Here is a 63,974-nt window from a genome sequence, read left to right as displayed (position 1 = left end):
TTTGAAATAATTTAGTGTCTTTATTCCTGGAAGTTATTGTTCAGTATTGTCCTCATTCTCTCACATCAAATACAGTATCTCTCTTTTCCTCCATGTGACGTGTCCTCCACTATGCTATCAGTGACGTGTTCCATTGCCAGATGACCTCTAGAACACCCTTGCTCTCTCTATCAATTCATACCAGACCCTTTGCTGCACTGATAGTGACGCGGGTAGACGGCTGTGTGTGCACTGTTTTTTCATTTGAGAAAATGTTTGTTACCCTGCATCGAGAGGACAATGTGTCCTCTTAATGTTTTGACTTTTTCTGTGTTTCAGAGTTCTGCTGATTTTTATTGGCTCTGTACCGACCTGTTGCTTAGGGACGTTACGGCAGGGTAGCCTAGTGATTAGAGCAAGTTCAAATCCCCAAGCTGACAAGGTACAAATCTGTCGTTCTGCCCCTGAACAGGCAGTTAACCCACTGTTCCTAGGCCGTCATTGAAAATAAGAATTTGTTCTTAACTGACTTGCCTAAATAAAGGTCAAATAAAAACATTTGAGTTAAAACTCAGTCATTTTAGGGTTGTGGATTGAAGAGGATTCCTCCTACACATCAAACACACCCACGTGCAAGTCACAGTCTAAATGAATCCACAGTGCCACCTGATAATGTAGCAGAGAGCGAGGTAGGCTGCCAGGTCAACTCTGTTTATCAGAACGTCGGAGAAAAGAAGATCGAGAGCTGAGATGACAGCTGGCTGATGCAGTGAGAGATAGAGGTCTGGAGGCTACGTGTGAGGGAGAAATCAGAAACGTCAGTGGCTGCAACAAGCTAAACCCAGACAGACAGAACAAGACACAACAGAGTATGGCAGAAATCCCAGCAGAGCCTCAAAAGACCGTCTGCTGGTTTTACCTCATGAAATGTTATGAAGTTTATACTGCTCCTAGGTGATGTCAAATCAATGTGTTGGCCTGCCACAGGCTGAACACTTTCTACTTGTTAGAGCAAGCTCTCAATTCCCTGCATCTCATACTGTACATTGCAAGTTGTATAGAGGAGTGTCTTCCTTTTATTCATGTGGTATTACATGTATATAGAGGACAATATAGGTAATAATAAGATTGTCATGTATCAAGTGAGCCCCAGCCCCTACCCCAGCTGGATAGTCTTCCTGAGCCCCAGCCCCTACCCCAGCTGGATAGTCTTCCTGAGCCCCAGCCCCTAACCCAGCTGGATAGCCTTCCTGAGCCCAAGCCCCTAACCCAGCCCCTACCCCAGCTGGATAGCCTTCCTGAGCCCAAGCCCCTAACCCAGGCCCTACCCCAGCTGGATAGCCTCAATGAGCCCCAGCCCCTACCCCAGCTGGATAGCCTTCCTGAGCCCAAGCCCCAAACCCAGCTGGATAGCTTTCCTGAGCCCAAGCCCCTACCCCAGCTGGATAGCCTTCCTGAGCCCAAGCCCCTACCCCAGCTGGATAGCCTTCCTGAGCCCAAGCCCCTACCCCAGCTGGATAGCCTTCCTGAGCCCCAGCCACTACCCCAGCTGGATAGCCTTCCTGAGCCCCAGCCACTACCCCAGCTGGATAGCCTTCCTGAGCACCAGCCCCTAACCCAGCCACTACCCCAGCTGGATAGCCTTCCTGAGCCCCAGCCCCTACCCCAGCTGGATAGCCTTCCTGAGCCCCAGCCCCTACCCCAGCTGGATAGCCTTCCTGAGCCCCAGCCCCTACCCCAGCTGGATAGCCTTCCTGAGCCCAAGCCCCTACCCCAGCTGGATAACCTTCCTGAGCCCCAGCCCCTACCCCAGCCCGATACCCTTCCTGAGCCCAAGCCCCTACCCCAGCTGGATACCCTTCCTGAGCCCCAGCCCCTACCCCAGCTGGATAGCCTTCCTGAGCCCCAGCCCCTAACCCAGCCCCTACCCCAGCTGGATAGCCTTCCTGAGCCCCAGCCCCTACCCCAGCCCGATACCCTTCCTGAGCCCAAGCCCCTACCCCAGCTGGATACCCTTCCTGAGCCCCAGCCCCAGTCTGAAGAGGAAGTGAAGCCCTGGGTGTGGACACATCACCGTATACTCCTTCTCTTCCTCTTGGCATCCTCCTCCTGCACCTCCATAGTGGGCCTGGCCTACTACTCCCAGCAGCACCTCCCACCAGAGAGCACACCTCCAGCCTCTACTCCATGTACCTCCCCGGCTTGTCACAGAGCTTCTGCCCGTCTCAGTTGACCACTTTACTCAGCCCTGTGACTACTTTCTGTTTCCCTGTGGGTCTGAGGGGGTGTCTCTGTCCAACAGGGGGAGACAGAGGGGCAAGGGTGTCCCCCTACACCCACAGGGTCATGAGCTGGGCAGTACAGGCAGAGAAAGAGGGAGGAAGGAGAGAGAGACCGGCAAAGACATAAGAGAAAAGGTTCCAGCAGACAGAATGCCAGACAGACTGCGCTACTGCTGACAATGAGGGAGATTTTGGGTGAGAATCTAAGAACGTTGCTCTGTTGATTTTGTACTTGTTCTTTGGGACAACGATTTAAATAGAACTGCAGAAACCGTTTCCATAACAGGACTGGACTGGACTGGGGTTCTGGAGCAGTGAAATACCTAATGGGTGTTCTATAGTATATACAGAAATGGTTTATATTCATAAAGCACTTTCACTGGAGCTTTGTGTTCTCCTCTATTAAAAAAATGGTCAGATGAAGCAGATGCTAAACTACAGGACTGCCTTGCTATCACAGACTGGAACATGTTCCGGGATTCTTCCGATGACATTGAGAAGTACACCACATCTGTCACTGGCTTTATCAATAAGTGCATTGAGGATGTCGTCCCCACAGTGACTGTACGTACATACCCCAACCAGAAGCCAAGGATTACAGGCAACATTCACACTGAGCTAAAGGTTAGAGCTGCCGCTTTGAAGGAGCGGGACTCTAACCCGAGGCTTATAAGAAATCCACTATGCCCTCCAACGAACCATCAAACGGGCAAAGCGTCAATACAGGACGTAGATTGAATTGTACTACACCGGCTCTGACGCTTGTTGGATGTGGCCGGGCCTGCAAACTATTACAGACTACAAAGGCAATCACAGCCAAGAGCTGCCCTGTGACACGAGCATACCAGACGAGCTAAATAACTTATATGCTCGCTTCGAGGCAAGTAACATTGAAACATGTATGAGGTCATCAGCTGTTCCGGATGACAGTGTGATTACGCTCTCCACAGCCAATGTGAGTAAGACCTTTAAACAGGTCAACATTCACAAGGCCGCAGGGCCAGACGGATTACCAGGACGTGTACTCTGAGCATGCGCTGACCAACTGGCAAGTGTCTTCACTGACATTTTCAACCTCTCCCTGTCTGAGTCTGTAATACCAACATGTTTCACGCAGACCACCATAGTCCTTGTGCTAAAGAACACTAAGGTAACCTGCCTAAATGACTATTGACCCATCGCACTCCCGTCTGTAGCCGTGAAGTGCTTTTTAAGACTGGTCATCATCCCAGAAACCCTAGACCTACTCCAATTTGCATACCACATCAACAGATTCATAGATGACGCAATCTCTATTACACTCCACACTGCCCTTTCCCACCTGGAGAAAAGGACCGCACATTGACTCTGTACTGGTACCCCATGTATATAGCCTCCACATTGACTCTTTACTGGTACCCCATGTATATAGCCTCCACATTGACTCTGTACTGGTACCCCATGTATATAGCCTCCACATTGACTCTGTACTGGTACCCCATGTATATAGCCTCCACATTGACTCTGTAACGGTACCCCATGTATATAGCCTCCACAATGACTCTGTAACGGTACCCCATGTATATAGCCTCCACATTGACTCTGTACTGGTACCCCATGTATATAGCCTCGACATTGACTCTGTACTGGTACCCCATGTATATAGCCTCGCTATTGTTAATTACTTCTGCCCTTTAATAATTTGTTATTTTTATCGCTTTCTTTTTTTGTTGGTATTTTCTTAAAACTGCATTGCTGGTTAAGGGCTTGTAAGTAAACATTTTACTGTAAGGTTGTATCATGTTGTATTCGGCGCATGTGACAAATTTAATTTAATTTGATTTGTGTGTGTTTTAGAGAACAGAAAGACAGAAGGATGTAGGCTGTGATGAAGAATAGCAACAACAAAATATAAATAGTTAATGTTAATTGTGTTCCATGCCTAATTGTCATGAGGAAGAGAGTTTAGAACACATTTTAGTGAACTGCTACAGAACTAAAGAAATATGGGTTCTGATGAGAAGTATATACACTGCTCAAAAAAATAAAGGGAACACTTAAATAACACAATGTAACTCCAAGTCAATCACACTTCTGTGAAATCAAACGGTCCACTTAGGAAGCAACACTGATTGACAATAAATTTCACATGCTGTTTTGCATTTGGAATAGACAACAGGTGGAAATTATAGGCAATTAGCAAGACACCCCCAATAAACTAGTGGTTCTGCAGGTGGTGACTACAGACCACTTCTCCGTTCCTATGCTTCCTGGCTGATGTTTTGGTCACTTTTGAATGCTGGCGGTGCTTTCACTCTAGTGGTAGCATGAGATGGAGTCTACAACCCACACAAGTGTCTCAGGTAGTGCAGCTCATCCAGGATGGCACATCAATGCGAAGAAGGTTTGCTGTGTCTGTCAGTGTAGTGTCCAGAGCATGGAGGCGCTACCAGGAGACAGGCCAGTACTTCAGGAGACGTGGAGGAGGCCGTAGGAGGGCAACAACCCAGCAGCAGGACCGCTACCTCCGCCTTTGTGCAAGGTGGAACAGGAGGAGCACTGCCAGAGCCCAGCAAAATGACCTCCAGCAGGCCACAAATGTGCATGTGTCTGCTCAAACGTTCAGAAACAGAGGGTGGTATGAGGGCCCGAAGTCCACAGGTGGGGGTTGTGCTTACAGCCCAACACCGTACAGGACGTTTAGCATTTGCCAGAGAACACCAAGATTGGCAAATTCGCCACTGGCACCCTTTCACAGATGAAAGTAGGTTCACACTGAGCACATGTGACAGACGTGACAGTCTGGAGACGCCACGGAGAACATTCTGCTGCCTGCAACATCCTCCAGCATGACCGGTTTGGCGGTGGGTCAGTCATGGTGTGGGGTGGCATTTCTTTGGGGGGCTGCACAGCCCTCCATGTGCTCGCCAGAGGTAGCCTGACTGCCATTAGGTACCGAGATGAGATCCTCAGACCCCTTGTGAGACCATATGTTGGTGCGGTTGGCCCTGGGTTCCTCCTAATGCAAGACAATGCTAGACCTCATGTGGCTGGAGTGTGTCAGCAGTTCCTGCAAGAGGAAGGCATTGATGCTATGGACTGGCCTGCCCATTCCCCAGACCTGAATCCAATTGAGCACATATGGGACATCATGTCTCGCTCCATCCACCAACGTCACGTTGCACCAGACTGTCCAGGAGTTGGCGGATGCTTTAGTCCAGGTCTGGGAGGAGATCCCTCAGGAGACCATCCGCCATCTCATCAGGAGCATGCCCAGGCATTGTAGGGAGGTCATACAGGCACGTGGAGGCCACACACACTACTGAGCCTCATTTTGACTTGTTTTAAGGACATTACATCAAAGTTGGGTCTTCACTTTTCAGGTGTTAGGAAATTGCTCTCAAGGATGAACCAGACTGGTGGAGGTCTACATTTTTTTCTGAGGTCTTGGCTGATTTCTTTTGATTTTCCCATGATGTTAAGCAAAGAGGCACTGCGTTTGAAGTTAGGCCTTGAAATACATCCACAGATACACCTCCATTTGACTCAAATGAAGTAAATTAGCCTATCAGAAGCTTCTAAAGCCATGACATCCTTTTCGAAAAATATTAAACTGTTTAAAGGCACAGTCAACTTAGTGTATGTAAACTTCTGACCCACTGGAATTGTGATACAGTGAATTATAAGTGAAATAATATGTCTGTAAACAATTGTTGGAAAAATGACTTGTCATGCACAAAGTTGATGTTCTAACCGACTTGCCGAAACTATAGTTTGTTAACAAGACATTTGTAGAGTGGTTGAAAAACGAGTTTTAATGACTCCAACCTAAGTGTACGTAAACTTCCGATATTCAACTGTAAATAAATAGGGAAATGGGAATGCAGATGTACAACTGAATGCATTCAACTGAAATGTGTCTTCCGCATTTAACCCAGCCCCTCTGAATCAGTGAGGTTTGGTCATAGATGTGTGGCTGATAATTCTACAAAAGTAAGTTGCATTTTTTTTTATGTTTAGGGAGTTGTATTTCTTATCGAGTAATCAACGTATACATTTAATATGTGTTTGTTAAACAACATGTTTATAATAGCTAGGTTAAAACTGTGGACAGGCAAGCTGTTAGGACTAGTGTTTGGGTGCTATTTAGGTTAGGCTATTTGATTGGAGAAACCTGTAAAACGTTTCCTTCTAATTCCATTGTCATACATTTTATCTCCGGCCTGAGCGCTCCAGAAAAGGCTACATACTCTTTCTACCATATGCTATATCTGCTACATGATTTGTGTTCGATTAATGTTTTCATGGAATGTTGGTGTAGCGCTGCGTCTCTCCAACTGCACCTTTGAGAGGCGGCTGGGAATTGACATGATAAATATGTTGCGTCCCTGCCTTATGACAAAGTGGGCACTGCTTATCACAGGGCGGCATCAGCGCTCACCTAAAAGTCCATATGCAACTGGTTGAGATAAACTGTCATTGATTTTGGGCAGAATTATGTGAGGTTTTATCTGTTGTTGGAGGTACGTCTTTGTCAGTTTCGCTCAGAAAATGCAGTCTTCGTCAATCTGCCGCCATAGACGGCCGCCTGCTGTCTAGTTATTCAAAAGAGCGGTAGAACCTTGGCAAAACTCCTCCATCAGTATGACGCGTTATTCCAGCGACTACCACCCCGAAGCCAACATGGAAGCCCACAGTGGTGACAAGCGTGGTCTTGAGCATTTAGACGAATATGAACCCAAACCAGCAAAACATATGCGTAGCCTGCACGATCGCATGGTGGAAAGGCGACTAGTAGTTATTTTAGAGGGGGCAACGCTGGAAACAGTGAAGGTAAAGACGAGTATTTCGCTATTCACTTTCGCCATCTAACTGCTGTGTTTGCAAACTAACGTTGTTACCGCTAGCTGCGTCTCTGTATACCCGCGTTATTGGATATAAACAATATAGATAGCTTCCTGTTCAACCAGACTTGCCTGTGTGACGACCCTCCCACTCTGTCTGCCGTATTCTGTCTTTGTTCTTGTTTCCTCATTAGGATGCCGGTGGGCGGAGTTGAGAGGGTCGTCAGCTACATGGGAAACACCTGGGCCAGGTGTCTCCCAGGATAAATAGACCTCTTCCACATTTATGGAGGAGACTTTCTCCATGCAGACACCTGTTGTAGATTGTGGTGTGGGTTCTTGGTGGCCTTTTGTTTGTGTGCTTTGGCACCTTTCAACACCCTGCATTATCACATTCATGCATGCAAAACACTCACTTACACTACGGACTACTGATTACACACACCATTGGATATTTTCCTTAGTTGCTTTAGTTAATAAATATATCTTTTGTTACTCCTTATCTCCACGTTGTCTCCCTTTGTTACGGGCTTTGAGCCGGTTCGTGACAAGTGGGGGCTCATCCGGGATCTTTGAACAATTGGTTTGGGAGACCGTGGAGGTATGTGTTTGGTTTGCATATTGTGTTTGAATGTGATCGGCCCAGTATTGGTTGCCTTTGTTGTTTGGTTTGTGTGCTGCGTTGGAGAGAGTATAATGGTTAGTTTCCAGGCCTTGCCTAGCCTGGAAACTTGTTCTACTTTCTGTTGGGAAGTCAGTCTGAGGTGAGTAAATCGGCTGTGTACCTCGGTAGGAGATTTGTGTAGGGTAGTGGACCTTGCTACCCGGAGCTGTAGCCTTTTTCCCCTGATAGGCTTAGCGACGTGTTTCAATTTTGGACATGTTGGGCATGGTTAAATGTTTGTTATTTTTGTGTGGTGTCTGTGGACTGAGCAGTTGTCTCGGGGGCACATCCGTGGCTTGGTGGAATTTTCCAGCATGCTGGGGAGTTCTATTTCCTTGCCAGCGGGCTACAGTGCGTAAATACCCACCGCAAATCTGCACGAAGACTAGGGTTGAGTTATTGTAGGTTTTGGGGAAGCTCTGTATCTCATCTCTCTTCTGTGGTGCTCAGGGTGATTGTCATTTCTCTGGTTGTGGTCTGATGTGCTCAGCAGAGGAGTTGAGCAAGATTATTTACTTATGACTATGGTGTCTCATGTATACAAGTTCATTCGCTTTCCATCAGAGGACCTGTTAGAATTATGTACTTAAGAACAGCTGTTGAAGATCGTTGAATACTACAAGCTTAAATGATTGAAATTAGTGAAATTCTGTTTAGTTGGAAGTGACTATGAATCGTTGGAAGTGACTATGAATCGTTGGAAGTGACTATGAATCGTTGGAAGTGACTATGAATCGTTGGAAGTGACTATGAATCGTTGGAAGTGACTATGAATCGTTGGGAGTTGTAAAAAATTAAGAAGGACCCTGATGTTCTTTTCGTTGGAGTTTGTAGCTGTTGGTCTTTTGTGCCATGTTCCTGAATGTTTACATGACTGACCATTGTTTCGGGTTGTCATGTTCTATCTTTCCTGTCTGTTCCCTCCTGGTCTTGTGTTCTTCTTTCCTCTTAAATATTGCTTCCTATGCACAAAGGTTGCTGAGGTCTGAGGAGGAGGAGGTTGGTTGGGGCAGGTGGAGGTGTGAACACATAACCCCTCACCAATTTGGGACGCAGAGGCCTGTGTCAATTTGGGACGCGGGAGGCCTGTGTCAATTTGGGACGCGGGAGGCCTGTGTCAATTTGGGACGCGGGAGGCCTGTGTCAATTTGGGACGCGGGAGGCCTGTGTCAATTTGGGACGCGGGAGGCCTGTGTCAATTTGGGACGCGGGAGGCTGGTATGTTGTTCCGGGGTCCTTGTTGGTCCCCGGTTTTATGGGGGGAATGTGACGCCCTCCCACTCTGTCTGCCGTATTCTGTCTTTGTTCTTGTTTCCTCATTAGATGCCGGTTTAGGCGGAGTTGAGAGGGTCCAAACCATGGGAAACACCTGGGCCAGGTGTCTCCCAGGATAAATAGACCTCTTCCACATTTATGGAGGAGACTTTCTCCATGCAGACACCTGTTGTAGATTGTGGTGTGGTTCTTGGTGGCCTTTTGTTTGTGTGCTTTGGCACCTTTCAACACCCTGCATTATCACATTCATGCATGCAAAACACTCACTTACACTACGGACTACTGATTACACACACCATTGGATATTTTCCTTAGTTGCTTTAGTTAATAAATATATCTTTTGTTACTCCTTATCTCCACGTTGTCTCCCTTTGTTACGGGCTTTGAGCCGGTTCGTGACACCTGGTAGATGTGTGATATGAATATTGCATTCTGCACGGTAACTGTTTCTGTGACTGAATGAACCAGGATGAAACTATTTGCTATTGGTTAGCTCCTGCCTGCAGGCCCACTGATGCATGTCCTAAAGCAGGGTTTCCCAAACTCGGTCCCGGGGCCCCCCCTGGGTACATGTTTTGTTTTTTGCCCTAGCACTAAACAGCTGATGCAAATACCAACTCATAATCAAGCTTTAATTATTTGAATCAGCTGTGTAGTGCTAGGGAAAAAAAAAAACTGGCCCCCAGGACCAAGTTTGTGAAACCCTGTTCTAAATAGTGGGCATGGAATTTGCACCATAATCAATGAAGGACGTCAATCATGTTGTACTCTTTCTTTCTCTGTCAGGTTGGCAAGACATTTGAACTGCTGAACTGTGACCAACACAAGGGCATGATCATCAAAAGTGGACGGGACCCAGGGAAGATTCGACCTGACATTACACATCAGGTAAGCTGTCATTTTCACATTGACCCAGTCATCTTTCTTCTTCGCTCCTCTAACCCAGCAATATTCTGTCATTGTTCCCCAGTGTTTGTTGATGCTGATGGACAGTCCATTGAACAGGGCAGGTCTCCTACAGGTTTACATCCACACAGAGAGGAACGCCTTGATTGAGATCAACCCACAGACACGCATCCCCCGAACCTTCAACCGCTTCTGTGGCCTCATGGGTAAGCCTGCTACGTTCTGCTGAATTTCTCTTCATACATTCACTCTCCTACCATCCTTCTCTCCAATCAATCATGTATTTATAAAGCCCTTTTTACATCAACTTATGTCACAAAGTGCTGTACAGAAACCCAGCCTAAAACCCCAAACATCAAGCAATGCGGATGTAGAAGCACGGTGGCTAGGAAAAACTCCATAGAAAGGTGGGAACTTAGGAAGAAACCTAGAGAGGAACCAGGCTCTGAGGGGTGGCCAGTCCTCTTCTGGCTGTGCCGGGTGGAGATTATAACAGAACATGGCCAAGATGTTCAAATGTTCATAAATGACCAGCAGGGTCAGATAATAATAATCAGTGGTTGTAGAGGGTGCAACAGGTCAGCGCCTCAGGAGTAAATGTCAGTTGGCTTTTCATTCAGAGTTAGAGACAGCAGGTGCGGTAGAGAGAGAGTCCGAAACAGCAGGTCCGGGACAAGGTAGCACGTCCAGTGAACAGGTCAGGGTTCCATAGGCAGGGTTCCGCAGGCAGAACAGTTGAAACTGGCGCAGCAATGTGACCAGGTGCACTGGGCACAGCAAGGAGTCATCAGGCAAGGTAGTCCTGGGGAGGAGGGGGGTAGAGAGAAAATACACATAAATTCACACAGGACACCGGATAAGACATGAGAAATACTCCAGATATAACAGACTGACCCTAGCTCCATGACACAAAGTATTGCATCATAAGTACTAAAGACTGGGACAGAAGGGGTCGGGAGACACTGGCCCTGTCTGACTACACCCCCGGACAGGGAAACCAGACAGGATATAACCCCACCCACTTTGCCAAAGCACAGCCCCCACAGCACTAGAGGGATATCTTCAACCACCAACCTACTACCCTGAGACAAGGCCGACTATAGCCCACAAAGTCCTCCCCCACGGCACGACCCCGGGGGGGCGCCAACCCGGACAGGAAATCACGTCAGTGACTCAAGTGACGCACCCCTCCTAGGGACGGCATGGAAGAGCACCAGTAAGCCAGTGACTCAGCCCCCATAATAGGGTTAGAGGCAGAGAATCCCAGTGGAGAGAGGGGAACCGGCCAGGCAGAGACGGCAAGAGCGGTTAGTTGCTCCTGTGCCTTTCCGTTCACCTTCACACCCCTGGGCCAGGCTACACTCAATCATAGGACCTGCTGAAGAGATGAGTCTTCAATATAGACTTAAAGGTCGAGACCGAGTCTGCTTCTCTCACATGGATAAATTGAGCTCTATAGGAGAAAGCCCTGCTTCTGGCTGTTTGCTTAGACATTCTAGGGACAGTAAGGAGGCCTGCGTCTTGTGACTGTAGTGTATGTGTAGGTATGTCTTTAGCACTAATTTAAGTTTATTTAGTGCTTTATCCAGGTAGCTGGAAAGTAGAGCATCGCAGTAGTCTAATCTAGTAGTGGCAAAAGCTTGGATTAATTTTTCTGCATGATTTTTGGACAGAAATGTTCTGATTTTTGCAATGTTACGAAGATGGAAAGAGCTGTCCTTGAAATATTCTTGAGAGATCAGGGTCCAGAGTAACACAGAGGTCCTTCCGTTTCATTTGAGATGACTGTAAAACCATCAAGATTGTCAGATCCAACAGAAGATGTCTTTGATTCTTGGGACCTAGAACTAGCATCTCTGTTTTGTCTGCGTTTAAAAGTAAAACATTTGCCACCATCCACTTCCTTATGCCTGAAACACAGGCTTCCAATTTTGGGGCTTCACCAGGTTTCATTGAAATGTACAGCTCTGTATTTTCTGCATAGCAGTGATATATTTGTAAGTCGCTCTGGATAAGAGCGTCTGCTAAATGACTTAAATGTAAATGTAAATATATTATGTTTCCGAATGACATCACCAAGAGGTAAAATGTATAGCGAAAACAATAGTGGTCCTAAAACGGGATCTTGAGGAACACCAAAATGTACAGTTGATTTGTCAGAAGACAAACCATCCACTGAAACAAACTGATATCTTTTCTGGGTCAAGGTTTGGCTTTTTCAAGAGAAGCTTTATTTCTTCCACTTTTAGTGAGTTTGGTACACATCCGGTGGATAGGGAACCGTTTATTATATTCAACATAGGAGGGCCAAGCACAGGAAGCGGCTCTTTCAGTAGTTTAGTTGGAATACGGTCCAGTATGCAGCTTGAAGGTTTAGAGGCCATGACTATTTTAATCAATGTGTCATGAGATATAGTATTAAAAAACTTGAGTGTCTCCCTTGATCCTCGGCCCTGACAGTGTTGTGCAGACTCAGGACAACTGAGCTTTGGAGTAATATGCAGATTTAAAGAGGAGTCGAATGATCATGATCTTTCGTCAAAGAAGGTAATGAATTTATCACTGCTGTGGAAATGAAAGCCATCCTCCCTTGGGGAATGCTTCTTTTTAGTTAGCTTTGCGACAGTATCAAAAATGGTTTGTTCTTATTCTCAATTAAGTTGGAAAAATAGGATGATCGAGCAGCAGTGAGGGCTCTTTGATACTGTCTTTCCAAGCTAGTTGGACGATTTCCAGTTTGGTGGAGCGCCATTTCCGTTCCAATTTTCTGGAAGCTTGCTTCAGGGCTCTGGTATTTTCTGTATACCAGGGAGCTAGTTTCTTATGACAATGTTTTTTGTTTTTAGGGGTGCGACTGCATCCAGGGTATTACACAAGGTTACATTTTGTTCCTCAGGTGGTTGACCGATTTTTGGACTCCGACGTCCTTGGGTAGGTGGAGTCTGGAAGGGCATCTAGGAATCTTTGGGTTGTCCGAGAATTTATAGCACGGCTTTGATGATCCTTTTTTGGGGTCTGAGCAGATTATTTGTTGCGATTGCAAACGTAATAAAATGGTGGTCCAATAGTCCAGGATTATGAGGAAAAATACTAAGATCCACAATATTTATTCTTTGGGAAAAAAACTAGGTCCAGAATATGACTATGGCAGTGAGTAGGTCCTGAGACATGTTGGACAAAACTCACTGAGTCGATGATGGTTCCGAAAGCCTTTTGGAGTGGGTCTGTGGACTTTTCCATGTGAATATTAAAGTCACCAAAAATGTGAATATTATCTGCCATGACTACAATGTCCGATAGGAATTCAGGGAACTCGGTGAGGAACGCTGTGTACTGCCCAGGAGGCCTGTAAACAGTAGCTATAAAAAGTGATTGAGTAGGCTGCATAGATTTCATGACTAGATGATACGTCTTTTTTCCCCCTGTAAATTGAAATTTTCTATCGTAAATGTTAGCAACACCTCCGCCTATGTGGGGGATATGGTCACTAGTGTAACCAGGAGGAGATTCATCAGGCTTAAGCCATGTTTCAGTCAGGCCAATCACACCAAGATTATGATCAATGATTAGTACGTTGACTATAACTGCCTTGGAAGTGAGGGATCTAACATTAAGTTGCCCTATTTTGAAAATTGAGATCACTCTTTCAATAATGACAGGAATGGAGGAGGTCTTTATTCCAGTGAGATTGCTAAGGCGAAAACACCGCCATGTTTAGTTTTGCCCAACCTAGATGGAGGTACAGAGACTGTCTCAATGGGGATAGCTGAGCTGACTGTGCTAGTGGCAGGCTCCACTAAGCTGGCAGGTTGGCTAACAGCCTGCTGCCTGGCCTGCACCCCATCTCATTGTGGAGCTAGAGGAGTTAGAGCCCTGTCTATGTTCTAAGATGAGATGAGTTCACCCCTCCAGCTAGGATGGGGTCTGTCACGCCTTAGCAGGCCAGGCTTGGTTGTTGAGTCCCAGAAAGAGGGCAAATTATCAACAAATTATATATTTTGGGACGGGCAGAAAACAGTTTTCAACCAGCGATTAGGTTGAGGCTCTGCTGTAGAGCTCATCACTCCCCCTAACTGGGAGGGGGCCAGAGACTCTGCTGTAGAGCTCATCACTCCCCCTAACTGGGAGGGGGCCAGAGACAATTACTCGATGCCGACACCTCTTTCTAGCAGATTTACACGCTGAAGCTATGTTGAGCTTGGTGACCGCAAACGGTTTCATCCTAACATCGTTGGTGCCGACGTGGATAACAATAACCCTATACTCTCTACACTCGCCAGTTTTAGCCTTAGCCAGTAGCATCTTCAGATTAGCCATAACGTCGGTAGCCCTGCCCCCTGGTAAACAGTGTGTGATCACTAGATGATTCTTTTTAAATCTAATACTACAGGTAACGGCGTCGCCAATTGTGGTCCTTCTGTAGCTCAGTTGGTAGAGCATGGCGCTTGTAACGCCAGGGTAGTGGGTTCGATTCCCGGGACCACCCATACGTAGAATGTATGCACACATGACTGTAAGTCGCTTTGGATAAAAGTGTCTGCTAAATGGCATTTATTATTATTATTATATATTACTAGGGTGTTCAATTTGTCAGAGCTAATGGTGGGAGAATGTAAACAAGTCTACAAATTGTGACCAGAAATTACTGTATATCTCCCTCTCTCTTGTTTCATCCCACTTGTATTTCTGTTTCCTCCTAGTCCAGCTCCTGCACAAGCTGAGTGTGAGGGCGGCTGATGGCCCCCAGCGCCTGCTGAAGCTCATCAAGAACCCTGTGTCAGACCACCTGCCCCCTGGCTGCCCCCGTATTTGTACCTCGTTCTCCTCTGGGGAGGCAGTGGGCGCCCGCACCGTGGTACCAGAGGAGGGGCCCGCCACTGTGGTGGTCGGAGCATTTGCACACGGAGCGGTGAGTTTAGCTTAAGGCTCTAGGGTTATGGCCCGTGTGCACAGATCCAGGATCAGCTTCACTTACCCTCCCTCATTACTACTTCAGTGTTAAGGGGCGTCTTCATCCTACTTCTCTGGGGCAGAATCTGATTTAGGTACAGTTGACGTAGGTGGTTTGTGTTAGCAATATAGATGTTGGGGGTTGATTTTATTTATTTAGTCTACCAATTTTTTTAAAAAAGGAGCTGGAATTTGGTAAATGATTATGCATTGGTTTGAGCTCTGCTTGTCCTTTCCTGTCTTGGGTGAATGTGGACTACACAGAGAAGACTGTTTCCATCAGTAACTACCCTCTCTCTGCTTGTCCTCTCCTGTCTTAGGTGAATGTGGATGATAGAGGAATTTTAAATTCCCTTATGTTTTATTGCCAAAACCAATTTAATTCGCACTCATTTCTAATTCATGATAAGTTGTAAGTTTATCATTTGCATGAATTAGTAAGAGACCAGTCTTAAAAAACAAGTTCAGCATTTATTCTTGATGAGTACTCAATGCTCACACACATTACCACAGGTTATAAACTGAAAATGACGTCAGCGTTTTCCAAACGTTCCGTTTCACAAAGAGGGCCCCTCTAATTCTCAAGCCTCCGCGTTATCAGCACGAAGTCAAAATGACGTCAGCGTTTTCCAAACGTTCCGTTTCACAAAGAGGGCCCCTCTAATTCTCAAGCCTCCGCGTTATCAGCACGAAGTCAAGGCCAGTCAGCATAAATCAACATTCCCGACCATTTTGGAGATGGCCCGTTCCCACCACCTGGAGATTTGTACAACTGAATGAACTTAAAGAACAGACCTTCATTGTTACTTAACTTCCTGACTACATTATATACAATTGTGAAAGGGAGCAAGAGGGACAGTACATTATAGCATTTGGACTAGTCAGTTTCTGATTGGAATGTATACATAATTAGTCATTTCAAACATATTTTCCTCTATCAGTGGACTACACAGAGAAACTGTTTCCATCACTAACTACCCTCTCTCTGCTTGTCCTCTCCTGTCTTAGGTGAATGTGGACTACACAGAGAAGACTGTTTCCATCAGTAACTACCCTCTATCTGCTTGTCCTCTCCTGTCTTAGGTGAATGTGGACTACACAGAGAAGACTGTTTCCATCAGTAACTACCCTCTCTCTGCTGCCCTCACCTGTGCCAAGATGTGCTCTGCCTTTGAGGAGGTCTGGGGTGTGTTGTGATGAAGTTGACAGCACACTGCTGCTCCAGCTAAAACTGTCAACATGGACTAGAAATGGATCGGACAGTCAAGGAACATTGTACAGAAACGATCCACTTCACCAATTACCTCCTGTGGATTCGTATGATTCTATGGGTGTATGTATTGTGTGTAAAATATGGTATCTTACATTTCTCAACTTAGGCCAAGTTTCAATATGAAATACTGTTTTGAATACACCATCTGTAAGGACTTTGCACCAAATATGGTCTTCCTGCTTGTTTTTGTATACATGTACCAGTGCATCATTGTTCCCATGGTTATACAGTGGAAATAAATGGTATAGTTTGTCCTCATGTTTCCATTGTTCCTTGTCAAGGAGACTGTAGGAGAGTAGGGAACAAAACAATCTCACTCATGATGGGGAGAAGTCATGTTTTCATGTAGTACTGGTCGAATAATCACTCAATATACATGTAATTTGGGAGTAACAATGTAATAAAAACCAATACAATAATATGATTGACAAAATATAACATTGTAATTTAACATCTACTGGCATATTACTCTTTTAGTCCATACTCTCGGTCTATTTCCACAAGGAAGCACGTCTTTTGGCAAACCTAGGTCGATGTGTCCGTGGCTTTGTATTGGCGGTTACAACCATTTTGCAGGTTTTCTGATTGGCTGCTTTCAAGGCATTTCCTGCAGGTTTAGGGGCTTTGTAGCCTATTTTTTTTGGACCTTGGCTGGTGTTGATGCTTGTCTTGCTGGTTTGTGGCTTTTGCCTACATGTGTTGGTCTATCTCCTATTTCCCTTTGACCTTTTCCAACAACTGTTTTGTCTTTGCTAGCTGGTTTAGGTGACTTGCCTGCTGGTTTAGTTTTTGCTCCTGGTTTGAGCTTTTCCTGTTGGTTTAGTAGTTTTTGCTCCTGGTTTCAGAGCTTTTCCTGTTGGTTTAGTAGTTTTTGCTCCTGGTTTCAGAGCTTTTCCTGTTGGTTTAGTAGTTTTTGCTCCTGGTTTCAGAGCTTTTCCTGTTGGTTTAGTAGTTTTTGCTCCTGGTTTCAGAGCTTTTCCTGTTGGTTTAGTAGTTTTTGCTCCTGGTTTCAGAGCTTTTCCTGCTGGTTTAGTAGTTTTTGCTCCTGGTTTCTGGCCTTTTCCTGTTGGTTTAAAGGCCTTTCCTTTCTCTGCTGCTGGCTTCAAAAGTCCTTTTCTCTGCTTGGCTCTCGACTGTTGCACGGTCTCTCATGGCTCATGTCTTATCTTCTCATACGTCAGTTTCTTTTGGTTTTAGGTCAGGAGATGAAACATCTGCATACTTAAAAATTCCCAAATAACTGGTTAAGTGGTTTGACAGTGAATTATGCACCATGGTGCAATTTGCTTCCTACACAGTTGAAATGAGCCAGTGGAAAATCAAACTGCCAAGGAGCTAAAACAAAAACCACCATGGACAAAAATGTATTACTTAAACCGTTACCTTGAGTTTAAATGACCCAGATGCACCAACTCCAGTAGTCTGCACCAGTGTCTCCTTCCTCACCAGGCCTTTCACAGCTAAGTTCACACGGGTATTGTTCTTGGTGACATCATAGCCACCAGCAGCCAGGGCATGCTTGAGGTCCACCATGGAGATGCCACCCCGGTGCTTGCACTAGGAGACTACCCGAAGGATGAGTTGGGAGACCCGGTTAGTTACATTCCTTGCATTGTTGGTTTTGGGTGCAGATGCAGCCTCTGCCTGGTACTTGAAGATGCGAACTGGGGTCGCTGGATACGGATCGAGATGAAGATGGGGAAACACTCATTGGTTATCAAATATTTGAATTGACATAAACATCACATACTTCAAAATTGAAGATATGAAGAATGTGCTCTCCGAAGGATGGGGGTAGTGTTGCAACCTTGATCCAAAACATAATGACCTCGTCAAAATGTGCCGATCTCTTCATGTAACAGCTAGGAGTTGACAAGATGCCATCCTGGCCCCGGTTCCCAGGTAACGTTAGCATCCACCTCTAGCCCACACCGGGCCAGAGGTTTGTTAAAGATAGGAACTCTGTGGGTTTGTGCTACCTGGGAATGGGGGCAACACAATTTGCTACAATATGATGAGCAAGCAAATATTGAACAAGCTAAAGTAGCTAGCTAAATCACTCACTTGGCTCGTTTCCTGTACCATACTTCTCTTGGATTGCACGCTTCAATAGCTAACCCAAACGTCTAGCCCCTGCTTTCCCAAGGCCCCGACCACCTGGGTTTTTTACTGGCTTCGTTTGCTGCTTCACGGGCGACTTGACCGGTGGTTTTACTGGCGGTTTACGTTTAACTTTCTCTTGTCCTCGGTTGATTACTGTAACTGTTCCCTTTGATTCTATGTTAACTTTCCATTTTCTCTCTCGTTTGACATCTTTCTTTTTTGCGGTCGTTTCTAGGCATATCGTTGATTACAAGTTGTGCTCGAGCAAATAAAGTAAAGATAGCTAGCTAACGTTACTATATTTGGGTAAACAGTGAGTTGGGAAAGTGGGATACCTTAGCGATCGAAATGATGACGTTTTATCAATTTCAATTTACAAAAAACAACCATTTCAGTTTTCAAACGGTCGTTCGAAACAAACGTTTTTTTCTTGCTCCGAGTCACCAGGAGCAAGAAAACTAACAAGCCTGCAACAAACATACAGTCGTGGCCAAAAGTTTTGAGAATGACACAAATATACATTTTCACAAAGTCTGCTGCCTCAGTTTGTATGATGGCAATTTGCATATACTCCAGAATGTTATGAAGAGTGATCAGATGAATTGCAAAGTCCCTCTTTGCCATGCAAATGAACTGAGCTAATGTTCATGGCAAAGCTTCAAAAGGAGGGTGGTGCTTGGAATCATTGTTCTTCCTCTGTCAACCATGGTTACCTGCAAGGAAACACGTGCCGTCATCATTGCTTTGCACAAAAAGAGCTTCACAGGCACCTAAATCAACCATTTGATCTACAATAACTTCAAGGAGAGCGGTGCAATTATTGTGAAGAAGGCTTCAGGACACCCAAGAAAGTCCAGCAACCACCAGGAACGTCTCCTAAAGTTGATTCAGCTGCGGGATCGGGGCATCACCAGTACAGAGCTTGCTCAGGAATGGCAGCAGGCATGTGTGAGTGCATCTGCACGCACAGTGAGGCGAAGACTTTTGGAGGATGGCCTGGTGTCAAGAAGGGCAGCAAAGAAGCCACTTCTCTCCAGGAAAAACATCAGGGACAGACTGATATTCTGTAAAAGGTACAGGGATTGGATGCTGAGGACTGGGGTAAAGTCCATTTCTCTGATGAATCCCCTTTCCGATTGTTTGGGGCATCCGGAAAAAAGCTTGTATGGAGAAGACAAGGTGATCGCTACCATCAGTCCTGTGTCAGACCTTAATCCCATTGAGAACTTCTGGTCAATCCTCAAGAGGCGGGTGGACAAACAAAACCCACAAATTCTGACAAACTCCAAGCATTGATTATGCAAGTGTAGCCGATGTGAAATGGCTAGCTAGTTAGCGGTGGTGCGCACTAGTGGCGTTTCAATCGGTGACGTCACTTGCTCTGAGACCTTGAAGTAGTGGTTCCCCTTGCTCTGCAAGGGCCGTGGCTTTTGTGGAGCGATGGGTAACGATGCTTCGAGGGTGATTGTTGACGTGTGCAGAACCGTCCCTGGTTTGCGCCCAGGTCGGGGCGAGGGGACGGACGTAAAGTCTATACTGTTAGACAAGAATGGGCTGCCATCAGTCAGGATGTGGCCCAGCAATTAATTGACAGCATGTCAGGGCGGATTGCAGAGGTCTTGAAAAAGAAGGGTCAACACTGCAAATATTCACTCTTTGCATCAACTTCATGTAATTGTCAATAAAAGCCTTTGACACTTGTAATTATACTTCAGTATTCCGTAGTAACATCTGACAAAAATATCTAAAGACACTGAAGCAGCAAACTCTGGAAATTAATATGTGTCATTCTCAAAACTTTTGGCCACGACTGTACACTGTTGGTTTGAGCCTGCTACTTACTGCCAGCAAAGCTTCGGTGTGTGCGTGTACCGGTTGGTCGCGCTTGTTTGCCTATAATAAAACTACCGTCTGTGAGTGTCAACGAAGGAGAACGAAACGTGTCCGGAATAAAGTTGGGGTTGTGTAGTGCTTAATTGGTATTTGCTGTTCTTCGTACCAGGTAATTCACACTTTGAGAAGTCATTTAAATGTTATATTTTGGGAGACATTTGTTTTTCTACATGATTTTCACTCCCTTTAACACAGAACAAAAATATAAACGCAACATGCAACAATTTAAAATCATTTTAGTTACAGTTCATATAAGGAAATAAGTCATTTGAAATAAAATCATTAGACCCTAATCTATGGATTTCACATAACTGGGTTATGCATCGGTTGGTCACAGATACCTAAAGAAAAGGCCTGGATCTGAATCCTTTGCATAGAGTTGATCAGGCTGTTGATTTTGGCCTGTGGAATGTTGTCCCACTCCTCTTTGATGGCTGTGCAAAGTTTCTGGATATTGGTGTGAACTGGAACATGTTGTACACGTTGATCCAGAGCATCCCAAACATGCTCAATGGGTGACATGTTTGGTGAGTATGCAGGCAGACCAAGGAAGAACAGGGACATTTTCAGCTTGATGTGATGACTGCGGATGAATGGCACGACATTGAGCCTCAGGATCTCGTCACGGTACCTCTGTGTATTCAAATTGCCATTGATTAAATGCAATTGTTTTCACTGTCTGTAGCTTATGCCTGCCAATACCATAACCCCGCCACACACTCTGTCTGCCATCTGCCAGGTACAGTTGAAACCGGGATTCATCCATGAAGAGCACACTTCTCCAGCATGCCAGTGGCCGTCGAAGGTGAGTATTCGCCCACTGAAGTTGGTTACGATGCCGAACTGCAGGACTACGAGCACGCAGAAGAGCTTCCCTGAGACTGTTTCTGACAGTTTGTGCAGAAATTCTTTGGTTGTGCAAACCCACTTTGATCAGCTGTCCAGGTGGCTGGTCGCAGACCATTCCGCAGGTGAAGAAGCCAGATGTGAAGGTCCTGGGTTGGCGTGGTTTCACATGGTCTGCGGTTGTGAGGCCGGTTGGACATACTGATTCTCTAAAACCACTATGGAGCCGGCTTATGGTAGAGTAATTAACATTAAAACCTCTGGCAACAGCTCTGGTTGACATTCCTGCAGTCAGCATGCCAATTGCATGCTACCTCAACTTGAGTCATCTGTGGCATTGTGTTGTGTGACAATACTGCACATTTATTGTCCCCAGCATAAATTGCACCTGTGTAATGCTCATGCTTTTTAATCAGCTTCTTGATATACCACACCTGTGAAGTGGATGGATTATCTTGGCAAAGTAGAAATGCTCACTAACAAGGATATAAATCACTGTATGCACAATGTGAGAAATATTTTTTTGGAACATTTCTGTGATCTTTTATTTCAGTTTCAAAATGTCCAAATTATAAAAAATAAAAAAAATCATAATTGAATATTGTATGTGTATGTATATTACTGGAAATATTGATCACATTCCTTGTGTATGATCATATATTTTGATACATTGAATGTTAATATTGTGAACCTATGTTATACATTTTACCTCCTGTTTTAGCAAGCAATGTCACTGAGTACTAGCCCTATATATAGGACCTTCCACCCCACCTGGGATATGGATGCCTGATGAAGATTTAAGGGTCGAAACGTTGTTGTAAATAAATATCAACTGGGAGCAGCAGTGTGCGGCCTTTTCCTATCTGTTTTTCATCAGCTCATGAAAAATGGGACCAACGCTTTACATGTTGCGTTTCTATTTTTGTTTAGTATATAATCAAAAAAGGTTGATTATTCTCAATGATCGTCAATGCCCTAGGGAAATAACATATTATTAACATTATTGGGACAATGCATCCAACTGAACATTTTTCACGAAACGAAATGAGTAAAGTTTATTTTCGGTTAGTATGTAAAAGAGACAGAATATGTCCAACCTACTTCCAGAGTTTGAAAACACTGTGCTCCGTCTGTAGAGATTAGCATTTTGTCTTCGTATATCACATGCGCCGGAAACGCATGTTTGTTTCTTCCGGGAATCAACCTGCGCTCGGAAAATAACACGTGCGTAAATTTAATCTGTGAACTGGAATCAAGGATCGAATAAAGACATTATACTTTAACTATTGCAAAGGTGAGTTATGGAGAGTTGTCGTGATTGTTTGTGCCATACACAAGTGAATGAACAGGTTATGGTGACGGATTTGCACTGCGTATGTGACACAATTCCAGCTAACTAATGTTAGCTAACTAGCATTCTTTGCGGCTCATAGCAACTTCATGAGATGAACGTTGGTTTGTCTCTAGAATGCAGCTCGTCTGTTTTTAACTGGAGTCAATGTGTCGTCACCTAACGTTAGCTAATTACCGGCACATCACCATACTTGAATTTTGGGGGGGATACCATTGATGGATAACGGTAACGGCAGTTAAACTAAATAGCAGTCAACTAAATAGCTAGATAACTACCAAACATTCGTATGACAATAATGCCGACTTGGCATATGAAAAGGACTTTCGACGTATTATAATAATTAACGTTACATAACACCGTGATGTTAGAGACTATTTCACATTGCTTTTTATTTCTCCACATCAGAGTGCTGGTCAGGTAAGAGGTGATATGTTTTCAGGGACATTTTCAATAAACACTTCAAGTTTAGCTGATTTGTCGTTAATTATAATTTTGTTATTTGCAACATTCTTGGAACAGATTCTGAGCAACATGTTACTGAGAATATAGCTAGCTACCATCTTTCAGAGCTGCCATCAGTGCATAGATAGTGACTACCTTCATTCCATTCTGATCCTATGCCTTAGTGTGTAAATCCAACATGATCATGAGTTATATCTTCTCTCCAGACTACCTGTGTAGGTGTCAGTCATGGGCAGGAAGTTGGATCCCACCACTTATGTGAAGAAGGGGCCGGGGCGGAAGTCCAGGAAGCAGAAAGGAGCAGAGACTGAGCTGGCCAAGTTCTTAACGGATGGTGAGAGGGATGCTATTATAACATACAGCTTCTAAAGAGCTGAAGTCATGCTCAGTATAACTTCACTTGCTGGGAGTACAGTGGCACTAAAGCAAAGATGCATGACTGGGATGCTCACTAAATAACTGCTTGTCATTTGCAGAGGATACTGCACCAAAACGACTGTCAAGCAGATCCAGGAAAAGGTCCGTTTGTAATCTTTTGGATGTTATGTTGTCAATCCCTCTTTTAAATCACTATGATGTGTCACACACTTTTGCTGAAGATGATGATGTTTTGTAGAGCTGGGAAGCGAGCTCAAGTGACCAAAAAGCCCAAGGAAAGCATTGAGAAGGAGGAGCCAAAAAAAGGTAAGTTACTGTTAATTTGTAAGCAGTCCATGTTTTTTGTTTTTTTGACCTTCATTTAACTAGGCAAGTCAGTTAAGAACAAAGTCTTATTTTCAATGACAGCCTAGGAACAGTGGGTTAACTGCCTGTTCAGGGGCAGAACGACAGATTTGTACCTTGTCAGCTCGGGGATTTGAACTTGCAACCTTTCGGTTACTAGTCCAACGCTCTAACCACTAGGCTACCCTGCCGGATCCAGAGGCCCCATCCATTCACTGTGTTCTCAATACAATAGCCATGAATGTCTATGACGATTTAATGGGTTTGTTTACCCTGCTCTCAAGGATTCACAGATGAAAATAGTGAATGGCTGAAGCCAGCAAAGAGGAAGCGTGAGGTCGGCCAATCAGATAACGAGGACGACAGTGACAGCCAATGGGAGCAGGAAGAGGACGAGGGACAAGAGGGAGGGGAGAACAATAAAGGGAAAAAACTGCTAATTGAAGGAGACGGTGACGATGATGACCTGGTTGATGACTACGGTGCATTGGAGGACAGCAGTGAAGGAGAGGGAGAAGTAGACGGTGATGGAGAGGAGGTATGTGAAATTATTCACTGAATTTGTGTCCATGTCATGTTATAAATAGCAAAACAATGTTCGTCCTTCAAAGTTCTTACTGTTCTTTAGCAAGGTGCTGAATCTTTGTCTGTTGAATCATCTGTTCCGTACTCCTCTTTTCATCCCTCGTTCAGCTGCTCCCCATCGAGCGAGCTGCCAGGAAGCAGAAGAAGCTGCAGGAAGCCATGGGCCAGGAGAGTGATGACGACGACGACGATGATGATGATGATAAGGGGAAGAGTGGAGATGAAGACATGGATGAAAATGACACTGTACAGGCTAATTTAGATGAGATGGACAAATTCATTCTACCTGGAGCAGAGGAAATAGCAAAAGAGGGTGAGTTTAGAGCTTGGATTTGTACCTTTACATTTTTAATTTTTTTAAATAGATTTAACAGTTCTGCTTTTTGTTATGCCTGTTTACACATTGCTACATGTTCTTTATCAGTGCCTGTGGACTCCATCTGTACTGAGTTTCTTTCTCTCTCCTGTGATTGCAGGTGTTTTGCTTGTAGACCTGCAGACCATCCACCAGAGAATAAAGGACAATGTGGACGTTCTCTCTCACTTTGCTACCAAGAGGGAGGAGGGGAAAGGGAGAACAGAGTACCTCTCTCTCCTCAAAAAGGATCTTTCCACTTACTACAGCTACAACAATTTCCTCATAGACAAACTGCTGGATATCTTCCCAGTGTCAGAGGTATGTGTAATTGCTTTGTTCTCCCAAATATCATAGAAACACAAAATGAACAGGAATCTTTGGAAGGTTATGTTTTGTTGTAATGGTTTTGTCATCATGCTAAGCTAAGGCTTCCCTCTTTTTATGTGCTTTTTAGCTGATTGATTTCCTGGAGGCCAATGAAATTCAGCGACCTGTCACCATTCGGACCAATACACTGAAGACAAGGAGGAGGGACTTGGCTCAGGTAAAAAATCTCTTTCAACTTGGATCAAATAAAGGTGCCCCAAATCCACCCCTACCCCCTAGGCATTTGTGTTTCTCTGAAGGGATTAAGACTAAGGGTTCATTTGGAATTGACCAAAGGATAATTGGATGCTATTAGTAATGCCTGTTCCTCTGCCAGACTGAATGAGTGACATGTATGTTGTTTGTCCCAGGCCCTGATCAACAGAGGGGTGAATCTGGATCCTCTGGGGAAGTGGTCTAAAGTGGGCCTGGTCATCTTTGACTCCTCAGTACCCATCGGTCAGTACCAGCACACTCCAACCTTTTATATTTGTATGAAAGATTAGCCTGTTAATTCTCTATTTACTACTGTTATCCTGCTTTCTGTGTGTTATGAGTAAGTATGCATGAATTGCTGTGTTTTCCGTTCCCAGGTGCGACCCCAGAGTACCTAGCTGGTCACTACATGCTGCAGGGAGCCTCCAGCTTCCTGCCTGTCATGGCTCTTTCTCCCCAGGAGGGGGAGACTGTGCTCGACATGAGCTCAGCTCCCGGGGGGAAGACCACCTATATGGGTGAGGATGTTAAAAATGAGAGTTGAATGACCATGATCACAATACTGTTTACTGCTGTTGGTCTCTACAATTAGCCTAACAATCAAGGGCAGCCTTTCTTGGGTTGCGACATGGGAGTTAGAATAGAAGAAAACATATTTTTGACATTTGGTTGTGCAGCAGCTGTTTTTCTCTTGCTATGTCAGTCAATAACCACGTTTCCATCCAGTTTTTATGCGAGTAAAGTCATAATGTATAAAATTAGATAAATAAATTACTGTAATTGCTGTCATAATTTGTTCAGTCGACATGGTGGGATCTTTTTATGTCTGTAAAATTAATTATGCGAGAAATGGCGACGGAAACGTGACTCGGGAAACCATGCAATTTATTAGTCTACAGATGAAAAAAGTGGTGAAAGTGCACGGTGATGAGCTTGATGCTCCAATAAATATCAAGGATCTTGTTCTGGTGACATGATGATCGATGCATGACTGCTGTTTGACGAATACAAATATTTTCGCTTTCATCCATAAAAAAACTCATGTAGGCTGAGAGCGCACGTACCAAGACCAGAGTAGGCACATCTGCTGTGAAACTAATTGTCGGTAGAGTTGAAAAGATGATGGAAACTTTAGATATTTATTTGGTACGTGAAAAAGTACATTTTGTGTGCACTTCGTCATCACGCAAGTCGGTTTGGTGAAAACACACCACTGGTGGGAAAATGTGCATATTTAGATTTTAGAATATTTGCATGAAAATCTGTTAACAATTGGATGGAAACCTAGCTACTCACAATTATGTAATTAGCCAGGTCAGCAAACACTTTTTAGATTGGTAAGATAGTCTAGCCAGTTATCTAATCATGGCTGAACACTGACCAGGCACACAGGGCACGTGCCCAAGGGCCCCCCCCACTGATTTGGTTAGTCACTCTTACTCAGATATCATATTAAAATGGCATAAGTCATGGCAAAGTGTGTAGAATTGTAGGAAATTAACTTTAAGACTAAAATGTTTTCCATTCGAGGTGAGGGCACCCAAAGGGGGGCATATGTTCGTGAGGTTCGGTCCCTGGAAAACGCTGAATTTCTCATTTGGGCCCATCCTGAAAAAGATGAACCCCTGATCTAGGGGCTTGACAGGCAAGACTTGTCTTTGTATTTGATTACTTATTTATTGTGTATATGTGTGTGTCCCACAGCCCAGTTGATGAGGAACACAGGAGTGATTGTGGCCAATGATGCCAGTGCTGACAGACTGAAGAGTGTGGTGGGCAACATCCACCGTCTGGGAGTCACCAACTCAATGATCTGTAACTACGACGGGAGGCAGTTCCCCAAGGTAATGAGAGGGGTTCTTGCTCACATGCAGTTTATACATGAACTGTATAAACACAATATAAGTGTGTATGTTACACCCATTGATGGTATGTAAACCTGTTGGTTACTATATTTGCAGGTAATGGGGGGGTTTGACAGAGTGCTGCTTGATGCTCCCTGCTCAGGCACAGGAGTAATCTCCAAAGACCCTGCTGTGAAGACCAGTAAAGTGAGAAAAAAACCTATTATACACTACACGGGCCTTTAGATTTACAGTATGCACTGGCCTTTAATGACAACTTCCTGTTCATGTCTTCCTAATCCTACGTCCTGTCTCTCAGGACGAGTCTGACATCCAACGGTTGGCCCACCTGCAGAAGGAGCTCATCCTGGCGGCCATCGACTCGGTCAACGCTGAGTCTCCCTCTGGAGGCTATCTGGTGTACTGCACATGCTCTATCATGGTGGGAACACAGTGTCACACTGATGACAAATAAACACATTCTACGCTGTGAGGCTTTACTTAAAGTGAATTGCAATGATTTCTTGTATTGTAGCCTTTTTTGGTGTATGTACAAAATGTCTGTGATAGTTAAATGAATTTGGAGTAGAATAGTTACCTCATTGACTTCATCACCAGGTGGAGGAGAACGAGTGGGTAGTGGACTACGCTCTCAAGAAAAGAAACGTCAAACTTGTCCAGACTGGACTGGACTTTGGCAAAGAAGGCTTCACCAGGTTATAAGAACACCATTATTCACATTCATCCAGATATTTACCCGTACCACCCTAACCATTTCCACATGCAATATGAACAAATATATTTTCTCCATTTAGATTCAAAGAGAGACGATTCCATCCCTCTCTGAAACTCTCACGCCGGTTCTATCCTCATTCCCACAACATGGACGGTTTCTTTGTGGCCAAGCTGAAAAAGTTCTCCAACACGGTCCCAACCACAGCAGTTGACAAAGGTAAAGTAAATGTCATCTTGGATCTAATAAACCACAATGCTTTGTCCGGTGTCATGGAAACATCACTTGTGTTATGTAAAACTAACATCCTGTTATTGTCACTTTTAGACGGAGAAGAGGAAACCAAGCCATCTGAGGCAGTAGAGGTTACAGCTGATTCCTCTGATGAGGACGGGCCATCTAAAGCAGGGTCTAAGAACAAGTCCAAGAAGCAGAAGCCAGTCCCTGGCAAGCCAGCTATGTCACAGAAGGCCACCGCCAACGGGAAGCCAGCCAAAAGCATCGGCAAGAAAACAACAAACCCAAGCACCTTGAAAAAGAGTGAGAAACCAACTGGGCAGAAAAAGGCAAAGATCGCTAAGATGGATGGTGGGACTGTGAAAGTTGATGGAGAGCTCAAGAAGTCAAACACAGTCAAAACAGAAGGGGAGACGACCAAAGAATTAAAGGAAGGGAGCAGGTTTGAGAAAAAGGGCGATAAACAGAGGAAATCCCCCATGCAGAGCAAGAAGAGAATGGGGAAGAACAAATTCAATAAGTTGAAGAAGCTGCTGAAAAAAGAAGAGGTTGGACAATGAACATGTATAAGATGTTTATGAAAATGAAGACTAATTATTTTGCAGTTGTCACTTGTCAGAGGTCTAATTGTCATGACCGATAAGTAATTTTCACAAGAGTTAGGATAAATATTGCCTCCCCCCGGACTGAAAATCACTGCAGCAGGCCCTCCATCGAGGGCCCTGAGCCCCTGCCCCCTTTGGAGTAGTAGATGTTGTCCCTAACCACACAGATACTAGATCAGATATTTTTCATGGCCCTCGTGGATGATTGGTTTTAGGTTAGGAATATGGTAATCTGGTCCTAGATCTGTGGTTGAGGGCAAAGTTCTAACTTCAACTCTTGTTAAACATTTTAACATTTCACATTTTATTCCTTCCTTGCAATGTTATCTGTTTGGTTTAATTACATTGTCTTTTGATCAAATTGATATGTATTGTAAAGACTAATCCTTGAGACAATAAAATGTCTCTGCCATATACCCCCATCTTGTGTTTTTTTTGTGTATATTACTGCAGTATTGTTGGCTGTGTATGACATCAAATATGTTATTAGATAGTTTTCATTAACAGTACGTTTAATCAATTACATTCAGTCGGTGCACAGTGCAAATACAATATCATTATGCATTATCGATTGATATTAAAATACTGGTACAGATTTGATTTCGGATCAAACCAAATAACTGGTCCTCACCGGAAGTTGTGGTGTTTACATTTTCCAAGATGGCGGCGGGAATGTATTTGGAACACTATTTGGACAGTGAGTTAATTTTCTATTATTTAAAAGATTTAAAGATACAAATCTGCTAATGTTTTCGATAGTTTAGCTATCAATTTGAATGTATCTGCATATTTAGTCAATGCATTGCAAGAAGGAATGCTTTATATTGAGAATTAGGCCGCTAGCTAACTTACCTAGCTAAGCCACCCCAACGGTCGTTTCGCCTGCTAGGCAGCTAGAGTATCATCACAAATTGAAGATACATTTGATTATACCAATAGTTTGTATTAAAGAATATTAATCAGTTAAAGTTAATGATTGTTGATTTCTCATCACAGGCATAGAGAACCTGCCATTTGAACTGCAGAGGAACTTCAATTTGATGAGGGACTTGGATCAACGTACGGAGGGTGAGAAATAACACTAACTACAACTGTTACCGACCAATTTACTACTCTGCAGAGTATGTGTGAACCATGTTTACAATGCATAATAAAGTAGCAGTAATCCCACTCACACACCCACAAGTTGTGCATTTGAATTGCCCATGATGAATGTATGCAAATGAAATCTGTCTAGCCTCCATAACAACCAGATTACCAGGAATAAAGAACATTCATGTCCACGGTTCTCAACAATTTACCATCCAATGATCTGCTAATCTTCCAACATCGTCAGGTCATATAGACCAAAAACTGCACAACAATTCTGTGAGGCGTCTTTACATAGCAGTACTTTATTGGGATTTCTTAGATCCATTCATACCTGTAAAAGCCCTAGATACACATACTTCATTAAGAAAAAAATGTTATGTGGAAGCAAGTGACACAGTAACACACACCACATAAGGCTGATATTCTCAGACCAGTGGCATCAATAACAATTGCTTATCCAAACTTCTCACTCAACCCATCTGCCTTTCTCACAGATCTAAAGGGGCAGATAGACTCCCTGGCAAAGGATTACACATCCAACGCCAGGACCCTCTCGTCTGAACAGAAGCTTACTATTCTGAGGCAGATCCAGCAGTCGTACAGCAAAAGCAAGGAGTTTGGGGATGACAAAGTGCAACTGGCCATGCAGACTTATGAGATGGTCAGTAGTAGTACTTTGGAGCTCTGTGCTTCCTTTGTATTGGAGCCTGTGTGGGTCAGTCAAATGAATCCTAAAGTGCAGTGGTTGTTCCCTAGGTGGACAAGCACATCCGGAGACTGGACACAGACCTGGCCCGCTTTGAGGCCGACCTGAAGGAGAAGCAGATAGAGAGCACAGACTATGATTCCACCTCCAGTAAGGGAAAGAAAAGTACGTATTTGAAGTGGGTGTGTGTACGTGCAGTTCTATTTCTCTTGAATGTTTGCCTTGTAGCATCTTGGCACACTTCAAAATATCAAATCATTGCGAGCAATGGTAAATCTATTATCATTTTGGAGTCACTTTTATTGTTAATAAGAATGTTTCTAAACACTCTACATTAATGTGGATGCTACCATGATTATGGATAGTCCTGAATGAATCGTGACTTAATGGTGAAAGGGTAGCATGTCTTGGCGGTATATTTGTGTGTAACTTTCTCACTAATCATTATTCACAATTCATTCAGGACTATCCATAATCATGGCATCGACCTTAATGTAGATTGTTTGGAAACATGATATTCTTATTTACAATAAAAGTGACTCCAAAATGACCATGCATTTACCATTAATTTCTATTAGGCCCAAAATGATCAGAAACACAACCAAAACAAACAGCAAATGCATCCAACAACTTTGTACAGTCACAAGCTTGGTGGAATGGTTGCGTGCTATATAGAAATATGCGACCAAATAATAAACGTTTTACTACTTTAATACACAAAGGTGAATTTGTCCCACTGCTTTTGGTCCCCTAAAATAGGGGTGACTATGTACAAAAAGTGTTGTAATTTCTAAACAATTCACCTGATATGGACAATTTTTTTTAAAAGTCACTTTCCCAATACATTTGTGGTCCTTCTGTAGCTCAGTTGGTAGAGCATGGTGCTTGTAACGCCAGGTTAGTGGGTTCGATCCCCGGGACCACCCATACGTAGAATGTATGCACACATGACTGTAAGTCGCTTTGGATAAAAGCGTCTGCTAAATGGCATATATTATTATTATTATTATTATTATTATATTATTATTACATTTGGAGCTCACTGTATATTTAATGCTATGTTTTGATATTTCAGGTGAGTCCAGGGGGCTGAAAGAGAAGAAGGTGGCTAAAACTCGGTCTAAAGTGAAGAGCTCCGATGAAGATGGCAGTCCGAAGAGTGCACAGAAGAAAGTCAAACTTCTCCAGCCGTACGTTTGTTATTGTGCACTCTATCACTTCCTTCCTTGAAGACAATCTCCTTCATTGGCCTTAATTGTGTGTGTGTACTCATCCACCATTCTCTCATTGTCAGGGGGGAGTTCACTGCTCCAGCTGCTAACTTTGGGAACGTGCATCCCTCTGATGTGCTGGACATGCCAGTGGACCCCAATGAGCCCACCTACTGCCTGTGTCACCAGGTGTCCTATGGAGAGATGATTGGCTGTGACAACACAGATGTGAGTTTCCCCCGAAACTTCCCCTGAGTTACCCCCAGTGTGTGCACTGACCTGACCTATATTGTTGTGTTGATCCTGGTTCTTGAAAGCTACAGTGTGTACAGACTTCATCAAACCCTTGTGTTGATTGTTTTTGCAGTGTTCCATCGAGTGGTTCCACTTTGCCTGCGTGGGCCTGACGACGAAACCAAGAGGGAAATGGTGAGGGAATCAGCCAACCGACACAGACTAACTGTACATACTACACTCACTGGCCAGTTTTTTATTAGATACACACACCTAGTACAGGGTCAGACCCCCCATTTGGCTCCAGAACAGCCTGAATTCTCTGGTGGCATGGATTCTACAAGTCAGCAATGTTCCACAGGGATGTTTGTCCATGCTGACGCAATGGCATCACACAGTTGCTGCAGATTGGACAGCGGTATGCAGTTGACACCGGGCTGAATGGGTCCATGGACTTACTCTGCTTATAATAAATCCTGACTCTGCCAACAGCATGACGCAACAGGAAACGGGATTTGTTGGACCAGGCGATGTTTTTCCACTCTTCAATCGTCCAGTGTTGGTGATCGCGTGCCCACTGAAGCCGCTCTTCTTGTTTTTAGCTGATAGGAGTGGAACCTAGTGTGGTCGTCTGCTATAATAGCCCATTCGTGACAAGGATCGATAAGTTGTGCATTCCTAGATGCCGTTCTGCACAGCACTGTTGCACTGCGCCGTTATTTGTCTGTTTGCGGGCCCACCTGTCAGCTTGTACGACTCTTGCCCTTCTCCTCCGACCTCATCAACGCTCTGTTTTTGCTCACAGGACTGCTGTTGACTGGAGGTTTTTTGTTTGTCACACCGTTCTCGGTAAACTGTAGACACTGTCCTGCGTGAAAAGCTCAGGAGGGCAGCCGTTTCTGAGATATTGGATCCGGCGCGCCTAACAATGACAATCATACCACACTCAAAATCGTTTAGGTCACTCGTTTTGCCAATTTTAACGTTCAATCGAACAGTAACTGAATGCCTGTCTGCCTGTTTTATATAGCAAGCCACGGCCATGTGACTCACTGTCTGTAGGAGCGATCCATTTTTATGAACAGGGTGGTGTACCTAATAAACTGGCCGGTGAGTATGTATCTTTCACAAAGCTGAAATAGTGATGGGATTTTAAGGTTTACAACTGAATATTTCCTTTTTTTTCTAACTGCAGGTATTGTCCACGCTGCTCTCAAGACAGAAAGAGAAAGTAAGCCCCTAAGGTAGAGGGGCCTACCGATTGTCGAGTCAGGATACTACGTTAGTAGTGAAGAGAAAGTAACATGACATTTTCTCTCCCCAGGATCGTATTACATTGTTTATCGGTCTTCTAGCATAGAGCAATTGGTGCTTTCTTTTTTTGTTTACTTGATTTAATGTAGTGTGAAGGAGATATGTGGTTACAGATGTATTTAAATATGTTTCAAAGGTTATGAGAGTTGCTAGTTATGAGAGTTGCTAGTTATGAGAGTTGCTTAGTGTTTTTTTTTTGTCTTTGTTTCTATTTTTTTGTAACTGAAAAATAAACACTAAAATGTGACAGTTAGTGTCCATAATATTGTTGTGTGTGTTTTACTACATGTGGTTGACTGGAGTGAAGTGGATTGACGTATTGTAATGGATGCAGTGTTGGACCATCGAGAACTGTTGTGCTTTCAAGTTTGTTACATAATTTTCGATTTATATTGTGTGTGCTCTAAAAAAAAAGCATTTTAGCCTGACAGCGTGAGTGAGGAAAGGTTAATTTAAGACATTAGCGCTTTTATCTGTTTGGTAGTAAATTGATTGAACTACATTTTACTTTTTACATTTTAAATGTGATGGAACTTGTTTAGAGAGAATACATTTCATAAGGGAAATATCAATGCTGTATCTGACACCTGGGTACATGTGAGGAAATTGTATTTTCAGTTTGAATACTGCTACTACCTCAAAACAGTCTTGTCCTCTATCATGTAGATTGGTTCTGAACAGCATAGCTACAATTGCATGAGGGTATCGGATTTACTGTACTTGATATTGCAACATTTGAGTTTGCAGTAATAAAGTATCATTAAGATTGTAGCATCAGTTATCTGCAGACAGATGGCGTAGTTTGTTCACGGAAGAGGGTCAGTGGGAGGAGGGGAGCGATGCCGATGACGTAGTCCTTTGGCGCGCTGCTGTTAAAATTCAAAACCCTTCGCCACAAACCGTTTAGAGCAGAACCGTGCTGTTTCAATCTATTCAACAGTTTCTAAATATCCGAAATTGTGGCTAAGACTGATCAGCACAACAACAAGTATTGGTAAGTGTGTTATACTTGGTTAACGTTATTTATGTCTGGACTTTCTTAATTGTGAAATGTAGCTAGTCAGCAAGTTGATTAAAAACAACGTTAAATACTGTAACGTTTGCTGTCTTAACTTTAGCTAGCTACATCAATTTATTTATCTTGTTGCTAACTATCGTTAGCTATTTTGCGAAGAAATCGAAACAAACAACTAACTTGGTCAAAAGAACTAGCGAACTTAGCTAATACATTAACTAGCGAACACGTTTGTTAGGGTGAGTGGGTCGTTTATAACTACATGGAATGAACGTAGCTTACTATAATTAACGTTAAAGTTACCTAGAATGTCAACCACTTGGCTAACAAGTTGTTTTTTCGTGTACAGTGATGTCGTCAGACGACTGTGGGTGACCTGGTGAAGACTGGTCATTAACCAGTACGTGGTTCAGGATGGCGTCTCCCCTAAACTGCCTTCCCATCTCAACAGTAAATATCCCATAGTTTGTTAGACTTACAATTGTTAGAATATTGTCCTCCTGAAATCTGACCAAACAACTCAACTCCTTTACTATTCTATATATTTTCCAGGTTTCAAGGCTACACTGAGAAGCCAGGGTCCATTGTGCATCCTGGAACACTTCGGCACTGGTTACACTGTGCTGCAGTGAGTAACTACATTTAGCCAAATTATTTTGTTTTTCTTTCTTAAACTTGCCTCAACTATGATGTAATTTCTCAGGTTCTGACCCATGTTGCATTCTTATTGTATGTCACAGGGCACTGCCATAAAGTGGACATGCGTGTGAAAGAGAACACCCGGGAGTTACTCATACAAGGTCAGTGTTTGTGATGGTGTGTGTTGAAATGTCTTTCAATTTATTCACATGACGGCATACCAATGTCTGCTCGTGCTCACTATTCAGCCGACGTTCTCATCTGTTTTTCATTGTTTTCTCTGTTAGTGGTGGGTGGCCTGGCCGTCTCCCTGCCCTCCCTCCTCAACGCCTCACTCACAGTAATCCTGGAGAACGACTCTTACAGGCAGAGTATCATCACTGCACCCAGTAAGGTAGGTCATATTTGAATATGTGGTCTTATAGCATGCTATTATCAATTAATACGCCCACTAATGCCCAGTGATGAGATAATGGCAAGTATGAGCCAATCAGGCTGAGAGATTGTGCTCTCTCCTCCCGATTGGTGGGTCATCTTGGCAGTGTGGCGAAGAGTGGCTGCTCTGCTCTAAGGGCCCACCTGTAGTAAACTAGCAGCCCTTCTCACACTCTGCCCATCCCAGAGACATGGGAGAAGGCAGGATGAACGCTGCTGAAAGTGTTTGTCTGGGTGTGAGAGTATATGTTTCAGTTGGCAAGGGGACACAACTCTTCGTTGATGGCCTTTGCTATGGCTATGACATCTTCCTTTGGTAATCTGAGGGCATTCAGAAATCTTAGTGACAGCTATGCAGTGGCCTCAACATCTGTAAAGTCACCAACACTCCTGTACTGGTTTGAAGTGAATTGTCCCTCAACATCAAATCCCCATTTGACTGTCATTTTCTCAAGCCTGCAGAAATTATTTGTATGATTTTATTTACAGCAAAAACCAGTTCAGTTTTTGAAGGAAAGGAGACTATGCGATAATCACTTCCTCTGGGATTACTGAGCTGTCCTCATGTCCTCTGTGATTTCTCTCCCCCAGGCTCTGCCCCTGAACAGGTACAGTGAAGTGATGGGGTTGGCAGTGTGAAGGCTGATGGACAAATCCATCAATGTGGTCAAGAGTGCCATCCAGCTACTGGCTGCCTTCATCGCACACAACCCCTACAGCTGCAAGGTGTGTGCGCACACGAACAACCACTACAGTGAAGTACATACACACAACAGTGTCTTAAATAGTTTCTTTCATCTGTAGTTGAGCAGTGCTGATCTGAAGAAACCCCTTCGAGATGGAGACGGATAAACTCAGAGCTTAGGGACGGCAGGAAAATGCACCTGGTAAATTATACACACCACCTTTTAGATATCTTTTATATAATGCCCAATGATGAGACCAAGGCGAATGCGAGCCAACTGAAAGAGGGTTGGATTATCTCGTCTCGATTGGCCGGTAATCTTGGCAGTGTAGTGGAGATTGGCTGCTCTGCTGTAAGGGCCGGCCTACAGCGACTTGGCCCCACCCACATGTTTCTCCCGTTAAAGAAACATGGTAGTGAATAGTGGGAGGGTGCTGACAGTGTGACTGACATGTGTTTGTCTGTATGTGTGAGGCAGAGAGAAACTCTCCTCAATATTCAGTTGGTCTTGAGCGCTCTTCTTTGTTAATCTGAGGGCTTTGTAAAAATAGAAATATAATCTGTTCATTCTGATCTCCTCTGCCTATTTTGTCCAAACTATATATTTATTATTATAGGGAAATTCCACTCAAATTCTTTTTCATTTTTTTCCTCTCCCTTAATCCACTGATACAGTCCAAAAATGTTTTGCATGTCAGTAGTCAAGTTCTGAAATTATTGGACTTTCATGAAGCAGTGTCACCAGCCACATCATGATGCAATATTATTTTATTTTTGATTTCCCATTTAACCATATTCCTTTGGTCTCTCCGTCCAGTGGCAGTGATCAAAGCCTCTGAGCTGTGGGCCGCTATGGAGCCTGAGCTGCTCCTCGTGTTCTATTCATTCTATTTCTATCAATTTAACGCTATCTGAAAGTCTAGATCAGATGGATAACTTTTGAAACCCTCTGCCCAGGGGACTAGATTTGTAACAAATCAGGATCAACTGTTTATAGAAGTGCGATTCCAAGCTGAACTCTTCAGTCATCACATAACTGATTGTTTGTGTGTCAGGAATGCATTGCGTCTGTGTGTGCGAGCCCACAGCCTGTTCCCAGAGTCTGGGATGTTCTCCTCTCTGTCCACTCTCACCCCCGAGACTCTCTTGGACACACTGGCCCTGCTCTTCAAAGGTACTGAACTCTGTCTGTCAATCACATCATGAAGAACGTGTATTGGTTAAGTGTAGGTGATGGGAGGGGGGAAAGTTAGCATTCTGAAAATGTTGGGTCATTTAGTGAATGTTCTTATCTAGAACCGACTTACAATAAGTGCACTTTGAAAGAACCGCATAATACAAGTCTAGTAAGTAAACTATTCAGAACTAACCAGCACTCTGCTGAAAGAGTCGTAATCACTCAATCAAAACACTTTCATATCGATTAAACAAATGATTCAGTACCAAGCTTTCAAAAACAAGTGGTGAAATCAGTGCTAGAATAAGAGTATTATATAACCAATCAAAATGTAATTAAGGGCAATCTAGTGCTGTGGGCTTTCAGCAGTGTAGGAGGTGTAGTTCTAGATGACAGCATTACTGATGGAGTGGGTGATCATGTTTTCTACTGGTGAATCACCCAAACCTAGCTCTAACACCTGAACTAACACTGGTCCTCATTTTAGACCACTATTTTGTTCAATCATGTGGACTGGAACAAATGTGTACTCAGACTGGCAAGAGTTAAGATGTTCACATCTGTTCTCAGGAGAACATTTTTCTAATCTGACACCTCTGTTCCTCCCCTGACCAGGACTCCTCTGAGGTCAGAGGGGACCTGCCTTCCACGCCCCAGAAGGAGGGAGCAGGGAATGGAAGGGGTGGAGGAGAGCGAGCTGAAGAAACAGGAGATGCTGTTGCAGTATCTGAGACACAGAGCTTTGCGCTGCAGGTGGAGAGAGCCATCGCTGTCATCAACACCATTCTCTACTGGAAGACTACCTCAGGTACAAACACACCTCATCTTACCTACACCTGCATTACCATACCTTTATCACCTGCACAGTCAACATCTCACCCCAATGACTCCATGCATGTGTTCTGAGACAATAATGTGTGGGGTATTGAGGAATGACTGTGTCTCAGTGGTCCAGGAGGCGGTGCAGTTCTGTGTGACAGTGAGTTCAGTGTGGCGAACTCTCTGACTGGCGTGAGGAAGATGCTGCCTCTGGTCTGGTCTACTGATGCTGCCATTAAAGATGTTGTGGTGCAGGCCTACAGACACCTCTACCTCAACCCCCAGGGAGACAACACCAGGTACGCTGTCACACCTTCAAACTGTTGCCACACCTTCAAACTGTTGCCACAGGCACCTTCTATCAACCCCCTCAGGTCCCTTGATCCCACTACCAATTGCAGATGGTTAAGTTACTTTTGAAATGGTAATGTCTTCCCATGTGAAATTGCAAAGCAGTGCTGGTGACATTAAAATGGTATAGAGAGTAAATGGAGCTGTCTTGTCTGCTGAAACGGTCTTCGTGGGAACCTGCAATCTTCATTACAGCACCTCGGCAATTTCCCCCAAGAGGTTTCAACTCGGGCTGTGTTTAGACATGCAGCCCAATTCTGATCTTATTTTCACTAATTGGTCTATTGACATATTGGTTCAGCTCTGAAATTGTGAAAAGATTTGTGATTGGTCAAAAGACCAATTAGTGCAAAAATATCTATCATATTTGGACTGCCTGTGTAAACACAGCCTGTATTACATTTTCTGCTGTGAAATTGTTAATCTTGCTCTCACCAGTATTGGTGAGAGATTGCTGCTGAAAGAGATGCAGACTCTAGTTGGAAGTTGAGGTGGGAAATTGTGCGATTGATCTAAGAACAATGTCTTGGAGCGACTTAATCAACCTCCAATGGGCTCTGCTCTGGTGCCTGACTCTCTCCCTCTCAGGGCTAAAGCTCAGACTCTAGTGGACAGTCTGTCTGAACTGATGGTGGATGCGTCTCTGGGGACAATCCAGTGTCTGGAGGAGATGGTAATAAGAGAAACTCACTATCTTTTATTATCAATCCTGTAATCAGTACTACCCAGTGATTGAGTTAGCCCTTACTCTTTACTGATTACTCTATCCATCCTGTCATTAATAAATAACCCCGTTCTCTCTCGTCTAATTTGTTCCAACACCACCTCTCTCTTGTCCTCCCAGGTCCTGGAGTTTTTTGGTGGTGGCAGCAGCCTGCAGTCCACGGTGGTGCAGGTTCTGTGGGAGAGGTTCACTGGCAAACAAGAGACCTCCAGCCTGCACAGACGAGCAGCAGTGCTCCTTCTGGGAATGTTTGCACGGTAAGGTCCACACACAAACACAAGTTCTAACTCCACACCTCTGTCTTTAAGTCCCCTTTGACTTCTTGCCCAATGATGAGACCAAGGCGAATGTGAGCCAATTGAACGAGGGGCTTGGGTTCTCCCTTGTCTTGATTGACCGGTAATCTTGGCAGTGTAGCGGAGATTGGCTGCACTGTTGTAAGGGCCGGCCTACAGTGACTTGGCCCCACCCACATTTTTCTCCCGCTGAAGCAACACGTTAGAGAACAGTGGGAGGTTGCTGACAGTGTGACTGTTAATCTGAGGCAGGGAGAAACTCACCTCTCCTCCATATTCAGGTGTCCATGAGGTCTTATTTTGTTAATCTGAGTGCTTCTACACCTGTATGTGTCTTTCGGAGGGGTTGGGTTTAAAGCGGAAGTAACATTTAGTTGGACCTTGTGGGTAATTGACCAATACATTGATCTTAATCTTTGTTTAATATGAGACTCTGATCCAAGTTAAGTTTTGAACTTAACCTCCCAATGACAATGTTCCCTTATTGACGTATGGTAAACGGTTCCTAGGTCTGCACCTATTGGCAACTCCTACCTGTGGCGCTTGGCTTTGTCTCAAAAGTCTGGCGTTGGTTAATTTGTCCACTAAACCTCATTAAGGCGCCTGCATGCTTCCCAGCCGTACCACTTCAGAAGACGTGCATGTATTACATCTTGTGACGTTGTTTATTTTAGACTAAGTTTTTCTTCTTTTTCAGTTCGGGGGCACCAAGTCTACTCTTTTGTCGGTAATTGGTCAACAGTAGGGATTCTTCAATAGTCTGTCATTCAACGAGACGACCCATTCTCATGCACATTCTTTCATCGGGAAATACTTCAGTAAACATCTTAGATGCAAAACCAAAAGGATATCCTCAGCATAAACTCAGGAAATCGGTCATTAATTTTGACGTTATCTTAGATGAATTCAGACTATTTTGAGGAAGTTTACTGGCTACGGCGTCTCAAAATGGACAAGCAGTACTATTGATGCTTTCTTCAGGTGAATGTCTTAAGGGAGTATGCAATCACACTCATTTGGCTAGCCGAACTGAAGCATGCTAGCGCCTTTTGTCTCTGAATAGGAGCACAGCAGAGTCGAAGTCACGACCACATGTAAATCTGGGCTCACCGCCAGGGTTTTCAATGAACAAGCGTTGTAAACACACATTCGGTCTCCTTCAAAGATTGAAAGACAGTCACTGCCGGAGGGGGAGACTGAGACGATCTGCAGTCCACCCACACTGTACTGGCCAATACCGTGCCGCCTCTTTCCAACCAGGCAGCATTCATAACCTGTTTAATCCTCCCCTCACATCCTCTAACCCTCCCTCCCACACTCGTTATCCCTCATAAACTGGGACCATGTGTGTGTTCTGCGGAGGGCTGAGCACAGACTAGATGATTGATTAATCTGGAGCCTGGGCATAATGTAAATGACCTAGTTTACTACTTTATTGTGTGTAGACATAGCAGTGAATTTACATACTGCCAGGAACCTCATTTGTGCACCACACACTAAAGTTGCTGTGTGTAATAGCATGTTTTTATGCACGTTCTTGTATTAGATGTGGCATTTTTAGGTTGCGTATTCAGCGTGTAGACTAATGTAATTGTGTGTTTCTCTGTGTAGAGCGGAGAGGGAGGTGGTCCTCAGTAACCTGGACACTGCTCTGGGAGAGAAGTTTACTGAAGACTTCCTACTGGCCAGAGACACTTATCACCATCTGTAACATCACTGACCATGTCAGGGTAAGACCCCACACGTAGATTCCCGGCCTAGACTTTCTAGAGGTCTAGGGCTGTCCTAGACTAAAACAAAAAAAACTCTTGGTTGACCAAAAGTTGCCTGTTCTTTCGACCAATCAATTGGTTTAAATTTAAAGTGATGTATTCTAAAAATGTGTGTATCACACCCTATGTGTTTGAATGAAATCCACTATACTGAACAAAAATATAAACATGTAAAATATTGGTCCTTTTTTTATGAGCTGAAATAAGATCCCAAAAAATGTCCATATGCAAAAAAAGTTGTTTTGAAGAAGCGCGCAATTGGCATGCTGAATGCAGGAATGTCCACCAGAGTTGTTTTGAGTGTTAATTTATCTACCATAAGCCGCCTCCAATGTTGTTTTAGAGGATTTGGCAGTACATCCAACTTGCCTCACAACTGCAGACCATATGTTATCACGCCAGCCCAGGACCTCCACATCCAGCTTCTTTACCTGTGGGATCGTCTGAGGGGGAGGTGGGATGCTGAGCAATATTTCGGTTTTTAATTGTGAGGAAAAATGTTTTCTGATTGGCTGGGCCTGGTTCCGGAGTGTGTGGACCTATGCCCACCCATCATGGCTGCGCATCTTCCCAGTCCTGTTAGATTAGTGTTTTCTACCTGTTTGGAACCGTATAAACAACGCTAAATTGTAAGTAATACCAGAGTCTATTCTAACAAAAATCTAAAGCCTTTAATACAGCATAGCAAAGATTTTAAAAGCAGCCACATTTGTGAAATTGCTTTATCTGACATTCTGGTTGTGTGAGGCTTGGTGCTCATGGAGTCTTTAATAGCCTACTGATTCCAACTGGCAACAAAAATGATTTCTGTGGATGTTGATGATTTATGATGCCAGGCATGTTTTAAGTTATGCTATGGATTATATATCTTAATTAGTTTCCTCAAGGGCTGTCTTCTCTTCTCCTTACTCTGCTTCTGCCGCATTGTTCTCAACACCAATATGCTGGTTAACTTCGTTGTTATGCACATAGCAACATAAAGGGAAAGGTGCCAATTCAACTGCGCACTGGAGATTACGTTTCAGAACCGCGGACAGCGCCTTCTCCCACTATCCATCGCTTGAGAACGCATTTGTTATAAAATATTGTATTTATTAGTGTTGCACCATTTTCTAACAAAATAAATTAAATCAAACTTTATTTGTCACATGCGCCGATTACAAGTGTAGACCTTACTGTGAAATGCTTACTTATAGGCCCTTAACCAACAGTGCAGTTCAAGAAGAGTTAAGAAAAATATTTACCAAATAAACTAAATTTAAAATAAATATATATTCAAAGTAACACCGTAAGAATAACAATAACGAGGCTATATACAGGGTATACAGGTACCATTACCCAGTCAGTGTGTGGAGGTAATTTGTACATGTAAGTAGGGGTGAAGTGACTATGCATAGATAATAAACTAGTAGTTGCAGTGAACAAAAGGGGTGGGGTTCATGTAAGTAGTCTGATTTTATTAATTGTTCAGCAGTCTTATAGCTTTGGGGTAGAAGCTGATGAGGAGCCTTTTGGTCCTAGACTTGGTGCTCCGGTACTGCTTGCCGTGCGGTAGCAGAGAGAAGTCTGTAACTTGGGTGACAGGAGTCTCTGACAATTTCATGGTCTTTCCTCTGTCTGTCTGGTATAGAGGTCCTGGATGGCAGGAAGTTTGGCTCCAGTAATGTACTGGGCCGTTCGCCCTAACCTCTGTAGCGCCTTAAGGTCAGATGCCGAGCAGTTGCCATACTTGGCGGTGATTCAACCGGTCAGGATCTCGACGATGCAGCTGTAGAACTTTATGAGGATCTGGGGTACCATGTCAAATCTTTTCAGTCTCCTAAGGGGGAGAAGGTTTTGTCGTGCCCTCTTCACGACTGTCTTGGTGTGTGTGGACCATGATAGTTTGTTGGTGATGTGGACACCAAGGAACTTGAAGCTCTCAACCCGTTCCGCTACAGCCCCGTTGATGTTAATGGGGGCTTGTTCGGGATGCTCCGCTACAGCCCCGTTGATGTTAATGGGGGCCTGTTCGGGACGCTCCGCTACAGCCCCGTTGATGTTAATGGGGGCCTGTTCGGGACGCTCCGCTACAGCCCCGTTGATGTTAATGGGGGCCTGTTCCGGCCCCGTTGATGTTAATGGGGGCCTGTTGGGACGCTCCGCTACAGCCCCGTTGATGTTAATGGGGGCCTGTTCGGGCCCCGTTGATGTTAATGGGGGCCTCCGCTCCGCTACAGCCCCGTTGATGTTAATGGGGGCCTGTTTGATGTTAATGGGGGCCTGTTCGGGACGCTCCGCTACAGCCCCGTTGATGTTAATGGGGGCCTGTTCGGGACGCTCCGCTACAGCCCCGTTGATGTTAATGGGGGCCTGTTCGGGACGCTCCGCTACAGCCCCGTTGATGTTAATGGGGGCCTGTTCGGGACGCTCCGCTACAGCCCCGTTGATGTTAATGGGGGCCTGTTCGGGACGCTCCGCTACAGCCCCGTTGATGTTAATGGGGGCCTGTTGATCCGTTATGTTAATGGGGGCCTGTTCGGGACGCTCCGCTACAGCCCCGTTGATGTTAATGGGGGCCTGTTCGGGACGCTTTTTCCTGTAGTCCACGATCAGCTCCTTTGTCTAACCATTTACAATTTCTGTAGCTCATGTCTTAGTGATGTACTGTGCCTTCCCTGTGGCATCTGCAATGGATTAGTCCACTGAGACTGGTGGGAATCAGACGGGTGTCTTGTGCATCATGAAAAATAAAGATATTTGCAACTGCTCGACTAAAGAAATATCTGTTGACCAACAGCCTAGACGAAACAATCTACCAGGTGACTATAGACGTTTGAATGTTTAAAGTGATTGATTTGTCCCTCCCCAGCAACCCAAAGGAGATCCATTCACACTGCCTCAGGACAACCAGCTCTTTACCTGCCTCACACAGGCCATTGCTGAAGGTGTGTGTACACACACACACACACCATCTCTTGAGTGGGAGAATGTAGTGTCTTTGCCCCTGACTGTGTGTCTCGTCCCGCCCCAGGTGTGGTGATGGCGGACCCTCATTGGCAGAGCTTCATGGAGCAGCCTTGTCCGTCTGCTGTACTAACTGTCCTAACTGTCCGAGTCCCCAGACCAGCTCTGCTCCCGCCGCCTCCAGCGCTGCTCTCACCTGCTATTGGACCAGATCGCAGAGGGCGGGGAGATATTAGCAAACAAGGATGTCAGCTTTCCTGGTGCATCTCAGGACCCTGAGGAGCAGGGAGAACAAGGTGAGACAGAGTGATTATTTATTTAGAAAGTTGGTGCACTGTGGTAAAACAACTTCTCAAAGTAAGTATGAATGGTTCATTCTCCAGTTGTCTGGTGCTCTTTTACTGTGCCTAGTTGTTGAAACGCTGCCAGTGTTGTAGTGGATTATGATGACCCAGTATTTTGTATAGTTACTTTATGATCAGTACAGTGTTCTAGTGGTGTGTCCATCTAGTCCCTGTGGTGAGCTGTGTCCTTGGCCCAGCTGCTGTCTCTGTGTGGCTGCGTGGCGTTCTGGCAGGTGTCCCACCTGGAGCGCAGCGTCAGCTCTGAGCTGCGGGAGATGAGAGACAGAGAGACAGAAGAGAAGGCGCCCTCCCGTAAGGCCAAGGTCAGTCTGGACATGGAATGCGAACACAATGTTTGATGTCCAGTATTTTTATACAACCCAAGTCAATGATGGCAATAATTCACAAAATGGTCAATCATGAGATTAGGATACTACAAACCTAGTGGAAATGAGACTGCTGGGTTTATACACGTGTTCTGAGTTTAAGGAGCTTTTACTATTCGTGTCAAATTGATTGTCATTGCGTTTCATAAGCCAAATGTTATCAGAACAGGATGTTGATTAGTGAAGAGACCATGTGAGTCTCCTGGTGAGTAGGATTGTCTTGCCAATCAGTAACTTTTCTCCCTGGGAAAAGCTTGATGAGTTTAATTTTGGTCATGCAACACAGTGATTGACAGGTCTTGATGATTCTTCCCATCAGGGGGCTAATTACAACAGTTAACTTTTTCCTAATTACTCCTTTCGATTAAATCGCTCTAACTTTCCAGTAGACTAGACATGAACAGGGAGTTGTTAATCAACTTTCATGATCCATGTTTCCCACAGCAAGCGGCCAATGACAGTTCTGTGGAGGAAGAACTTGTGTTGAACTTGTGCTTCTGCTGAGGACACCGAGGCAGAGCTGATCAGGAAGATCTGTGAGACTGAGCTGCTGGCTGGTAAAGGCTTAACTTTTTCAAAACTAAGTCTATTCTTCCTGGTGGGATTTAATTTCCTTTTAAACCACATCCCTTCCCCCTCAGAGGAGAACCTGTTGTGCTCGTTCCTGCCCCTGCTGGTGAGGGTGTGTAGTTCCCCAGGGAGATACTGCCACCCAGCTCACGACAGCTGCCTTCCTGGCCCTCTCACAGTACATGATGATCAGGTCAGACTACCTTTGTTTTTCTGTCATTTTCCTTTGCCTGGCTGTGGTGTGTCTCTTTGTCAACCTCTGTTCCCTCTGTCAGTGTGTGAGGAGCACATCCGTCTCCTGTTCCCGGTGCTGGAGCATTCCTCTCTGCCCTTGATCAGGGTGAACACCATCATCGGCCTGGGAGGCCTCACCGTCCGCTTCCCCAACATCCTTTAGCCCTGGACACAGAACCTCTATAACAGGTAATCCAGACACCTGGACACAGAGCCTCTGTACCAGGTGTGAACCCCCACAAGCCACTGTCATTCAGTGACTAAATATTAACCAAGCAGCTAATAGAACTTATTTATAATTTAGAATATGGAAGGAGCAAACAAGCACATCTTTATTTAATTACTCAGCTGTTTGTACTATGGATTGTGTCTTTTTTAATTTAGGTAAGCATGGCCATTACATGAGGATGGCTGAGGGCTACAAGCTCGTTCCATGTCTGGTTGTCTGCTAATGTTCCTTCAGGCGCTCCAGTCCTGCTGCTGCAGTCTACTGAACCAGTTGATCGAAAAAAGTACTTCCATATGTTCAGAACAGAAGAAAAACATTAGGAAACATTGTAAAATGCTGTCATGTCCTCCACTAGCATTCTGACCTCTGCTATAGCGTGACAGTACATTGTACTGTCTCTTCAGAATTCCAACCTCTCTGGACTGTGGCAACCATGGGCTGCTCGCTCGTGCACTCTAAAATATAATTTGAACAGAAATAACTGAACTTTCTGTAAGGTCTAGAACAACTTGAAGGTTCTGATTGTGTCCAGAACTACTTGTTGGTGGTATAATTATACAATGAGTCGATCGGAGGGAGAAAGGAGATCATTTCAGGTGATGCCATAGGTTCTACTCCGTAGGAAGGATGGGGACTTAATTGAAGAAAGCTTAATGATGATTGCTGGTTGTTCCTCCCACATTGAGATGCACTGAAGCCATACCCCCTCCCCCATTGAAGGTTTAATTACAATTCGTTCTCTTCATTCCACTAGTTCTATTTGTCTTTGTATAGTGCTAATTATGATGCTTGGTTATTCTTACGTTTGAGGTGTTTCAGATGAATAGTGTTTTCCAGGCTTTTCACCATGAACACTAATCCTCAGGTTCTTCCTCATGGTAAAGTGTTTTGTAGTGGTCAGTAATTGTCTCCCACACACCTCCATTGTGTTGGGTCTCCACAAAGACAGACAACCCTCCCTGGGAGAGGACTGATAAGGGTATTGAACATGTTTTTTTTACCCTAATGGTAATGCACTGTTTTACATGCCTATTTAATTATACTGAAGCTGTGGCTTATGACCATCTACTGTATAGCAGACCACACACCCGGCGAGTCCAGTTCCTCTGGAGAACATTCTAATCCACGTCTGGAGGTGAAGTTGATTATTATTTTGTTCACCTGGCCTCATCCCTTCCCAGTGTATGTGGTTAATTCCCCTGTTTAGAACAATGGAGGCCGGGGAGACACTGCAGCCTTTTGTCTTAGTGCTCCCTCAGAGTAGAGGCCCTCTACCTCCCACACGTACATCTGAAATGACTGCAGAGGATTATGGTCAGGGATATTGGCAACTTGGCATCGATGCTTCCATGTCCAATGTATGGCTGGTCTTATTCTCACCCAGGTAATCGATTGCTTAATATGTCATTGTTTGGCCAGTCTCTCTCTTTCATGGTATCCCAGCTGAACCTGATTAGAGGAGAAATCTGCATGCCATTTTTAAATAGTTTCATCATATAGGCAGATGAGTGAGGCAGACTGCGGTGAGGCAGACTGCAGTGACTGTTCTGACCCAGCTAGTGCTGAAGGTCAAAGGTCAGGTCAGCGAGGTGGCTGTACTGCTCATCGACCCCCAGACACACATCACCAGCCTCACACTCAACTTCTTCACCGAGCTCGCCTCCAAGGTACACACACAGCGTTAATTCCAGGCATGTCTATTTGATTGGGAGATACAGTGCCTTCGGGAAGTATTCAGCCCATTGACTTTTTCCACAATTTGTTTCGTTGCAGCCTTATTCTAAAATGTGTTTTTATTTTTATTTAATCCAATCTACACACTATACTCCATAATGACAAGGCAAAAACAGGTTTTTAGACACCTTATTTACCTTAAAAGTATTAAGACCCTTTGCTGAGACTTGAAATTGAGCTCATGTGCATCCTGCTTCCATTCATCAGCCTTGATGTTTCTACAACTTGATTGGAGGCCACCTGTGGTAAATTCAATTGATTGGACATAATTTGGAAAGACACACGCCTGTCTATATAAAGTCCCTCATCTGCATGTCAGAGCAAAAAACCAAGCCATGAGGTCGAAGGAATTGTCCGTAGAGCACAGAAACAGGATTGTGTCGAGGCACAGATCTGGGGAAGGGTACCAAAAAATATCTGCGGCATTGAAAGTCCCCAAGAACACAGTGGCCTCCGCCATTCTTAAATGTAAGAAGATTGGAACCACCAACACTCTTCCTAGAGCTGGCCACCCGGCCAAACTGAACAATCGGGGAAGAAGGGCCTTGGTCAGGGAGGTGACCAAGAACCCAATGGTCACTCTGACAGAGCTCCTCTGTGGAGACGAGAGAACCTTCCAGAAGGATAACCAGGACTCCACCAATCAGGCCTTTATGGTAGTGGCCAGACGGAAGCCACTCCTCAGTAAAAAGCACATGACAGCCTGCTTGGAGTTTGCCAAATGGCACCTAAAGAACTCTTGACCATGAAAAAGCAATATTCTCTGGTCTGATACCAAGTTTGAACTCTTGCTTGAATGCCAAGCGTCACATCTGGAGGAAACCTGGCACCATCCCTACGGTGAAGCATGGTGGCAGCATCATGCTGTGGGAATATTTGTCAGCGGCAGGGACTGGGAGACTAGTAAGGATAGAGGGAAAGATGAACAGAGCATTGTGGAGATTAGAGGTCGACCGATTATGATTTTTCAATGCCGATTATTGGAGGATCAAAAAAAGCCGATTCCGAATAATCAGACGCTTACTATTTTTATATATATGTTTAATTTTTATTTGGTTGTAATGACAATTACAACAATACTGAATGAACACTTTAAAAAAAAATTATTTTAATATAATACATCAATCAAATCAATTTAGCCTCAAATAAATAATGAAACGTTCCATTTGGTTTAAATAATGCAAAAAAAAGTGTTTGAGAAGAAAGTACAAGTGCAGTATGTGACATGTAAAAAAAGCTAATGTTTAAGTTCCTTGCTCAGAACATATGAAAACATGAGTCTTCAATATTCTCAGGTAAGAAGTTTTAGGTTGAGGTTATTATAGGACAATCTCTCTACCATTTGTATTTCATATACATTTGACTATTGTATGTTCTTATAGGCACTTTAGTATTGCCAGCGTAACAGTATAGCTTCCGTCCCTCTCCTCGCCCCTACCTGGGCTCGAACCAGGAACACATCGACAACAGCCACCCTTGGAGCATCGTTACCCATCGCTCCACAAAAGCTGTGGCCCCTGCAAGGGGAACAACTACTCAAAGTCTCTGAGCGAGTGACGTTTGAAACGCTATTAGCGCGCACCCGGCTAACTAGCTAGCCATTTCACATCGGTAACACCAGCCTAATCTCGAGTCAATAGGCTTGAAGTCATTAACAGCTCAATGCTTGAAGCACAGCGAAGAGCTGCTGGCAAACGCACAAGTGCTGTTTGAGTGAATGCTTACGAGCCTGCTGCTGCCTATCAAATATCAAATCATAGACTTAATTATAACAACACACAAATGAGCCTTTGGTCATTAATATGGTCAAAATCCAGAAACTATCATTTCGAAAACAAAACGTTAATTATTTCCATGAAATACGGAACTGTTCCGTATTTTATCTAACGGATGGCATCCCAAAGTCTAAATATTGCTCTTGCATTGTACAAACTTCAATGTTATGTCATAATGTACAATTCTGGCAAATTAATTCCGGTCTTTGTTAGGAATAGATGGACTTCACACAGTTCACAACGAGCCAGGCAGCCCAAACTGCTGCATATACTATACCCTGACTGCTTGCACGGAACGCAAGAGTAGTGACTCAATTTCCCTAGTTATAAGAAATTAATGTTAGCAGGCAATATTAACTAAACATGCAGGTTTAAAAATATATACTTGTGTATTGATTTTAATGAAAGGCACATTGGTGCAACGACCTTGCTTTTTTCGCAATTACGTTTGTTAAATCTTCACTCATTTGGTGTTGTAGGTTTTTGATTCGATGAGAGATTAACAGGCACCGCATCGATTATATGCAATGCAGGACACGCTAGATAAACTAGTAATATCATCAACCATGTGTAGTTAACTAGTGATTTTTAAATGTTTTATAAGTTTTAATGCTAGCTAGCAACTTACCTTGGCTTCTTGCTGCCCTCACGTAACAGGTAGTCAGCCTGTCACGCAGGCTCCTCGTGGAGTGCAATGTAAGGCAGGTGGTTAGATCGTTGGACTAGTAACCGGAAGGTTGCAAAAACGAATCCCGAGCTGACAAGGTAAAAATCTGTTGTTCTGCCCCTGAACAAGGCAGTTAACCCACGGTTCCTAGGCCGTCTTTGAAAATTAGAATGTGTTCTTAACTGACTTGCCTAGTTAAATAAAGGTGTTTAAACATTTTTTTTGTTTTTTATCTGCCACAATCGTTGTGCAAAAATACTGATTACAGATTATGAACATTTGAAATCGGCCCTAATTAATCAGCCATTCCGATTTCATCGGTCGACCTCTGGAGATCCTTGACACAAACCTGCTCGGGACAAGTCTCAATGTCCTTGAGTGGCCCAGCCAGAGTCCGGACTTGAACCCAGTCGAACATCTCTGGAGAGATCTAAAAATAGCTGTGCAGCAACGCTCACCATACAACCTGACAGAGTTTGAGAGAATCTGCAGAGAAGAATGGGGGAACTCTCCAAATACAGGTGGGCCAAGCTTGTTGCATCACCCAAGAAGATTCAAGGCTGTCATCGCTGCCAGGTGTTTCAACAAAGTACCGAGTAAAGGGTTTGAACCCTTATGTGAATGTCATATTTCAGGTTATTTTTAATAAATTAGGAAACATTTCTAAACCTGTTTTTGATTTTTCATTATGGGGTATTGTGTGTAGATTTGATTTAATTAAATTTCATCAAATTTGGGATAAGGCTGTAACATAACAATGTGTGAAGTTAAGTGGTCTGAATGCACTGAAAATCTGTGTATTGGGGACCCTTTTTACATAGACTGAGTGTAATGGATCCTCCAATGTTCTAAACCAGACAGTGGCCTCCTCTCCTCCCAAGACAATGCCATCTACAACCTGCTCCCAGACATCATCAGCAGACTGTCAGACCCAGAGAGAGCCATGAACGAGGAAGACTTCCACACCATCATGGAGTGGTGTCCACACTGAGCTGTGTGCCTCTTCTGCTCACACTGTGTGTCGAGTCTTCTGCTCACACTGTGTGTCGAGTCTTCTGCTCACACTGTGTGTCGAGTCTTCTGCTCACACTGTGTGTCGAGTCTTCTGCTCACACTGTGTGTCGAGTCTTCTGCTCACACTGTGTGTCGAGTCTTCTGCTCACACTGTGTGTCGAGTCTTCTGCTCACACTGTGTGTGTGTGTCGAGTCTTCTGCTCACACTGTGTGTCGAGTCTTCTGCTCACACTGTGTGTCGAGTCTTCTGCTCACACTGTGTGTGTGTCGAGTCTTCTGCTCACACTGTGTGTCGAGTCTTCTGCTCACACTGTGTGTCGAGTCTTCTGCTCACACTGTGTGTCGAGTCTTCTGCTCACACTGTGTGTCGAGTCTTCTGCTCACACTGTGTGTCGAGTCTTCTGCTCACACTGTGTGTCGAGTCTTCTGCTCACACGTGTGTCTCTTCTGCTCACACGGTGTGTCGAGTCTTCTGCTCACACGGTGTGTCGAGTCTTCTGCTCACACGGTGTGTCGAGTCTTCTGCTCACACGGTGTGTCGCTCACACGGTCTCTTCTGCTCACACGGTGTGTCGAGTCTTCTGCTCACACGGTGTGTCGAGTCTTCTGCTCACACGGTGTGTCGAGTCTTCTGCTCACACGGTGTGTCGAGTCTTCTGCTCACACGGTGTGTCGAGTCTTCTGCTCACACGGTGTGTCGAGTCTTCTGCTCACACGGTGTGTCGAGTCTTCTGCTCACACGGTGTGTCGAGTCTTCTGCTCACACGGTGTGTCGAGTCTTCTGCTCACACGGTGTGTCGAGTCTTCTGCTCACACGGTGTGTCGAGTCTTCTGCTCACACGGTGTGTCGAGTCTTCTGCTCACACGGTGTGTCGAGTCTTCTGCTCACACGGTGTGTCGAGTCTTCTGCTCACACGGTGTGTCGAGTCTTCTGCTCACACGGTGTGTCGAGTCTTCTGCTCACACGGTGTGTCGAGTCTTCTGCTCACACGGTGTGTCGAGTCTTCTGCTCACACGGTGTGTCGAGTCTTCTGCTCACACGGTGCTCACACGTGTGTCGAGTCTTCTGCTCACACGGTGTGTCGAGTCTTCTGCTCACACGGTGTGTCGAGTCTTCTGCTCACACGGTGTGTCGAGTCTTCTGCTCACACGGTCTTCTGCTCACACGGTGTGTCGAGTCTTCTGCTCACACGGTGTGTCGAGTCTTCTGCTCACACGGTGTGTCGAGTCTTCTGCTCACACGGTGTGTCGAGTCTTGCAGGGAGTCATTGTTCTGTTATTCAAATACCGGTGAGCGGCGGCTTTAATAATGTGAGGGCTACTTAACCTGTGTGTCTGTCGCCCACTGTGTTCTCTCCCAGGCTTTACACACACTGGATGACTTGGCATGCTGGGGTCACATTGTGACTCTGGTTTGAAACCTGTTGTGCTGAATAACATGGAAATGGGATGCTAATATGTGAGTGGTGTTTTAATGCCTTATTTGAATGTTTCCTTTGTCTATGTTTTCAGGCAGCTGTTTCCCTACATCACTAAGGAGAGACAGACTGAGTCTCTGGGGGAGAAGCTGTGTCAGCGCTTCCGGACAGCAAAGTGAGCAGCCCGTCTTCCCCTCGCTCTTCCTTCCCATCTTCTAATTTCTGTTCTCCCGCTCTGTGTCATAACTGGCACTAGTTCCTCTGTCTCCAGAGTATTTTGAGGCCTGGGTCGTCTGTTCAGCGAACTCGGGGCCAACTCTCCCTCTTTCTGGCTCGTCGTTCAATTAAGCAACAGACAGTGAATCAGCGAGACCATGGTTTTAGAATTTCTTCAAATGTCAGGTCAAACTTCCTCTTCTTGAAAGACTGTTGTAAATGAATAATCAAATTTCCTCATTTCCCCCCACTTCTCTCTCCCAGCCTGAGCGTCAGTGGTGTGACCTGGCCGTGTCTCTGTCTCTGCTGTCTGTGTGAGCGAGGGCTGAAGAGGCTCCAGGATTGTTGGGAGTGTTAGTGACAAGCTGGACTGAGACAGGAGTCTACCAGCCTCTCCTCTCCATCACTGCTAAGCTACGCCGAGGAGCCAAGCCACAGCTCAAGGTTCAGATGATAGTGGTCGTATGTATTGACTGACAGAATAGTTTCTCAGTTGTTCAGACCACAACTCCCTTAGCCCCCCCCCCCCTCCCAATTCAGATATACCTAACAATAAACTTGGGACTATGAGACTATGCATTATCCTGACTGACTGTCTAGACTGATTTCTTGACTGTGCCTCTGAATGAATACACATGCCGGGTCTTATTCTGATTCTTCTCTCTGTCCCCAGGTCCAGGTGGAGGAGTTTGAGAAGTGTCTGACGGAGCCACACACGGGGGCTGGAGAACGTGGAGTGCCCTGAGATGGAGAAGAACTGGGCCCAGCCAGAACACCACTCATATGCCACTACCCAACAGGGGACGGGTGGCAGGTCCAAGAGGTGTGTGCACGCACACGTGTAGTGACTTTTCCCTCCTGAATGTATTTATTTTTTCCTATTATATAGACTAGCTAATGTTCCATGATTTTCTTTCTCTCCCCTCAAAGGTCAAGCCACGCCCTCTGTATCCAGTCACCACAACGATAGCTTTGTGACCCCTAAACCAACCCAGAAGTCCTCTAAGAAAGCTCTTATCACCTTCAGCAGTGACGAAGAGGAGGAAGGTATCTGCTCTTTCTAACAGTACCGTCTGTTTTAGTCAGTGTTGGCAGTGCTTTCCGTTAAAGTGATGAATCAGTTGATATGCTTTCTGTGCTCTCAGTAGATTGTTGGTGCTGGCTTCCCAGGATGGTGTCATGAAATGGCATTTGTTTTAATATTTGCAATTTCATAGCATTTACTGTTGGGAATAAATCTGGTTAGTTGTTGCTTGTCAAATGAACACGTCAATGTTACTGGTATTTTTTTGTTTTTACCCAATCAGATGCTGTCATGGCAGAGAGCGAGACACCTAAGGTGACCACACCCATCGCCCGCACCTCTCGTCGTGCTCGTCTCCGACACTGATCTCCCTCTTCCTCTGCTTTTAGTTTGTCACGTCATGTTCTATTGTTTTGTCTTTTTAAATCATGTTTTCACTTTTTTAAGTAACTTTTTAAAATCTTTTGTAATGTTCCTCTAGTCAGCACTAAATACTTTGACTCTTTTTGCAGCGGAATCAAGACTTTAAAAAAGCTTTGGTGTGAACCACACTACCTCTGTCATCCGTGTGTGTTTGCAAGTGGAGTCAGATTTATGCCCTCATTACAAGGAGTAACGAATTCCCTTCTCTTGCATTGTGTGTTTGGTCAGTGAAATAGTGTGTTCAGGTTGGATTGTCACAGCTTGGCTAGACACTGTTGCTACCGATCTTACTCCTTCACTCTCTCTCCTCCATGCTCTCCTATATCTGCCAGCCCACCTGTTATTAAACCTGTTAGAAACCGTTTACCTAAATCCTCCTGAGACCCAGCAATTCAATTTTGTCCTCTAGTGAACATATAGTTCTTGGTCCGTATCGGAGGCCATACATGCCACTTTATTAAATCCTGTTTGAGAGGACATTTGGCTTTTCAATTATGTCAATTGGGGGTGTGTCATATTTATGTTTTGAACACTAAAGAGGACACTTTGGCACATACTAAGAAAAGTTTTAAAGTAACATGCTGTTTTCACCCCAAAACACTTGTGTAAAAAAAAAAAAAAAATGGATCCCAAACCTTTTACCCGGTTCTCACCTGGTTTATGAAGTGTCTGACACCTGAACAAAATGGTAGCATGTTATTTTAGAGGCGGGAAAAAACGCACCCCTATTTAGGTGAGGTGCTGGTTAGCAGAGTGGAACACTGTTTTATTTATTAAGGAGAGCATGTAATTTACGCAACTTCACTCCCTAATTCTCCCTCTGGCACGTGCTCCATCTCTACCCCTCTACCTCCTGTAATTGATCTCCAAGGTCTTCCCCTCTTCCATCCTGTTCCATGCTCTTTCTCTGCCTATGTTACGGTCCTCGGTCTCTCTCTGCTTCACTGACATTGTCATGCGTTGTAACTTCACCCCCTCCCCTCTCTTTTGTAGCTAGTCTCTTCCCTCTCCTCTTGCCCACTCTATACCGCCCACTCGCTCCCTCTCCTTTTAAATGACACAGAAGTGCACTTGTGTTTTTGTGAGTTATGTAAAGGGAAAAAACCTTTTGCTGACTTCAGACTAACAATATAGTTTGCCAACGTAGAGTTTATAAACCCAATCTGACAGACATTTTGTGTTGGATGAACACTTGTGAATATATTGTGAGAAACTAAAGATGCCTGAAAATAAACTACTTTCATCTCAGGGACTGGTGAGTAGTGTTGGTGGCTGGTTTCTGTGGGGCTTGTCCAATCCAATGCCACTTTTTATTAGTAGTTCAATGGATTCCTGTCCAGTTTTTCCCTAGAGGTTCAGAATTTCCTGAAATGGAACCCCTAGTTGAAACGAGGTCAGCCCATTCAGAGATCACCGAACGGCCTCAACTGGTGTGACCTAAACCAAGGGATATGGAAGATGTTTTTAGAAGGCAAGAGCTTGTCAAACTGCTTCATGATTTGTGTTCATTTTACATACTGTAAGAGGTATTACTGGAGAATGTTGCCGAATTTGCAAATCCATCCACAGCCAGACCTTACTGTCTGTAGTCCAGTGTTGTGTTCGAGACCACCTAAAGCAAGACTGAGCCCGGGTGCTCAGTCTTAAAATTATTATATTTTCAATTATCTGATGTAATCTCTTCAGTCTTTGTTGGATAGCGTTAACGCTGAAGAGAACACCAAATCAGGATTTTTGTTATTTTCTGGTCTCTGGGGAGATAAATCTAGCTAGCAACATCAGCCATTGGCCAGGCCATCAGAAGCTAGGTAAAGGCATCAGCCATTGGCCAGGCCATCAGAAGCTAGGTAAAGGCATCAGCCATTGGCCAGGCCATCAGAAGCTAGGTAAAGGCATCAGCCATTGGCCAGGCCATCAGAAGCTAGGTAAAGGCATCTGCCATTCAACTGTATTAGGGCAACATTTTGGAGTGGAAGTGTAATCAACCAATGATTTAATGAGTGGGACCGTTTTTACAAAAAAGGTATAGAAACCTCTGCCTCGAAGGCTAAGGGGTCACTGCAACAGCAAGCAGTAATTTTCCCGCTTTAGCTTATGTTGTCAGCTAGTTTGCAGCTGATTCAGCAGCTTCTCTCTTTTCAAGAATAATTTACAGTTCATCTCACCAGATGGACATTTTGAGTTTTATTGCAGTGCTTGTTAGCCATCTCTTTGAAAACAACTTGTGTGAAACACTTGCAATTAAAGTGGAACTGACAGCATTTTAGCTGAAATCTTAATATTTTCATATACTCCCCCTGACCATTTTTACCCCCCTTTTCATGGTATCCAATTGTTTAGTAGCTACTATCTTGTCTCATCGCGACAACTCCCGTACAGGCTCGGGAGAGACTAAGGTCGAGAGCCATGCGTCCTCCGAAACACAACCCAAACAAGTTTAACACAACACAGTGCGCATCCAACCCAGAAGCCAGCCGCACCAATGTGTCGGAGGAAACACCGTGCATTGCGCCCGGCCCGCCACAGGAGTCGCTAGTGAGACAAGGATATCCCTACTGCCCAAACCCTACCGACGCCAGGCCAATTGTGCGTCGCCCCATGGACCTCCCGGTCGCGGCCGGCTATGCCACCGGGGAGGCCTCACTAACTTTTTTTTTTGGCTACGTTTACTGACACTGGTCATTCAGCAGGTGATGCGTGTTCCTAAATATATCAGTTCTGCGTTCTGGCACACTCCGACAAGAGTATTCTGAAATTGGAGTATATGGCCAGAGTGAATTTGCGAACGCAAGAGATATGCTAACTGTTAAACAGTTGTTCAAGTTCTTGCTAGCTAACCAAATGACACCTGCATCTCTAGCTCTGTAAAGTATGATAGAAAAATTACATTTACCTGATTTGTTTGATAATAATAGTTTGCAATTAATGCTTAATAATAGATAGGATATTTCTGTCCTGTTAGTGTTTGTATAGTCTCCACTCTAGTTCCCTGCAGCTAATCTGGGTGTATGGTCACCAGAGATGGCTTGACCTGACAAATGAGTTAGACTGCATTACATAGACCAGATGTGGTGGGTGTAACCGAGAGAGAGCCAGGAGGAGTTTAGAACAATTCCTCATTGTCTCAATCATCCTTTCATCTGGGAAACTAAGCCAGGGTGACGACAACCCATGTGCAGATAATGACGGGTTGAACCCAGAGTGGCTTATGATGCGCCTTGGTCTGCATGGAGGGGGAGGTTGAACCAACCATGACTGAGCATTGTTGGTGTCAGCTATATATATAGGTCTCTTTGCATTTGTGTAAAGGTTAGGTTACTCGGTCCAACACCCAAGAGTGGGGGGGGGGGGGGGCTCAACCAGCCTCATTATTGCAATAATTAATCCATATTAAATAAAGATGATTGCTTGAAGAAATGACAATCTCTCTCTACTGCATCTCCACAATATTTTTGACAACGAGGAGCTGGTCTGCAACTTTACCCAGATCTTCAGGAGCGGTCAACAGGTGAACTGCACAGGGGATCAGAAATTGGGATCTGAGTAAACCACACTTATTATTGAGCAGCTTGACCCGACTATGATCTGAAAGGTAGCTGGCACGGGTGGCCACCGAAAAACGATAGGAGGGGAAAATCAGTTACTCACCCACTCAATGACATAACATTGTCCTAACAGTTTCTATATAGCTCCATGTTTTTAGCTTGCTACACAAATAGATACAGTAGCCTATTAGCCACGTTATGATTGACTTGTGATCATTACCCTTGCTAGTTTGATTGTATTGACATTCCCAGCCTTAGTTACATTTGTCAGTTTTTGTCCAAAATATTGAGTCATTGAAACTGAAACAGTGCATCCTGAATGGAGGCAGCAAACCATGTACCAGGCCAGCTGTGATTTACAACCTGACAGCAATATGTTTTTGGACACCTGAGGAACGTGTTAGTGAATTATAATCATGCATTCAACTGCATCCATCTATTCTGGCAACAATGGCTTAGTGTACCTCATGGAACAATGAGTCAAATATAACCTCTTTTTAAAACCTCTTATAAAGTTGATTTTGTAGCATAAACTGGGAATTTACATGTTTTTATTGATATTATGATTTGTTTGTTTCAAATATGCAAAGTAGTTAAACCGCTGTCAGTTCCACTTTAGGTCACTGGTTACTTTGTGATAGTGAAATGTTTTTTGCAATGGGAAGTAATAGTTGTGCATTTCGATTGGGAAACAATGGTTGTGTTTTTGTATTCTTGTGATTGGGACCTACTGACTTATTATGAGTTTATGGACTGTTTGTCCTTTAACATCATGCTGTTTGTGACTGCTGTCTTTCCATCGGCCCTATGCAGTGGTGTAGATGTGCTTGGAGAAGAAGTGGGTATACTCTAATTTTGCCATAACCTTCCCATAAGTCCCGCCCAGCAAAGGAAAGGCACCCTTTGTGAAAAATCCTGTTTAACGAGTTTTTCTGTAGATTTTTCAACTTTAAATCACACCTTTTTTTAAATAGACAAAATACACATGTGGGGGTGTAAATCCACAACAATGCTTAAATCACATCAATCTGTTTGGGTGGGCCTGGCTCCCCAGTGGGTGGGCCTCTGTCCACCCAGGCCCATCCATGTCTGCGCCCCTGATGCAAACATCACAAATAGCCTACTAACCAACACTTCTGACTAAACTTTTTCAACACTTGGTTTGCATACCCATTGTTGCCTTGGTTAACATTTACTTGGAGATATAAGTTGAAACATCTTTCCTACCCTACCAGCTTCCGATGTCATTCTTCTCTGAGCTGCTCCATGCCAAACCCATCTGATGCTGCACACTCTTTACTGTCTGCAGATTATATTCTTCTGAAACTAGGCTATGTGCAGCGTGCATGTGAATATATTTCACGTTCTTTGTGATTGTGTAGGCTACTTTGTGCATACTTTTTCTATTGTAGTACATCATTGATAAATCATATAGGTTCACTACATGACTTTGATATGCAACAGTGGGGATTAAGAGGTGAGTATATGCAATGACCACTGAGCAAAAGCTCCACTATATTTTGGCCCTTTGTGTTTTACAAAAAGTGTGTTCTCCTACACTAGTGTGTTGGTATTAAAGTTTCTCTTTTCAGAATTATAAACTTTTCAGAATCACTGGAGGCCTATAGGTTTGCTACTATGCAAATATAGTCTATAATAGATTTTAAAAAGCTGTTAATATATTGTTTCAATAAAGGAGTGTATATATTTGGCCTGGAGAAGCAGTTCTATGTGCTGACTGAATGGAAGCGAATAATTATTCGTTTTTTACTCTGGTCTGGGGAAGACATTAGGAGTCCTCACTGTCTGAGACAGAGTACAAATGTATCAGACTCAGTACTACAACAGGCTTTAGGCTATAGCCAATCAGGTCAATGCTCATGCCTGTGTATCTGAAGGTAGTCTCTTATGATAGACAACACCAGCATGTATGAGAGATTTGGTCCTGGGTGCTGAGATTAATCTGCAATGCCTGCTGGTGTTACGGCAGTGAGGCTGCAGGGGGCAGAGAGCAGATGGTACTGACAGACTGTAACTCACTGTATGAGGGAGAGAAGGCACCACACACAGGGTAGAGCGAGGCTATAAACACACAGGATGGAAAGTGAGGCTCTGCAATGACCACTGTACACACACACACAGCAGAGATGCTATGACACATACAGTGGGGAGAACAAATATTTGATAACCTGCACAATCGTCAGTGTTTCCTACTTACAAAGCATGTAGAGGTCTGTAATTTTTCAACTGTGAGAGACTGAATCTAAAACAAAAATCCAGAAAATCACATTGATTTTTTTCAGTAATTCATTTGCATTTTATTGCATGACATAAGTATTTGATCACCTACCAACCAGTAAGAATTCTGGCTCTCACAGACCTGTTAGTTTTTCTTTAAGAAGCCCTCCTGTTCTCCACTCATTACTTGTATTAACTGCACCTGTTTGAACTTGTTACTTGTATAAAAGACACCTGTTCACACACTCAATCAAACATACTCCAACCTCTCCACAATGGCCAAGACCAGAGAGCTGTGTAAGGACATCAGGGATAAAATTGTAGACCTGCACAAGGCTGGGATGGGCTACAGGACAATAGGCAAACAGCTTGGTGAGAAGGCAACAACTGTTGGCGCAATTATTAGAAAATGGAAGAAGTTCAAGACGACGGTCAATCGCCCTCCGTCTGGGGCTACATGCAAGGTCTCACCTTGTGGGGCATCAATGATCATGAGGAAGGTGAGGGATCAGCCCAGAACTACACGGCAGGACCTGGTCAGTGACCTGAAGAGAGCTGGGACCACAGTCTCAAAGAAAACCATTAGTAACACACTATGCCACCATGGATTAAAATCCTGCAGCGCACGCAAGGTTCCTCTGCTCAAGCCAGTGCATGTCCAGGCCCGTCTGAAGTTTGCCAATGACCGTCTGGATGGCCCAGAAGAGGAATGGGAGAAGGTCGTGTGGTCTGATTAGCTCTATTTTTTTCTCAACTTAACTCGCCGTGTTTGGAAGAAGAAGGATGAGTACAACCCCAAGAACGCCATCCCAACCGTGAAGCATGGAGGTGGAAACGATTCTTTGGGGATGCTTTTCTGCAAAGGGGACAGGACGACTGCACTTTATTGAGGGGAGGATGGATGGGGCCATGTATCGCGAGATCTTGGCCAACAACCTCCTTCCCTCAGTAAGAGCATTGAAGATGGGTCGTGGCTGGGTCTTCCAGCATGACAATGACCCGAAACACACAGCCAGGGCAGCTAAGGAGTGGCTCCGTAAGAAGCATCTCAAGGTCCTGGAGTGGCCTAGCCAGTCTTCAGACCTGAACCCAATAGAAAGTCTTTGGAGGAAGCTGAAAGTCCGTATTGCCCAGCGACAGCCCCGAAACCTGAAGGATCTGGAGAAGGTCTGTATGGAGGAGTGGGCCAAAATCCCTGCTACAGTGTGTGCAAACCTGGTCAAGAACTACAGGAAACGTATGATCTCTGTAATTGCAAACAAATGTTTCTGTACCAAATATTAAGTTCTGCTTTTTTTTTCAAATACTTGTCATGCAATAAAATGCAAATTAATTACTTAAAAATCATACATGATTTTTGTTTTAGATTCCGTCTCTATGATTAAAAAATTACAGACCTCTACATGCTTTGTAAGTAGGAAAACCTGCAAAAGCGGCAGTGTATCAAATACTTGTTTTCCCCACTGTACACTGATGGGGTGGTGGGATTACCAGACCGATGGAGGACGACCTCCTACAGTAGTTCCAGTTTAAAAAATTGGTCCTACCCAGCCACTGTACCCGTTGGGTGCTCTTGTCATGTTTCTATTTGCCCTTTGACCCTGACAGGTGTCCTCCCGTGACATCATTGTGTTCCAAGCAAGGGAGATGTGTGGCCACTGGCAACCTCTAGTCACCTTGGTGATGACAAACACTCCTACTGCCATGACATCATCCCAGTGATGAAGTAGGGGAGGGGAGATGGAGGGGGCCGGAGGGAGGATATTTGCTGCTATAAACCCACCGCATCATCCCAGCTGATACACTAACATTAAACCACTGCCAAGCGAACACAAACGCAAGAGGCAAACACATCCTTTCAATAACATCAGTGAGAGAGAGGGAAGAGGCGAAAGGGAGGGGCAAAGCGTGAGATAGTGATGCTTTCAGCAGGTGCCAAACAGTGAGAGGTAGCTGATAGAGAGGGAAAGACTGAGAGAAAGAGATGCAACCAGCCTGTGAGAGCACACAGTGACCCACAGCATCGGAGACAAGAGAAGAAGACGGTGTGAGTTATTTCATGCATTCTTTATTTGTTCGTTTAGCGAAAGGGTGAGAGGTTATGCACCTGTACTTTCAGGTTGATTAGATACAGAGGAAGATGGAATTTGTACCAAAAAGTAGGTATTGCTGCATATTTTATTGTATACAATGAATGTTTTATTTGGTACGTTATTATCATGCAGTAATTATTATTCCTGAGTAAATACTTACATGCATCCATGTCTATTTGATCTTGAAGCACCAGGAAGTACAATGTACTGATTTGTTATAGAGGAATCGGGCTCATTTGTAGATCTGATGTTTTGTAAGATATTCAATGAAAATTACTACTCATCTCACAGACATAATGTCACTTTCTACCTCGTCTCAGATTTTCATACAGCAGTATATTGTGTGTACAAGGCAATTTCTCCCTTGGCGAAAAGTTATTCTCATGTATTTGATTATTAACATCAGAGTATTAAATGTCATCATAAAGCATGATCATGGATGTATCTTTATGGTCAGTAGAGTCGTGGTCATTGCTCTGTGTGATGTGTAGTCATAAACATTTTTCAGTATGGTTTTAGAGATGTATTATAGTTGTATCAATAGTCACTGTATTATCTATAGTGGCATATTAATATGAATTCCTCTCTGTTTTTACAGAATCCTGTTGTCATTGCAGTGTCAGTGTAGTCGTGTCCAGCCAGTCTCCTGCATTACTCTTCCTGCCCTCCCTCTACTCACTGCTGCCATGCTGTACCCAGCTCTGCTCTGTGCTGCTCTGCTCCTGATAGCACCCCTGGGGCACACAGAGGGGCGCACCCTGCACCCCTCACCTGATGCCATCCAGGTAAGGAGGGAGAAGGGAGAGGGATAGTGGGAGGAGAATAGTAAGAAGAGGGGAGATGGGGATGGAGAAGGAGGGGGGAGTGGAAACTTAGGGAGTGGGACAGAGGGGAGATGGGGAAGGAGGGGGAGAGTGGGACAGAGGGGGATGGAGAAGGAGAGGGAGTGTAGTAGGGGGATCTGGGGAGAGTGGAACAGAGGGGAGATGGAGGGGGAGTGGAAACTTAGGGAGGGGGAGAGTGGGACAGAGGGGGATGGAGAAGGAGGGGAGTGTAGGGGTAGCTGGGGAGAGTGGGACAAAGGAGAGTGGGACAGATGGGAGAAGGAGGGGGAGTGTAGGGGTAGCTGGGGATGGAGGAGGGGGAGTGTAGGGGTAGCTGTGGAGCGAGTGGGAGATGGGGAGTAGAGGGTATATTTGGATTGGGGGCAGAAATGGATCATCAATAACTTTTTTACGGAGCTCTCGTGACTTTTCTGGGTAGTAATAATAACAGCATATTTGTTGTTCCTGCCTAGTTTGTTGAGCAGTTTCTGGATCGCTACAACGACCTGACCCTGGATGACCTGGAGAACCTGGTGAGCAGCCAACCAGAGGAGCCCTCTGCTTTTACTTCCGGGGTCAAAGTCGCTGAGTACCCCAAATGGGCTGACATACCAGCACAGGGTGACAGCACCTGGCTCCGCCTCCTGAAGGGGACCCTGGCCAATCAGAAAAGAGCTGTGACGGACCGGTCGAGGAGGGGGTGGAACAGAGGATGCTTCGGGCTCAAACTGGACAGGATCGGGTCAATGAGTGGACTGGGCTGCTAGTGGAGAGAGAGGAAGGGACTGACGCCCCTCAGGGGATATGAGGACGAACACACAGTAGGCTGCTACACAGCACACAGTCATTTACACACATGTGGTGAATACAAGGATATTAATGTGAGTACAAAGGAGGTCTACATGTAGCGTAGCTGTAGTGTACTTGCTGTATTGCTAATGTGGTTCCATCGAGCTTAAAGAAAGTTACTCTGTATGTCTCCTGGCTGTTGGAAGGGGTTGGCTGTACTTATATTGTACATCTATTCATTTGAATCTTGAAAGTATCAGAGTTATGTTTACATCAAGCTGTTATTCTATTTTAAGTCTCTGAGTGTTGTTTTGACAGTAAACCTGCACTTTATTTAAAACTAAGTATTTAAAAGTGTTGTCTTTCTTGACTAATATTGTCCTTGTTAATCCTGCAGGAATAGTTGTGGTATGGCATGTTTAATGGAAATAAATATTTGAAAAAAATGTAATATAATTCAAGTCAAATGTTTCTTCTCTCTGCTATTGATTTGACATACATTTGGCATGAATAAATGTACACTGAACCACGTTGTATTGTTTAGACATACATTTGGCA

The 63,974-nt window shown here is 44.4% G+C and overlaps 4 protein-coding genes, 1 non-coding gene and 1 pseudogene across 7 annotated transcripts in view; all 6 read left to right on the top strand.

The window, feature by feature from the left end:
* Positions 1 to 6,692: 6,692 nt before the first annotated feature.
* On the top strand, positions 6,693 to 16,406 carry LOC123998131 (ribosomal RNA small subunit methyltransferase NEP1-like). The gene is made up of 5 exons (XM_046303074.1): positions 6,693 to 7,073; positions 9,810 to 9,911; positions 9,994 to 10,135; positions 14,630 to 14,838; positions 15,963 to 16,406. The coding sequence occupies exons 1-5, from the start codon at positions 6,885 to 6,887 to the stop codon at positions 16,074 to 16,076; spliced, it is 756 nt and encodes a 251-aa protein (XP_046159030.1). The 5' UTR covers positions 6,693 to 6,884; the 3' UTR covers positions 16,077 to 16,406.
* Positions 16,407 to 22,132: 5,726 nt separating this feature from the next.
* On the top strand, positions 22,133 to 28,899 carry LOC123998113 (probable 28S rRNA (cytosine(4447)-C(5))-methyltransferase). Its single transcript, XM_046303035.1, has 16 exons — positions 22,133 to 22,288; positions 23,017 to 23,144; positions 23,287 to 23,329; positions 23,427 to 23,494; positions 23,818 to 24,071; positions 24,227 to 24,431; positions 24,595 to 24,794; positions 24,931 to 25,020; positions 25,214 to 25,301; positions 25,436 to 25,576; positions 26,763 to 26,902; positions 27,020 to 27,109; positions 27,222 to 27,344; positions 27,521 to 27,618; positions 27,718 to 27,854; positions 27,963 to 28,899. The coding sequence occupies exons 2-16, from the start codon at positions 23,039 to 23,041 to the stop codon at positions 28,430 to 28,432; spliced, it is 2,253 nt and encodes a 750-aa protein (XP_046158991.1). The 5' UTR covers positions 22,133 to 22,288; positions 23,017 to 23,038; the 3' UTR covers positions 28,433 to 28,899.
* A 215-nt stretch (positions 28,900 to 29,114) lies between these two features.
* Positions 29,115 to 33,297, top strand: LOC123998111 (inhibitor of growth protein 4-like). 2 transcript variants are annotated; one of them, XM_046303031.1, is made up of 9 exons: positions 29,115 to 29,174; positions 29,474 to 29,545; positions 30,064 to 30,230; positions 30,326 to 30,440; positions 31,351 to 31,465; positions 31,570 to 31,714; positions 31,854 to 31,915; positions 32,751 to 32,830; positions 32,916 to 33,297. In XM_046303031.1, the coding sequence occupies exons 1-9, from the start codon at positions 29,138 to 29,140 to the stop codon at positions 32,966 to 32,968; spliced, it is 846 nt and encodes a 281-aa protein (XP_046158987.1). In that variant the 5' UTR covers positions 29,115 to 29,137; the 3' UTR covers positions 32,969 to 33,297. The 2 variants fall into 2 exon arrangements, with proteins under 2 accessions (XP_046158987.1, XP_046158988.1); XM_046303032.1 differs by lacking the exon at positions 32,751 to 32,830.
* A 1,512-nt stretch (positions 33,298 to 34,809) lies between these two features.
* LOC123997335 lies at positions 34,810 to 55,179 on the top strand (annotated as a pseudogene).
* Positions 36,052 to 36,347, top strand: LOC123998382. The gene has a single exon (XR_006832279.1). It is a non-coding gene; the product is annotated as a small nucleolar RNA U85 (small nucleolar RNA).
* A 6,327-nt stretch (positions 55,180 to 61,506) lies between the features above and the next one.
* Positions 61,507 to 63,974, top strand: part of LOC123998112 (C-type natriuretic peptide 1-like) — a 2,691-nt gene continuing 223 nt past the window's right edge. The window contains exons 1-3 of one of the 2 annotated variants that reach the window (XM_046303034.1): positions 61,507 to 61,755; positions 62,402 to 62,588; positions 63,101 to 63,974. The exon at positions 63,101 to 63,974 is cut by the window's right edge and continues 223 nt beyond it. In XM_046303034.1, the coding sequence (XP_046158990.1) occupies positions 62,490 to 62,588; positions 63,101 to 63,394 (393 nt within the window). In that variant the 5' untranslated portion in view covers positions 61,507 to 61,755; positions 62,402 to 62,489 and the 3' untranslated portion in view covers positions 63,395 to 63,974. Of the gene's footprint in view, positions 61,870 to 62,401; positions 62,589 to 63,100 lie in introns of both variants that reach the window. The other variant, XM_046303033.1, reaches the window with a different exon arrangement.

The sequence above is a fragment of the Oncorhynchus gorbuscha genome, linkage group LG15, assembly GCF_021184085.1.
Source record: "Oncorhynchus gorbuscha isolate QuinsamMale2020 ecotype Even-year linkage group LG15, OgorEven_v1.0, whole genome shotgun sequence".
NCBI lineage: Eukaryota > Metazoa > Chordata > Actinopteri > Salmoniformes > Salmonidae > Oncorhynchus > Oncorhynchus gorbuscha.
The sequence above is the reverse complement of the archived record's forward strand: the minus strand, read 5'-3'. Positions and strand labels throughout refer to the sequence as shown.

What these genes read in the sequence shown, in the direction of transcription:
- LOC123998131 (XM_046303074.1), top strand. Translation starts at nt 6,885, where the DNA reads ATGACGCGTTATTCCAGCGACTACCACCCCGAAGCCAACATGGAAGCC. An exon ending in CAACGCTGGAAACAGTGAAG is followed by an intron (nt 7,074 to 9,809) that starts GTAAAGACGAGT and finishes TTTCTCTGTCAG; the next exon opens with GTTGGCAAGACATTTGAACT. An exon ending in CCGCTTCTGTGGCCTCATGG is followed by an intron (nt 10,136 to 14,629) that starts GTAAGCCTGCTA and finishes GTTTCCTCCTAG; the next exon opens with TCCAGCTCCTGCACAAGCTG.
- LOC123998113 (XM_046303035.1), top strand. Translation starts at nt 23,039, where the DNA reads ATGGGCAGGAAGTTGGATCCCACCACTTATGTGAAGAAGGGGCCGGGG. An exon ending in AGAGGAAATAGCAAAAGAGG is followed by an intron (nt 24,432 to 24,594) that starts GTGAGTTTAGAG and finishes CTGTGATTGCAG; the next exon opens with GTGTTTTGCTTGTAGACCTG. An exon ending in TGACTCCTCAGTACCCATCG is followed by an intron (nt 25,302 to 25,435) that starts GTCAGTACCAGC and finishes TTCCGTTCCCAG; the next exon opens with GTGCGACCCCAGAGTACCTA.
- LOC123998111 (XM_046303031.1), top strand. Translation starts at nt 29,138, where the DNA reads ATGGCGGCGGGAATGTATTTGGAACACTATTTGGACA. An exon ending in AAAGTCAAACTTCTCCAGCC is followed by an intron (nt 31,466 to 31,569) that starts GTACGTTTGTTA and finishes TCTCATTGTCAG; the next exon opens with GGGGGAGTTCACTGCTCCAG. An exon ending in TTGGCTGTGACAACACAGAT is followed by an intron (nt 31,715 to 31,853) that starts GTGAGTTTCCCC and finishes TTGTTTTTGCAG; the next exon opens with TGTTCCATCGAGTGGTTCCA.